The sequence below is a fragment of the Centruroides sculpturatus genome, unplaced genomic scaffold (assembly GCF_000671375.1).
Source record: "Centruroides sculpturatus isolate CEXI.00-Female unplaced genomic scaffold, Cexi_2.0 scaffold947, whole genome shotgun sequence".
Lineage (NCBI taxonomy): Eukaryota > Metazoa > Arthropoda > Arachnida > Scorpiones > Buthidae > Centruroides > Centruroides sculpturatus.
This window is the reverse complement of record NW_019385124.1, coordinates 263,481-335,569: the sequence shown is the minus strand read 5'-3', so window position 1 is coordinate 335,569 and position 72,089 is coordinate 263,481. Positions and strand designations below refer to the sequence as shown.

Here is a 72,089-nt window from a genome sequence, read left to right as displayed (position 1 = left end):
AATACATGCTTAATTGGTTTATTGCCCTAACCAAAAGGGTAATATGGAAAGGCAGGTGCGCATCCATCTTTGACAACAGAAAATGGAACAAAACACTATATGTGAACAAAATTAGGGAGGAGGCAAACAGAAAAATACAGTTTGACCTCGACAACCTGACAAAAAAGAACTTTGATAAACTGTATCATGGAACCCAAAACGTAATATGGAAAATCATTAACAATACGGTTATGTTAATACGGTCGTGAGCTGTCAGTCATATGTACAAAACCGCAACGTACGTTACCTCCAGGTGCTTGCTCTCTCACTCTTGCCAGCACTCGTCTTGGCCAAGTACCATGTAATAAACCTATGTTCATTATTGTCGCTGTTTCTAGACTGTATGTATACTGTATCTTCTATACGCTCAGATGTGGAGCATCATTATGTAATATGGCTATTTCTGTATGTTTAACTTGTTGTGTAGCTACTTCGATGTGTATCAGTGGTCTGCCTATGTACCCTGCTTTCCTTGTTATAGGCCTACATGTGTCTATTTCCATAATACCACCTTTGTAAATAATGTATATATTTATCCCACACGGTATTATGGATAGTCTCGTCTTACTCATATTCTTTTTGTATGTGATATCATGTTTTATTTTAAGTTTTGCATGTGCAGCATGTATCTTAATAAGGATATAAATAAACTTTATTTAAAATGAAAATGAAAGGACCTTACGGACGGTTCGGAAGAATAGTGGTAGAAAAAGGACTGCTTGTGGGAGCAACGAATCCGAAGAATATAGGGAGGTACTGTACGATAAAATACGGCAACTATAGGAATCTTTTAGTAATTAATTGTGAAAATTCATCGTCTACCTTCATGGTAGATTAGTTTGTAATCGCGATAAATAACATCGTTAATTAAATTCATATTGTCGGTCTGAATCCGTGTTCTTATTGTAAAGTCCTCAGTACGATCCCATTATTGTTGCACTAAGATATACTTCGGTATATCAACGTTAGTACAAGTTTAATTTATATGAATGCAACTTTTTAATGTCTAGGTATTACACTCAAATGCTACATACCTTTCGCTTAACTGTATTCACTGAAACAGGTAATCATAACTCAGATTTAAGTAACCTTGCAGACTTAAATAGTCCATCTTCGCTACGCTGCTTTAAACGTTGATCCTCTTCTTTGGTTGTGAATCTTGCACGACTTTTCACCTTCTTCGATGAAACCGTTCCGCTTTCAATTTTCTGTTTGCAGATTTTAATAACTGTTCTTGTAGTAATTTTAAACATTTCTGCTATCTNAACAAAATTAGGGAGGAGGCAAACAGAAAAATACAGTTTGACCTCGACAACCTGACAAAAAAGAACTTTGATAAACTGTATCATGGAACCCAAAACGTAATATGGAAAATCATTAACAATACGGTTATGTTAATACGGTCGTGAGCTGTCAGTCATATGTACAAAACCGCAACGTACGTTACCTCCAGGTGCTTGCTCTCTCACTCTTGCCAGCACTCGTCTTGGCCAAGTACCATGTAATAAACCTATGTTCATTATTGTCGCTGTTTCTTCTAGAAACAGCGACAATAATAAACATAGGTTTAATGAACAATTTCTGTATGTATACTGTATCTTCTATACGCTCAGATGTGGAGCATCATTATGTAATATGGCTATTTCTGTATGTTTAACTTGTTGTGTAGCTACTTCGATGTGTATCAGTGGTCTGCCTATGTACCCTGCTTTCCTTGTTATAGGCCTACATGTGTCTATTTCCATAATACCACCTTTGTAAATAATGTATATATTTATCCCACACGGTATTATGGATAGTCTCGTCTTACTCATATTCTTTTTGTATGTGATATCATGTTTTATTTTAAGTTTTGCATGTGCAGCATGTATCTTAATAAGGATATAAATAAACTTTATTTAAAATGAAAATGAAAGGACCTTACGGACGGTTCGGAAGAATAGTGGTAGAAAAAGGACTGCTTGTGGGAGCAACGAATCCGAAGAATATAGGGAGGTACTGTACGATAAAATACGGCAACTATAGGAATCTTTTAGTAATTAATTGTGAAAATTCATCGTCTACCTTCATGGTAGATTAGTTTGTAATCGCGATAAATAACATCGTTAATTAAATTCATATTGTCGGTCTGAATCCGTGTTCTTATTGTAAAGTCCTCAGTACGATCCCATTATTGTTGCACTAAGATATACTTCGGTATATCAACGTTAGTACAAGTTTAATTTATATGAATGCAACTTTTTAATGTCTAGGTATTACACTCAAATGCTACATACCTTTCGCTTAACTGTATTCACTGAAACAGGTAATCATAACTCAGATTTAAGTAACCTTGCAGACTTAAATAGTCCATCTTCGCTACGCTGCTTTAAACGTTGATCCTCTTCTTTGGTTGTGAATCTTGCACGACTTTTCACCTTCTTCGATGAAACCGTTCCGCTTTCAATTTTCTGTTTGCAGATTTTAATAACTGTTCTTGTAGTAATTTTAAACATTTCTGCTATCTCTTTGACTGTTTTCCCTTCTTCTCTATGTTCAACAACTAATTTTCTGATGTCTTTCGAAACAGTTTTAGGCATTTTTAAAACTTATAACGGATACAAATAAACGGACTCTCTCTCGCCAGTTCGTCGTACTGAATTCAAATTAACTTCTTTTCTGTCCACTACTCGGACACTTCTTCCAAACTCCTCCCTCTTCTTTTTCCCGCCCTATCTCAATTTTTTTATGGCTCTTTGTCTCCCCTTGTTTAGCTACCTTCTCTCTTTTACAACCCTTTGTCTACCTGTTTTTATTACTTTTACAACCCTTTGTCTATCCGTTTTTATTACTTCTACAACCGCTCGAAAAGGAATTGGATATAGACCAACAAGGTCGTAGTTGGTGGTGGAAGAGTAGGGCCAATATCACTACTTATACAAAACAAAGCAATTCTTATAATTCGTCTTATGTAAACGCGGTATTTCGTCGATTTTATTGTCTGCTCTTTGTTTCTATTTTAAACAAAAGTGTTGTTATTTTCACCGGTAAAAGTAAAGTTTTTTTCCTGCCTTTGCTAATTCGAAACTACAGCAGTATAATAAGTCTTATTTATAAACAAGGTCTACGCGAGGAATATAAAAACAAAATTGAAATATTAATGACATAAAGGCGCAAAGAATTAATAGTTATAACAGTTATTCTAACAGTTTACATACAGTATATCTGCATTGCTGGTAAATTGATTATGTTTATATTTTTGTTCCCTCTGATTAGCTACTCTAATGTCAGTCAGTAACAATTCATGGCCGATACGTTTCAAGCAGGTGTGATTTAAAACAATGTCCAATTAACTAACTAAAAGATAGTATAACTAATATCTTTTAACGAATTATGTTCAAAGAAATACACCGTGAGGTGTTTCGTTGGATAATAACCAACCATTTATACACCGTTTTCGTCATATTCCTTCTCTGAAGATCCGATTTAATCACTAAATTAGAAAATAGTCGATAATAAAGTGTGAGGTATTGCTCTTAATTAATTGATAATTGTCTTAGAATATTACGAAAATACAAATATATTCTATTACTAATTATCTTCATAGTATTTAAGACCTCATCAGATTGACTGTTTATAAGTAGTTCAAATGAAAGCAATTATAAAACATGCTAGAAGTAAGTATAGCGTATAACCAATGCAATAACACAAGCATTAAAACTTAATTGCATTGATGATATTTATAATTATATGCATGTTTTCGTGCTTTTAAGTAATTTTTTCTTTTGTTTTGCAGGAGTATGGACATGGATGTCCGCATCTGAACCTGGTTCCTTGGTCCGAATTAATGGCCACCTTACAGCAGCCCAGTACATCAACATCCTAGAAGGCAATTTTTTACTCTCTCTCCAAGTGTTGGACCCTTCTATAAAGGTCCCGTTCGTCCAAGATCTCTCTCCAATTCACACAGCCAGATTGACCAGAAATTGGCTGGAACGTCAAAACAACATCGACGTCTTAAATTGGCCAGGAAGGGGAGCTGATCTAAACCCAATTGAACATCTGTGGGCGGAGATGGCAAGGGAGCCATTTAATGCTTCCACGCCGGACGAACTCTGGGAAGCCCTTTGTGAGAGATTTAGCAGCACAAACATTTGCCAAAACCTGGTAAATAGCATGCCAGACAGAATGAGAATGGTAATTGACAACGCCGGCTTTTGGACGAAGTATTAAAGATCGCAACGTTTCTTTAAATGTTGATTTTTTTCTTCAGCGGTGAATCGTCCACGACCTTTTCCCTTTTTTCGGTGAAATCATTCCTCTTTCAATATTCTGTTTGCAGATATTAGTAACTGTTAGTCTATTAAATTTAAACATTTTTGTTATCTCTTTGAGTGTTTTCCCTTTTTCTCTATAGCCTAATTAAATGCAATATTTGTGCAATGAAGTTTTACTGTATATATTATCTGCTTTATACACATTGATAAAAAAAAATAACACAAACATTACAAACACACATATATATACTTGTTTTCAGTCTCTACATTACAAAAATTAAAATAATAAAATTGAGTTTAATCATTATATTCATAAAACAGGGAGGGGTCTACTGAAATGTCTGAGAGTTTTCGCCATTTAACCAATACATATTTCATAAAATAACGAGAATTTTCATGAGATAGTTTATATTTAAATTCATAAAAGTAATATATTTAAACATCATATAAGTATTTTTATGAATGAAGCAGAAATAAATCAATTACAACAAAGCTATTAAGATAATGGCATAAGATAAATAAATAAAATTAAACTCATCGGAACGAAAGACGAAACTTTTACATATAATTAACAGCTTGTTTATAATAGCAGTGAGGTAAATGGCGGCTAAAATAATAAACTCTACGCTGACCGTAAAAGAAAACACTTCTCTCCAATTACAAACGAAACCCGGTCGGTCCATGAAACTTGAGCTAAGTGAAAGTTGATATGTTTATTTCTTTGCTTTTTCGAATGAAATTACAAGAAAATATATATATAAAAACGTTGAAAGGAAGAAAACTGATTGAAATAAAAGATATAATTGTAATACTTCCTAAATTATTACCGTAACTTTATAACTTTAAAATAAAATGCTATATAAGCAAGGATAAATAAGTGATACTCGATTAGTTTTATCGAGTAAAACAGTTACGTGACGCCGCTTTAATGCCCCTCGTGACCAACTTCCTCATCCCGATTTCGTTACAAATCGGAACGGTCCATTTCAAATCGTAACGGTCAACTCTTACGTAACAGGAAGCGTGTCCTGAAATTGCAATTGATAAGTTACGGCGGCGCTTATGGATTATACAACCAAAGCATCACTTATCGCTTTGTTCCAGTTTTAAAACAAATCTTCAAAATCAGATGGTACATACCTGATCACTTCACAACGCAGCTACTAAGCAACCACGGAAGATTCGCTAGCTACTTGTCAAGATTTACTAATAGGACCTCAGACCTTTGTCCCATCTGCATGATAAGAGACGATGCCTTACTCTATCTTTACAATTGTGTGTCTACAGAGATGGAACGAATGGAGTTCCGCCTCTCTCTTTCAAACCTAGACGTTGAATGGCCATGTCAACCTGTGGATATATGGAGATCCAGCGAGATCTACTGCACTTTTAAAAGACTTGCTCAAAAAACTTTTCAGATCTTAAGTAAGCTACTGTACTTATTCTTATGTATACTTTGTTTTATAATTATATTTCTAACAATGTGTAAACTGAGTCTCAGCATGTATAGTTCACTGTAAAAGAAAAAAATTTTTTTGTTAAAATAGATATAACGTTCATCACTTGTTAATACTGATTCAGCATGTATACTACAGTGTATTATTATGTATCTAACAAGTATTATCTTTGTCCCTATAGTGTCTTTGACGGGATAAGGGCATGTATTTTTATAATACGTTCAATAAAAGAATGAGGAATGTTATGGCATCGCAACACTTGGGTGATCTGCCTGGGGAAAAATGCTTCCCGGCAGGTCTCTTTAATGGAAATTGTGTGAGGCTCTGGACAGGTCCGAACCATCACTAAAATTCGTGTTAAAATAATTTTGTTTTAAATATAAAATAGTAGTAAGAAATAGATTTTTTTAAATATGAAAACGCGACGCTAACTTTTAAACAATAGAAGAATGTAAGTCTGTCGACCATCTCTGTTTGGAAATCGAATTAAACTTCGATTATGACCTCTCCCGCGCCTCCGAAAGGTTTCGAATTGTCATCAGGTGACAAGGAGATACCAATCGGAAAGTGGTATCGGAGAAAAACGGATAAAATTCCGGACATTCAAGGACGCAGTGCCTTCTTCTCCCGAAAGTTCCAAGCGACAGATCTATTGTTGTGTTTTTTTTTGTCTCGCACCCATCTTCGTCTCCATCTCTCGACCTCGGATCGACATCTTTCCATCAACGGAAGTCGACCGCATCGTCCCGGTCGAGATGTCGATGGAATTGTTCATTCGCGAACAAGGGACACTTCTTCAAAATGGGACAATCTTGAAAAGGAGAGGAAGACCCAGAGGCCGCAGCCGACGTAGAACTTTCAAGATCGCGGAAATCTTGTAAGCTTCTTTCGTGTATAATAAACGGGTTCTGTTGTAAACGAAGCATCTATCTCTGACTCAACTGCTTCCACATGTCGTTGATTATTACCGCTCGGCAGTCCAGACTGCAATGGAGACAATGACGATATATATCGCATGTTATTGTTAATTCCGTTTTTTTTTTAATTTCTCCCGCCCGGCCCCCACAACTGCATCTTTTTAAACGTTACGGAAGGAAAGAAAATTTGGAAATCTCCACATGGCCAGCTTGTAGCGAGGCGCGAATCCACGACTGAACTCCCAGTGTTGAGGGAACGGAACTGCTTAGTCACTGGTAGGCAATGAAATTTTAATCGAAATTAACATTTAGAGTTAAAAAACTTGTTTCTACTGTCAAAACGTAGCTTTTCGCCTTCTAATAATAATATAAAAATAATTTTTAAAATAATAGATGTCGCCAAACAGACGTTTAACTTTTTGCAAATGTTGTTTTGTAGTAACAATGCTCTGTTAAACAACAACTAAGCCATTTCCTCATTAATTCAGCCGCTGCAGACAGAGCTAGTGCAACGAGGCTCCGATGCGCTAAAAACAAAAGTAAAGATGGCTGCCACCACAGATAAAATATTAGAAAAACTTATGAAGCAAGCAGATACGGATATTCATATGTTCTTAAGATTTCCGGACAAATTAGGTTCATTAGAATTGGTAAATAGAATTTAAGTTTATCAAGAATATAGATCATTAATTCCACATCAACAGGATTTTGAAGATTATTCAACTGGAGACTTGACTTTTGTAGTATTTGATATGATTTTCATTCGTTTTTCACTTCAGGAGAAGTGCAGAAATTAGAATTTTTTAAATACTCTGAAAAATATTATATAAAAATCATCCAACTATTGACTCCCTTCTGTTATTTCAGTTGGTAGTAGAAAAATTTTTAAGTATAGAAATTACTTCAAATTAAACATAAACTGAAACATGTAAACCAAGTAGTGTCACGTTCAAATAAAATAGGAAATGAAAATATTTCTGCTATAAAAGCTAGAAAAAGAAACCAAAAAATAAACAAATTAAAAAATAGGATGAAAATTTTTTAAAGGAAATATACGTAGGAAAAAAAACTATTAGAGGAAATAAACTAGGAGAGAATCTAGTAAAAAATAAACCTAGGAAGAAATAATTGAAGGAAATAAACCTAGGGAAAAAAACAACTATTGGAGAAAATGAAATGTATGAAGAGCAAACAAAATTTTCAAGAGAGAAAAATGAAGTAAAAAACAATTAAAGTAATAAAGAATTTGCTTAAGTAAACTGAGCAAGCTAAACTTTTTTTTTTATAAAATCGGTTTGTATAAACTTCACTGATTTGATTTACGTTGAATTTGTTAATCTAAAATAATTGCTTTTCGTAGTTATTGTTAAACAAAACTATTTGAAACGTATGTAATTAGCATACTTCTCTTTCCAGCAGTGTCTAAAAAATTGAGTAAAGTAATTGCAATCATGTAATTGCATTATTAATTTTAATTTTCCTTTCATATGGAAACTCATTGATTTATTAACAATGCAAGTACTTATTAACAAAGTTTGTTTTTAAACTATGGAAGATATTAACCCTTTACAGAGAATTCCAAGGATTTCTTTTGATTTTAAATTTCAATAAAATAGACTCAAACATTGTAACTTAAAATGCATTAATAAAATAGTAATTTCATATTGAAATATTTATATACTCTGTAGGAATTTGTCTTGATTGCGAAATAAGTCATACAAAAACAAATAAGTATTTTATTTAAAATACATAAGTTACGTTTACAATTATTAAATTACACGTATGTTATGTACAGTACCTCAAACGAAAATCGTGACATACAAAAATGTATTTTGAATTGCTTATCAGAAAAATTCAAAACGAAATTTTCGACATAAAAATTCTATTCCGACACACACGTATGAAGGCACGTGTTCTATTCTTGTTGTTTACCATACAGTCAGGTTTAGGTTTGATTTTATTCAATTATGGCAACATGACACATGGGCGATCTGCCAAACAGGAAAATGCCTCCCTGGAGGTCTTTTATGAAAAATTGTCTTCTATTTAGCTGATACTAAAGTGAAAAAAACATAAAACTCCATGTAACCAGCCCGTTCACCAGGCGCAAACCCATCACCAACAATAAATGTTCAGTGGTTTCATCCACTTGGACACCGCTGAGCAAGTCAATTACTGTTCTTATTATTTCAGAACGTCTGTATTCCTTTGAAAGTAATATGAACGAACACACAGATGGGAACATGCTAGATATCAATGTGCTAAATTTCATGTATGATCTTCTGGTTGGTGTGATAGCATATTCTGCCTTATCCTTTTGGGAGAGATTTCATGCAATGTTCCAGAACGTTGGATTAATCGTAGTCGGCAATCGATATGACCTCCACACTCTTACGACATACCTCATATGGATTTATTCTTGTGAGGCTTAGTGAAGCAACACGTCTTACAGACACAGCCTGCCGCCCTGAACGAGTTGAAAGACAGGGTTGGTTCCGTTCTTCACAACATTTCACATTCGATTCTTGCAGCAGTGACACGCGAAGTTCTGTATCGTATAAAACACTCCATTCTCACATAAGTTTTAAGTTGACTAACACACAGATTACACTAAATTTTGTTAAAGTCGTTTAAGTGTCTTTTTCGTGCGTAAGTTGCAATATGTCCTCTTTCCCCAATTGAAAGCGACTTTTTGGCCACACTGTAAAATAGTTTCTTTACGAAATAAAATTTACAAAGCACATATTAAAAATGCTTACTGAATATAATATATTCAATTAACAGGATCGTTAAAATATCAAAAATTAAATTTTGTTTTGAAATAACGAAGCATATAATATATTCTATTGTGGTATTTATCGATCAGAATGCTTGCAAGTATTCTGCATCATAAATTATAAGTTATTTTGTACACGTCTCTATTCCTGTTATTGTTATTATACGTGGAATGTTCTCTTAAGACAAAATAAAATAAATTATGACCACTGTAAACATCATGTACAGTACTCTTACATATATGTCATAACTAAAATATATTAAAAATGTATAATGTGATATTGAAAAATGTTTACTTCCTTGTTTAAGACTGACACAGTTAATATTCTATTCACTTTCATGCCGTGTTACCTAGTTGAAGCATTATTCGTTCCTGTATGACTGAAATTATTGCGTCACTGACAAACAAGATTCAATATTAATGGTAAGTTTTACAATATGTTTTCCGAGTAAAAGACTGACAGAATTCATAACATAATTTTGAAAATAAAATCATGTTACGAACGTGGCTTACATGAAAAAAATCTTTGTAAAATGCAGTATATAAGTGTAGTGGCGTGTTAAAATACGAATTCAATTCCTTCCTACACGGTGTTCGAATTCCATAATTTGAGTTCCAAAGCAATTTTTTCCATTAAAATAATGTAAAGTGAATTAATTAATCCCTTCATAAATTCCCAAAATGCCAATTTGAATCTTTTCTTCACCTCCAACGTGCAGCGATCTAAGAAATTGATGAAAATTATAACAAAATTTTAAAAAATAATATTTTAATAATTGCATAATAATTTTTTTTTGAATAATTTTTAAATTATTCAAAAAAAAATTAGGTCCACCGGTGGCAGGGTGAATAAAACTACGACATTGAGTTAAAATTCTATGTGGCGTCATCTGTTATATAATTTTATTAAAAATATCATTATAAAGAAGCAAACAAGGCTTAATTTTGAGGATAAAGACGAGTTAATTTAGTTTGTTTTGTTAATTTACGGCAACACAACACTTCGGCAATATGCATAAGGGAGATAGGGGAATTATTTTAAGGGTAACTGGCCCCTATTTAGCCATTGAACACGTAGAGAAAACTCAGAAAATTCTACGTGGCCAGCCCGTCCTGGCAAGGCGCGAACCCACGACAGAACTCCCAGTATTCAGGGAACAAAATCGCTTGGCCACTGGTGGGCCCCGAATTAATTTAGAGAACTGCAAATGCCAATTACAGCAAAACTTATATCTTGAGTGGGGTAAGACATAATGTAACATTCCTCTATCTTCCCATGAAAATAAAATTTTGAATTTTTCAAAATTTCAGTAATATTGTTGTTTGCATTAATTCTTCCATTGTTATCGCACATAATACGAAGTATGCAGCACACAGTTACAATACACAACTATTTTTTAACATAAGAACGGTTTATATAAATTTGTACGTACACTAAAGTCCACAAAATTATGAGAAATTGTTATATTAATAATTAAAAAAATATATATCAGAAATGAAATATGTATTATATAATGTACAGACAAACATTTACAAGAGAAATCAGAATACTTTATATTTATAATCGAATAGCAAAATTCCATAAACATTTTAAAATATAAACGTACATATGATTCCAGGATCACATTGATGCATTCTTCTGTAACATTCCGTAGAGTTTTGTGGCAATTCTTTAAAATAATTTCATTTAATATTTCTACATAATCGATAACTATAAGGGTAGGGGCGGATCTACATGGGGACTAATAGGACTTAATCCCTAGGTTTCCAAGTGTCAAGGGCCCACAAATATTAAATTATTATTATAAAATTTTAAAGCTTTTAATTAACAATAGGCATTTATCGTCATTCAACACCATTTCATAAAAAAATATATTTCATTTTAAGCTTTTGATGTTATTAAAAGTGAATTTTAAACCCAATTTAAATATTCTTAATCTAACAAAAAAAAGCCCGGAAAAATTAGATCCGCCCCTGTATAAGGGCCACCAGTAGTCAAATAGATAAAATCAACTAACACTAAAAATTGGACGTGAATTCGCACCTCTGCCAATGGATTGGCCACATGTAGTTTTCCATGTATCCATGTTCGTAACACTTAAATAGGTGTTACGAACCATAGAAAGTCCCCTGGACATATCATCCACGTGTTGCGTTGCTGTATATAAATAATCCAATCAAATCCGAAAACAGTAAAATTACTTCTTTAATAGAGATATATTTAATAAAAAATTTACTTTGTTTTATTGGTTTTTAAGGGCACAAGGGCCTCTTTGGTCAAGCTGTGCCAACAACCTGGTTATGCAGTCATACAGGATAAAAAAAAAACAAAAGATATGTATGATAAAATTATTAATAACAACTGTAAGACGTAACAAAAGTAACGTAAAAATACTAAAAGCGTGATAAAAATCATCCAACAAAAACAAAAAGAGTATTATTTTTTTTTATTTTTCAAAAGACACTGTGGCCAGGTTGGCCTTTTTCAAGCATCTTAACAGTTAATCAAAGGGTAGGTAAAAAATAAAAAAGGGTAGGTAGAGTAAAAAATAAATATAAGAAATGAAGCGTAAAACGCAGAACACAACACAGTTAAACTTGGATTAAAATAATAAAACAAAGTTATCATACGAGGGGGGACCAAAAAAAAACCAAATTGAGAGCGCACTGCCATCCGTAGACGTACTGTAGTAGAGAGTTCTCCCGTTAGATAGGGTTAGTAGAGACCTTCACGAAACAGCTGTGCAGACAGCATCAGTTTGTAGGTTAACGTTTAAGCGTAGTGTTGTGTTTCTCTTGATGACGGACTCTTCTAGGATTCGAGGCGTCGGCCTGGTAGATTATACTGGAAATTTATTACATCGGCAGGTTCGTTGCACTCTTGACTATGGGCGTTAGCCTTTTTGTAGACTCAACTAGAATATGTCCTGTTAGGCTAGGACTCCACTACCGTAAAAACGGCGTAAAAACCCCTCGACGTAAAAGCTTTTAATCACGTGACCCAGATATCTTACGCTGGAGCAGGCCGTAAAACCAGCGTAAAAGCGAGTTGAGCTATGTTCAACTTTTGACACGAATACGACCGTAAAACGGTACCTTCAACCAATCAGAAGTCAGTGGAACTACGTCATCGTGACATCGTGCAAAAATTGCGGGAAACAAGCTTTTGTATACGTTCTATCATGGCTTCTTCGAAAAGACCACGAATTGATTTGGAGAAATTTATTGAAAATATTCGTAAATATCCATGCTTATATGACAAGAGGCATCCTGATTACAAGAATGTTTGCCTAAAACATGCGATATGGACGGCCATAGGAAAGTCCTACGATTTAGGTGAGTACATATTAAAAAAGCTAAGCCTAGCATGCTAACAATAGTATCTTAATAATATGATATTAAAGATATTTTTACTAAATTTGTAATTATAGTAAAAAATCGTAGAATATAATCATTGTCTTTTTAAAGATGTATCACATATACAATTTTATATTGTACAGTACACACACAGTTTTTTACTTAAGTGGGGTTTCAGATAATTCCTTTTTTTTTCTTTATATTATTACAAATTTTAATTCATTTAATTAATATCCAATATGCATTTTAGACTGCTCTATTTGATTATCAGTCCCTCTTCAGATGTGAATTATTATTATTAACAATATTTCTATATTATCTACTTAAATAATAATATAAAATATACAGTTCTTAAAAAATTAATTATAAAATATTGAAATATTTTTTTCTACTTTATTACATTTTCTTTCTTGTGACAATTCTTTCTTTTTTTTATTCATTCTGTTTCCAAAAAGTTTTTAATTGATTTTATTTTAATATAATAACTCATTATTCAAAACAAACTCTCATTCATTTTAACAATTAACATTTTTTTCATGAGAACATACAATCCTAATCTTAATTCATTAGAAATCCATTAATACTTTCTCTTCTTAACTATCATAATCTGGACAACTAATATGATTCAAATATTTACAAATGTTTTTTGCAATACTGTGCCTGAACAGTCATTTATTCTTTTTCTTTAATTTAATTAGTTCCAAATATTCATATTTCCTTTTTATTGTTTTTTTCCCTTTTAATTATTTTTCTATATGAATTCCTTTTATTATTTCACAATCATTTAAGTTTTAGTGTTTTACAACTGCTGAATTATGATGATTGTATTTAATTATGGTTATATCCCATGTGTTCATTTACAAGTTTTTAATTTTCTGTTTGTTTACCTATATACAAGTATGTCACTGGAATTATACAATTACAGTTAAATTTATATACTAAATTATTCTGTTCTAAAATTAAATTTTATTATATTTGAGTGTGTTGTCAGAAATGTATCAAGCAATAAATTAGTTGAGTATGATATGGATTATTTTTCTATTGTATTTTAGTGCTTAAAATGCATGTGATTGAATGAATAATGAAAAAGTTGTACAAAAGCTTCACTTCTATAAACTTTTTATGTTACAGATGCTTCCAGTGCTGAAAGCCGCTGGAAAACGCAGCGCGATCGGTACACAAGGGAGAATAAAAAAGTGGAAGACAGCAAAAGAAGTGGAAGTGGTAGGGATGACATATATGTATCACATTGGTACTTATATAATGTCATCGATGGGTTTATGAGGCGCTGTCCTCAAACAAATGAAGAGTAAGTATTTTAGGTTAAAAAAGAATACATTTTATGGGTGATGGAAGAATTTTTATATTCAATTTTGTATAAATACAGAACCATCAACAACATATCACCAGCTTTACCAGCAGAAGACCAACCAGAAGATGTTCAGCCTCTTTATGCTGAGGCAGTAGAGTTTTCCTGTCCCAGTGACAGTGAAGTATTTCTTCCTGGGTAAGCACTCCAATAGTTATTCACTGATTGCCTTTTGCCTTTTTACCTACTCTTGCTTTTTACCTGTTATAGGCCTGCATCAGCATCATCAGCATCATCATCATCAGCATCATCACAATTACCAGTGGAAACTTCAGAGAGCAGGTACTGTACATACATTCAGTCTGTACTACTCTAAAGCTTTTTGTTTGTATGTTATTTGTGATATATACTTTGTACTTTACAGCATTTCACATTTAAAACATGGCAGAAAAAGTGATCCACAAATGGAAGAATTATTGGCAGTATTTAGAATGTCTGCTGAAGCCATGCAGCAAGCAAATGCTGCAATACAAAAAAACAAATCGCATATAAAACCGTTCTGCGAGTTTGTTGAAAGCATGCTGGCCAAAATGAGCAGCAAAAATCAAAGAACGGCAATGAAAAAAATTCAGGACATTCTTTTCGAGATCGATGCCGTGAATGATGAAGAGAATCAGTAAATTACATAATGAATTCAATAGATCAATGTAATTTATTTAATTAATTTTGCTATATTAATAAATTTTTTTTGAAAACCTATATTTGTTACAATGTCTTTAAAACACAAGAGTAATAAAAATAATTCTTTATTGAACCTTAGTAATAAAAATATGATAGTCTATTGCCTATGGCAAGATCCAGTGGTACATAGATAGTCTGCTAATTTATTCCTCAATTCTCTTGCTTCAGTAGAGTACATGTTGCTTGCTACCTGTGTGCAACTTCTCATTTGATCATCTGTTGCTCTCCACCTCCCTGGGATAAGGTTGCCATGTTCATCTTCAGAATCACAATCTCCAGCATTAATGTAACAAGCTGACTCTCTTATAAAAAAAATTGTGTAAGATGCAAGCTGCCAATACCATCTTTGTCGTGTTATCTTCACTGTATGTTAATGGTCGTTTGAAGATTCAAAAACGACAACTTAAAATGCCAAAAGCATTTTCCACTACTCGACGAGCACGACACAGTCTATAGTTATAGACTCGTTGTGATTGGCTAATAGCTGAGCGTCTGGGATATGGTCGCATCAAATTTCTNCTTCACTGTATGTTAATGGTCGTTTGAAGATTCAAAAACGACAACTTAAAATGCCAAAAGCATTTTCCACTACTCGACGAGCACGACACAGTCTATAGTTATAGACTCGTTATGATTGGCTAATAGCTGAGCGTCTGGGATATGGTCGCATCAAATTTCTTTTTAGCGGGAAAGCTTCATCACCAATAAAATAAAAAGGAAACATAATTTCAGAATTTGGCAAGTAATCGTCATTAGGCAAGTTTAATCTGCAGGTTTCCATCATTTGGCCAAACTGAACTTTTCTAAATATTCCTCCATCACTCTCGCTTCCATAGTGTCCATAGTCTATATACAAAAATTTATAATTNAAAACGAGAACTTAAAATGCCAAAAGCATTTTCCACTACTCGACGAGCACGACACAGTCTATAGTTATAGACTCGTTGTGATCGGCTAATAGCTGAGCGTCTGGGATATGGTCGCATCAAATTTCTTTTTAGTGGGAAAGCTTCATCACCAATGAAATAAAAAGGAAACATAATTTCAGAATTTGACAAGTAATCGTCATTAGGCAAGTTTAATCTGCAGGTTTCCATCATTTGGCCAAACTGAACTTTTCTAAACATTCCTCCATCACTCTCGCTTCCATAGTGTCCATAGTCTATATACAAAAATTTATAATTGGCATCTGCCACTGCTAGCAACACATTACTAAATGTTCCTTTGTAATTAAAGTTTAAACTTCCACTATTTTTTGGACAAACCATCAACACATGTTTTCCATCAATGCTACCGCAGCAATGTGGCAATTGCCAAGCTTTTAAAAAATTTTCTGCAATACCTTTCCATTCATTTGGTGTTGAGGGAAATTGCATGCAGTCTGATTTTAAGTGAGTCCAAAGAGCATGGCAAGTTTCTGGAACAATTTTTGCTATTGTTTGTCTTCCAACTCTAAAGGCAAATGACAAACTTCTGTACGTTTCCCCTGATGCTAAAAATCTAGAAAAATACATGATAAAATGAACTTTTTAAACCAATTAAAACAGATTAAGCTAGTCAGTTATTAGCTGTAATCATATAAAATGTACCTTAAAGTTATTCCTAAGAGTTCTCTGGCTGAAATTGCTTCTCTAAAACATGTGTTCTGTTTGCTTATATAATTTTCCACTCGTTGTAATAACACCTCAAAGAGATCGGGTGTCATTCTTAAAAAACTGTCAACAAAATTCACGTTACTACTAATAAAACTTTTATGCATTATAAGATTTTGCTATAATTTTAATTTATTACTTACTCATAATAATATTCCTGGTCTTGAAAACTAAGTTCACGCGTAAGTGTATTGTGATAACCTAAGGAAAGTATTTACGTTCGACATTTGGGGCAGCACTGTCGCCGTAAAAACTTCGCGCTAGCCGGACCTCCACCGTAATCCGAGCTCAAACGCAAAAAGGTCACGTGATTAAAAGCTTTTACGGCGAGGGGTTTTTACGCCGTTTTTACGGTAGTGGAGTCCTAGCCTTACATCAAGAGATTTTAGCGTACTCCTGGTTTTGAGCGTTGGCCGTAGGAGACTCAAATATGTCCTCTTACTTCGAGAGATTTTGGCACACTCCTGGTTATGGGCGTTAGCCTTACGAGACTCAAATGGACTACGTGGGGACTAATAGGACTTAATCCCTAGGATTCCAAGTGTCAAGGGCCCACAAATATTAAATTATTATTATAAATGTTTAAAGCTTTTAATCAAGTCTTGTTTTAAGCGTCTTGTTACATCACGAAGGCTCGTCGCACTGTTTATTATGGGAGTAGCCTTTGGAGACTTGAATGAAATATGTCCTCTTACTTCGAGAGATTTTGGTGCACTCCACGAACAATGGGAAAGAATATTTTTCGCTGATTTCCTCCAATTAGCATGTAGAATTTTTCTATGAAAACAGGATGAGTGGNTGCCAATTTCAATTCAAAACATTCTAATTACTTCACCTACGTACATTTATACCAACTCTTCTACTCATCGTATCTTTGTCACTTATTATTATATATTTGAAATTAAAATTCGTGCATTGTCAAGTATGTATTCTGCTGATCAGCGATATAGATGTCTAGGGTTCCTTGTTCGTCCTACTTTGAATTGCATTAAAGTTTTTGGACTGGATCCTCTGATGCCGTGTCGATGTATAACAGAAAATAGAACTGTTATTTCTGAAAAAATTTTCAAAGTATATTGTGATCTGATTGAAGCATTCTTATGGTTTCTGTGTCTGAGTTACATAATTAATTTGCCCAATATCGACGTTTACTGTATAAGATTTTATTCATATTTGAAAGAATTTTCACATTTATGGATTGTGGTATTGATTATAGTTACATTCTACGCAGCAGTACAGTACAGTATTTTGAAAAGAAAAAAAATATCTCTTCATATTGTGAAAAGCTACAAGCAAGAATATGAATTGGTACAACAAATGGAAATTTTTCTATTTTGCATCATTTTCGGGCTACTTATAGCTTTCATATGGTGCTCCTTTATCGTAGGTTTGATAATGATAAGCGAATTAAGAAGACAAGATAGAAGCGCTTAATCTCCAGCAATCTCAAAAGCGTTAGTAAGGCAGTCATTTGCAGAACCATCTTTTCCTAGATGAAAGGCTTTTATACCTAAGTTAATCGAGGTTTTTATCTTTGATTTTCTTAAAAAGTATCCAAAGCGTACTTTCTTCCTTTGCTCAATAAAGGAAAGTACTAAATCTTATCCACAGAAACAACACTATTGAAATCCCATAAGACACGTCAGAACCTCCCCTTATAGGAATAGATATTCATTTGACACAAATTTTATTTATTAATACATTAGAGCGTCGATTATCCGAAAGAATTCCAGTCGGCAAATTTAAATTTTTGCCAATGCTGTGGCGCTGCAATCTTTGGCTATGTTTTGGGCTATTCAAATATTTTACGTTTATGATACTAAATTAACTTCTGAAGTATAATTTTTTATTGTTTTTATATTTTTCAATGTATTTATTTTGTACAAAATGAAAAAATAATTTTTAACGATACAATAGTCTTCATTAAGCTTAACATCAACGAAAATTCAACGCGAAGCGACACACAACGGAGAAAAAGGTCAAGATGGGATAAATTAATATATTTTTCGTACATAATCGGTTATCTAAAACATCGATCATCCGAACAACACCAGTCTCCAATTGATTCGGATAATCGATGCTCTACTGTATTAACATAAGTTTATAGTTTCATACAAGTTTATGAATAATCATTTCTCTTTTCAGGTTATTTTCACAACTTACCATTTGGGAATTCATTCTTATGAAGTCCATTTCTCACTACACCGAGTAAAAGTTTAGAGGAATTGCTATTCTAGTTCTTAAGTTCGTAATTTTGATATTTATGAAAGGCATTTTCGCTTATCTTCCTTTCGAATATGTGAGATAATTATTTGATATTGTGAAAATCTAATCAAGAAAACGAAATGACATTTAGACAGTACATAGAATTTAATAACAGTTATTGAAATGTAATAAAAACCATATTAATTCTTTTCACGTGAGTTAGATTTTACTTTCCAGTTCTGTTATATGCAACTGAGGCAAAGTATGGCAGTCGGTCAAAAAATGACCTTCCAAGATTTTTACATTTTTGCACTCGAATGCTTGAAACATCGGGAAATTAAAAAAAAACCGAGAGCTTTTTACTGTATGTATGGTGTTGGTCTGTGTATGGGGCACGATTTTGTTCACCCACAAGCTTAATAACTTCTGTGCTTTTTGTCGAAATTTCCTGAAATTTTGAAGATTCTTGCACAATACCCTTATGCAATAGTATGTTACTAAATAACTGAATTTCATTTTATACATTGAGTTGAGCAATCTGCATTCTTCAATTTCAGTTCGAGTGCAGGTATGGGATGAGGGAACGCAACACATGGGCGTCCTACAGAAACGGATAGCTGTTGGATGATTATCTACGTGCACTAGTTTTATTTTGGCATTAGACATGTTACGAAATGCCGAGTGCAAAACATAAGAAAGTTCTACGGAAAAAAGCATTTATTTCAGTATTAAAGAAGTGAAGAGATCGAGCTTAACTTCGCGTGCCTTAATCTGAAACGAACCCGCGACCACTGGCAATGTTCGGTGATTTTAATCACTCGACCATTGCTTGCCAATTTCAATTCAAAACATTCTAATTACTTCACCTACGTACATTTATACCAACTCTTCTACTCATCGTATCTTTGTCACTTATTATTATATATTTGAAATTAAAATTCGTGCATTGTCAAGTATGTATTCTGCTGATCAGCGATATAGATGTCTAGGGTTCCTTGTTCGTCCTACTTTGAATTGCATTAAAGTTTTTGGACTGGATCCTCTGATGCCGTGTCGATGTATAACAGAAAATAGAAATGTTATTTCTGAAAAAATTTTCAAAGTATATTGTGATCTGATTGAAGCATTCTTATGGTTTCTGTGTCTGAGTTACATAATTAATTTGCCCAATATCGACGTTTACTGTATAAGATTTTATTCATATTTGAAAGAATTTTCACATTTATGGATTGTGGTATTGATTATAGTTACATTCTACGCAGCAGTACAGTACAGTATTTTGAAAAGAAAAAAAATATCTTTTCATATTGTGAAAAGCAGCTACAAGCAAGAATATGAATTGGTACAACAAATGGAAATTTTTCTATTTTGCATCATTTTCGGGCTACTTATAGCTTTCATATGTTGCTCCTTTATCATAGGTGTGATAATGATAAGCGAATTAAGAAGACAAGATAGAAGCATGTCGGAAGCATTCGTATGCAATATTTATTACACATTGGGAAATTTTTACATACTTGGACAAATTGTAACAATAACTGTCCTGATTTTGTATTCTGGCATCTTTCTAATAAACAGATGCATGAAATTATCCGAAGAATACGAAGGAATGAAGATAAATGATTTATTTTTAAAGTATAAATTACAAAGATTTTTCGAAAAGCAAGTCGAAATTTGGCAATTTTTTAATCAAGCTAATGAGATTTACAAAGATCTTCTTCCATTAATGTATGCCTTCTTCATGCATATATGCTGTATCCTGATATACATTGCCATATTCGTAAATATGGCTCTACAAATAAAGCTTTATTTTCTTCTGGGATTTCCAGTTATTATATCAGGAGTATGTTCATTAAGTTGGGCATTATCATATTTCATGTCAACGGTAAGTTTGAAAATTGACATAAAATATTTAAATTCTTTTTAAACTTGAAGAAAAATGTAAAAAATATGGCCGACTGGATAAAATCGCTGAACACAAGCTGTGTCACGGTAAAGAAAACCGAAAAAACTCCATGTTGTCAGCGATTATGAGGCTTTAACTCTCGTTGTTCAATGGTTTTACCCGTTCGGCAAAAAGTGAATTCAGAAGAATTCAGCAAATGTGAATTATGTAACGATAAATTTTTTGTTTCAGTTGAATGACGACTACATGTCTATTTACAGACTTTCTCCTGCCAATTTGCCGGTAGAATTTAAACTAAAGGTAAAACTTTAATAATCCTACTTATCATTCAAATAGCATGATATTACTTTCCTACTCTTATGTATAACAGAGGGATGGTATGGCAATCGGTCAAAAACTAATCCCCAAATTTTTACGTATTTGAAATCAGCAAACCTTGAAACGTCGTGAAATGAAATAAAAAATTTTTCTGTATGTATGGATGTTAGTGTGTGGTGGCCACGCTTTTGTTCACACTCTTTAAAGCTTAATCACCCCTGGGCTATTAGTCGAAAATTCCTGAAATTTTGCGGAATGGTTTGTGTATTTGGCGGGTTGATGCTAATCAATTTTGGTAAATAAATTTTGGTAATTTGCAGTTTCATTTTAACAGTATTAACAAACTTTGAAGTAGTTTGTATGTTTTTAACATAGCGCACACAAGGTGGCCACAATTAAAGTTTTCCTGTTCTGAGCAATCTGTAGCTGATGGAAATAAGCGAAATGACACCAAAATTTGCATACAGATTATACAAAAATAATTTTTCAATTAAAAATTAGTTTAAACGCTTTTTCTAGAGGATACTTTACAGGAAAACACATATAATAATACACAGTAAACGATGAAGATTAATTTTAAAGTGATACTTTTGTGACCCGTGCCGAAGGGCCCCCTCTATTCTTCGGCACCACGGGACCGAAAGGTCGACATCGCGTCGGCGAAGACAGCAATGACAAATTTCCTCAGGACAGACACAGAAATCGTTATGTTCTCGTGCGAGTGGTTGTGTACGTGGGTTAGATTCAGATTGGAGACGAAAGAACTCTGAAAGAAATGCACTCCACAAGGTTATTCATTTAACAAATACCCGTTTAATTATAAAGACTATTTACAGGGTTATTTATCGCTAAGATTTACAAAGAGTGAAGAGGTTTAAACTTAACAGCTCGAGAGAGATAGTTTACAAAACCTTGGCGCGACGACAAATACCTGTAGTCCAGGCAGGTCTCCGATGATGGATCTTCGTCGAAGTGGAGTTCAGGTGCTTGAGTCCAGGTTGTGTTCAAGGTTTAATCCAAGTCACGTCAGGTTAGGTGTTTATCTCGGTTAAAGGTCTAAAAGAGGCGACGGCGAGACTCATACATACACACGAAAGTTTCACAACTAGGGACGGGAAAAGCTCCGATTATCAACACCCCGTCAGTTTTATACTCATTCTCTTCTGGGTTTTTCCCACTTACTCATTCGCAGCTTTAGTACGTTGGGTCCAATCAACGATTTTTACCCGTTGAGTTCAAGTGACACAGTTGATGTGTCACTCCCAACAAGAAACCAAGTCCGTGGGAGAGTTTAATCGCCGATTTAATCAGTAATTTTTTTGAAAAATGATCTGGATTTGAACAACAAAATATTATAATAATTAAAAATAATTTTTTCTAAAATCCTTTTTTACTAATAAATTTTCTTCTAATTTCGGCTCTCACACTTTCATCTGTTAATTTAAACATTACGAATAAAGTCAACATTTCATTGCCTTGAAATTTTGCATCTGAACTTTGAGTAATACACTAATATTTTTTACATCAATAAATGCGTTTACATTGTCATCTTTCGTGTATTTTTCTATAACGAGCATTCTATCGGAAATTTTTGAACTACGTTCTTTTGCAAAATCTATTCCGCTTCCTTTGCATTTTACATACAAATTTTGATGTCAATCATCTTATTGGTTACAGCTACACAGTGCAATGCACAGGAAAACTTTAGTTATGGCAACTCTGTAGTTATGCACCTAATATTTCAAAAGTAATTACACTTTATAAAGCATGATTTGCGAAGTAGGTTAACAGCGTGTTCTAGAGGCCTAAGAAATCGAAAAGTGTTTTATAAACGTAAAACTTCAAAAGCATTTTTCCGGCTTTAGAAGAGGTTAAACTTCGGTCTAGTTACTCTAAGATGCTGCTCTGCAGCCATGCTAAGTGATGAGGAATCGTCTTTCTCTAGTGTCCTCCAGCGTCAGTACTAAAAAGCCAAAAAATGGTGCAAATTTTAAGTGTATTTAAATGCTTTTTAGTAGGAAGTAAAATAATATATTTATTTTCCAGATGAATTGCTTCATGAAACGATTTGGAAAAATTCCATTAGGGATATCTGTTGGTGGTTTCTTCTATATAAAGAAAGATTTCTTCATCAAGGTTTGTATAAATTATCACACATTGTTTATTCTGGTTCGATATGTGCAATCATTTATCTGCATTTCTGAAAATCATTTTTTCCCGGTTGGTATTATAAAAAATTGTAATGCAAGATGCCTGCGTGGCTAAGACAATTAAAGCGTCAACCAACTGCTTTAGGAAATGCGGATTAAAATCTCAACAAGACTAAAGATATCTTACAAATTTTTCGGGGTCGGGCCTATGATATGTTTGGTCCTGTCCCTCATCTCCCAACCATTTTATTATAGACCTGGCTGAACCCTCGACGGACCTAAAAAATAGTTGTAGAATGTAGGATGAATGGAATAAGATTAGTAGTTGAGCAATCTAGTACCTACTAAGAATTTATGTTGTAATTGGCTTTTATTTAGAAATTACTGGGCCCATTTTCCTGGTTTCTTAATGCAAACCTCTGCAAAAACTTCAAACAAGCTTTCATTTGCATTACCAACCAGTAATATGAAACCGATCTGATATTATTCTCAAAGGTAGCGTAAACCTGATTAACTATTACCTCCCCACTGCGTTACATTATCCCCTATGAGATTGCTGATAGGAGAGTCTGAGATCAGAATGCACAGAAGAGTCGAGACTCGTATATGAGTTTGAGAGGCACTGAGACAGGCTAGATGGTTACAACAAACCGTTTCTTTGAAACAAAAAGTGAGTTTGAACTTCCAAGTTTATGGAAATCTTGGAAGTTCAAAGTCGGTGGCTGTCTGTGGATCTTTCCATCCATTTCCAACATAGTCCCAAAAGAAGCAGTGTTACTGGTTAACGGGTGAGAGTTTCTTCGACATCTCTATGGCTCCTAGTCGATGTCTTTGAATTCCCTTGATAGAAAGATTCAAAAAAAAGGAGGAGACAAGAAAAGGTACAACAAACGATGCAGCATTTGGAATTTTCGAGAGAATCCGTCATGTCCTCGATAATCAAGGTTATTATTATTTTCTGTTCCTAATCGCCCATTCCGATTGGTCGATTTTGCTCGTTATCGCTTTCTAGGTGGTCAGTCACACGTTGCTACGTGTAACCAGATTTCAAGTACTCTGGAAATGTCAAAATCAACATTCAATTCGATCTCGAACAGAGATGGTTGATCTAAAGAGTTATATACGTTCTTCTATTGTTTATATATCCGCATCGCGTTTTACATACTAAAAATATTTCGGTCTTCTTTTTTCCATTCGAAAAATACTTTTATGACGAATTTTATTGAAAGATTTCGACCTGTCCAGAGCTTTACACACCTATCTTAATTAAAATGTTAAATTTTTATTTTCACAACTTACGATGTGTTAACATATAGTCTAAATATCTATACATAAAGAATATTAAGTAAATAACTGTTATATGTATCCAAACTACTCATACACTAGTTCAGAGTGTATGCCATGTTACATACAAGCTTATAAATTGCTATCGAATTTATTTTGCCAGTCTCATTAGACTAATTGACTTAAATGTGCCCTACAGTACCTGCTCCAGGCTTTATCCTGATGTAACGTAATAAGTTTAAGTTTGAAAGCTTATTTATACTAACTTTTCAAACAAGTGTGACTTTAATGGAGTCAGGGGCATCAATTGGGTGTTTTTCTGATTACTCAGCAACCGGTTTTTTGCGTTCTCTTCTGTATTAGAAATTAACACCACAGGGCGCTTTATTTGTTCCCTGTTTGATATTTAATCTGTTTAGCGAGATTTTTCTGTGAGGTTCTGACCATCAGGGAGCGACTAAAAAAGGGCGCGAAAAGAAATACAGAAATAAGAAGAGAACAGTTAGAAGCCATAGAAATAAAAAGAACTATTGTACTATGTAATGATTTTTGTTCAATATATAAAGTGAAGTCGATTGAATTTAACTTTTTAAGACTTTATTTTGATCTGAAAGTTAATAGGTGTTCTAAGCACAAAATTTTGCTAGATTCTTGAGCAGAACGGGGTAATTTCTGTATGTATGGACTGTAGTTTGCGTGTGGGGAGGCTCGATTTTGTTCATCCTCTTTGAATCTTAATAACTTGTATGCTTTTCGTCTAATTTTTTGAAATTTTACAGAGTAGTTTATATATTAGGTTGATGAATGCTATTAAATGTTGTTGATTAAAGGTGAAAAGGATGTGATGATAAATTGGTCGTGTTTATTTCCAGTAAAAACAGAATTAATGACGAATTTTACTTGTTATCATCATTTACAAATTCTTAAGGACCATCCCAACCCTGAAAATTAAGTTTTTTTTGTAATGTAATAATAATTATTATTGAAATAAAGTTGTTTATAATAAAATATTGTTAAAAAGGGCGCCACCAAATGTTACCGGGAAAGTTAAGCTACTCGTTGCTGAATTTTTTGTCATATTGTTACTTATAAACTGGTATTATTATTACATTTCTCTTTACACATAATATAAGCATGTGATGTTTTGAATGAATTAACTAAAAATCGTAATGGTAGCTTAAAATCATTTCCAGGAGACCTCCAGGAAAAATTTGAATGATTCCATACCACGTCCTTGTAATATAAACCCGTTTTTATGTTACCATAAGTTAAAGAAAAGCGTGGGAAATCTTACGTTGCTACAATGGGTTCAAAATAACTTACGGCTGCTGATTCGATGCTATTAGCTCATGTTTATTCTAACACAAACATATATATAAAATAATTGCAACACTAAATATTTTATATTTATTTTTTAAATATTGAGCATAAAAATATTTAAATTTGCTAAGTTAGAACAATAGTTTTACTTTTTCTTTGGTTTCAATTTGATTAGATTGAAGAGAAAAAACATAGTAACAATTTGGTGATAAGTCAAAGTTAATGTTCCTCGTAACAGGACTTTCTATGAAAAATTGACCTAAGTTAAACATTACACGTAGAGATCACTGGATTTGCTTTACATTAGACGCGTGAAGAAACCAGTCATGTTGCCAGTATGTTGGCCAGGCGCGGACCAACGGCAGTGTTCAGTGATTTCGTCCACTGGCTAATTGCGGGCCTTACTTTGTTTTCTTAACTTAGAATGGAACAATGATACTCGTAACACTTTAATATTTAAATTAATCTTTTTACTATTTTAACAGGCATTCAACGCATTGTATTCCATCTTTTCTACTTTGGTCGATTTGAGTGGAGTAATGAAAAAAGAATACAAATGTACTTCTCCTGCACTTAACAGTGCAAACGGAAAAAATTCTTCACTTATTTAAGCCTTCACGAATAAAAAGCGATGAAAGTTAATGACTTTAACTAGGCACATTGAATTACATTTCGATTATTTTCGTATGCTGATTTAAATCAAAAATCATATATTTGTATCAAATGTACAATTTTTGCAACTGCAATGAAGTGATGTAATTCCTAATTTACACAAATGAAATTATTGTAAAGAAATTATAAAAGTTACGTATTAAAATTCAAAGTAAATATAAGTTTAGACTTCTGAAACGTTTTATCTACCAAATTATTGATATATTCTTTATGTCTTTAATATAAATTACGATTACAGACGGTAATCTTAATTGAGAAAATTTGAATTGTTACTTTGTCACCAGACTTTTATAAACAAACTACTTGATAATTAAATCAATAAGCATGCTTGAGTAAGCAACGTTTTTCAAGATATATTTAAGCTATGTAAACCGTTTCTTAATTAAAACGTCACCAGTTTGAATTTACTGCTGTGACGAGCGTTCTATAAGACAATAGTAATATCTTGTGAAACCAAGCGAGTTAGACAGGATGTGGGAAATTAGATCCCACCTTTCTATATATATCAGAGTAACCGTGACCATTTTTTTTAAAATGCAGTGTTTCTTAATCTGAGTCGCTACCCAAAACGAAAATGCGCAATTGAACGTGGGAATCCAGAGTATTTTACAATAGCAAAACATTCATGCCACATATTCATGCATAGTAGTAATTTCTGCATTTAGTGTTAAAACAATTTTTTGATAACTGATTTTATATAATTTATTATCCATAACTAATTTTACTTGTATACCTATTTAATGTACAGTGCTTATATACCGGCTTAGCGTAAAATTTTGTGTGATAAAATGGGGTCACGAATGGAAAAAATCTAAAAAGCTATGTTTTAAAGTAATGTCAATGTTAAAATAATGCATTTCATGGTAGATATTTTGTTCCAGTCTACTGAAATTCTTCATCTTTCTACTACATTATAGAGAATGTAATATTAGCATATAGTTTATGTTCCTACATTTTCTGTATTTTCAACTGTAATTTAGCATTAGTATTTGTATATGTATTACTTATGTTAAGAATTAATCACGTGCTAGAAGCAGTCATTCTTAACAGGGACCTTTCTGTCTGTGTTATCTTTTCTCTAACCCACGGGGGCCCCAAATTCTATTAAAACAAACAGAAAATTCGTAACTTCTAGCCCAATCTGCAAATCTAAAGGAAATCAATAAATGATATTTTCTATTATCCCATTGAACTGTGTTGTGCGTTGAGTAAAACACGACTTCGAAGACAAGAAATTTTTCTTGTTCTCAATGCCGGTTCAGCCTCGACTGTAACCAGTGCCACTTTGTGGTAGCAATGATCCGACTTTGAATTATAGTTTGAAACTTCTTGCACAATGTATAATGTCCTTTTCTATTGTTTGTGCCCTTTTTTATGAAATCTAGGCACGGCGCCTAGTCTATAAAAAAAGTATCTTCTTAAAAAATGCTTCTTAATATCTTTAAATATATTTCAACTAATTATTCGAAAATTTAAAGCGAAACTGTCATTGTAAATTAAATATTTTATTTGATACGTTGATGACTTATTATAGATTTTATAGTAGATCTGTGTAATTTATTATTTATAAATGTATTACATTGTACAACAAATCTCTTAACATACGAGGTGCTATTATAATTGTTCAAGTATACACCAAACACTTCATATTACATTTCCGGAAATTTTGACCGAAAAGATACTTTACACAAAAATAACCAGCAATGGGCTAGAATTTTTATATACAGTAGGAATTTGTAGTAGTAAGTACTGTACAGTACAACTATTTAGAAAGTGAGTAATTATGAGGAATTACTTTAATAAGTGTTCAGAAGCAGAAGTGAGTTGCATAGAAAATTTCGTATGATCATTAAATTATATAACAACACCGTCAAGTCATGAAAACTTACATAAGACGTTACTTTCATGTTTAACTTCAAACATAACATGTTATTTCAATGTAAGATCGATGCTATTCTAAATACTTCGATAAAAACGATATCTGTTTAGTTTGAAAATTTACTGACTGACATCACCATATGTTATAAACTTTATATTACAAGTTGTATGACAAATTTGAAAATGTTATGTAACTGTTGCAGGTATTGGAACCTTAAGAAATAGTAACAGAAAATTGTAGATAGAGTACAGCTATAACTAAACTTGATATCAATAGTTAAATAAAGCTTTTGTTTTTCTTCATGTTTTGATCATTTATAAATTTAAGTATATAAAATTGTCCTAACTGACTAAATCACTGATTCATCATCGCCCAGAGCAAAACCACTGAACCTAGAGGTAAAATTTGGTACACAGTTAGGGTACGCCATGAAAACGCACACTAAGAAGGGATTTTTGAAATTCCCTCACAGAAGAAGAGAGAAAGCATTAAGACAACCGGAAAAACGGCTTCTACTGTACTATTTTAGATGCGAGTTTTTTGTTTTATCTGCTTTTTAGTAGAGTATGCGATGAGAATCACACTAAGTAAAGGTTTTTTGAAATTCCTCAACATGGGTGAGGAGAGCATTAAGGCTTACCCAAAAAAACTGTTTATACTGTACTATTTTAGATGCGATTTTTTGTTTTTAACTACATTTAGCGGGTCGCTGGTCTTACTGTTTCGTCTATTTTAATCACTCACGTTGCCTTGGATTTCACTCTTTCCTCCTTAGTACGCCTCCAAGGGCAATTGCTACTGAAACGTCCCATTAAGTCACAACTGAAGCATTTAATTTTAGATTCCCTTACTTCCGACCCTCTATTGTTTGTGGTTGCATCTACTGTTTTCTTGGCGATCCTCGCTTCCATACATCGGTCATGGTATGGTACCCTTTTAATTCTCTCAAACTTATCTCTAAAATCTCCCTTTCCTACAGCCTCCATGTGCTTCTCAGCGTATCTAGCTATCTGTTCCAGTGGGAACCAACCCTTGCCCTCTTCTAATAAGACGTAACACCTAGTGTCGTCATCTAGCTTAGTCTTAAGATGAGCCAAGAAAACTAGTTTTGTTAGTTTTCCGAAGGAATCTACGCCTCTACTATTCAAATAGTACTGATATTACTTCAAAAAATGGCGATTGTCTTCAAGTACCACCAAAACAGAAGTGTCCTGTTTCCACCTGAACAACCAACTGGCAAATACAAGGCTGTATGTCTCTTTCTGTAACCAACCTCTTACACATAATATGTACCCTAAATACCTGGGAATCACCCTTGATCGCACTCTGTCTTTCAAGACGCATCTAAAAAGTGTTGCTGGCAAGCTTAAGAGCAGGAACAATATAATACAGAAGCTTTGTGGCACCACGTGGGGATCAACTGCTAACACGCTGCACTGCTCAGCTTTAGGACTGGTTTACTGATGTGCTGAGTATTGTGCCCCTGTCTGGATGAATAGCTCCCATACAAGATTGGTAGATACACAGCTTAATGTTACAATGCGCCTGATTTCTGCTACCATACGATCTACACCAGCACTTTGGCTACCATTATTGGCAGGATTCATGCCACCTGACCTGCGTCGATCTAAGGCCCTTGCTCGCGAGTCCCTAAAGATAAGCGAAAATCCTCAACTCCAAGTTCACCAAGACATTCCATCCTTGAGCATTAACCGCTTGAAATCTTGGAATCCAACCCTTCGGGCAGCTCAAGACATGGCCATAACTGATGATGACTACATGACATTGTGGAAAAACCGCTGGGAAACAGCAATGGGGTCCCACTTGCATTATCTGTTCTGTCGTAGGAGAAAAGTCCAGGGTTTCGACTTACCTCGCAAAACATAGACCGCATTAAACCGTGTCAGGACGAGCCATGGCAGGTGTAGGGACTCTTTGTTCAAATGGAAGAAGGTTCCAAGCCCGGAGTGTGACTGTGGTGCTCCACGTCAGACTGTTGAGCACATTGCACACGAATGTAGACTGCGGGCTTACCCGGGAGACTGGAGTGACATACTAATGTCCACCTCAGAGGCCGTAAAGTGGATAAGCGAGTTAGATCTACAACTCTGAACACTCTTTATATCCTTGTGTACATGTGCAGTCACATATTTGTAGTTTTACAATAGTTTAATTGCATACAGACTTACTGCTTCTTATTCTTTTATTTCATTTCTGGTTTTGTATTACTCCATTTTGTTACGCTTTGTTTGTGTCATGTATAAGCCATACGCTAAATAAATAAATAAGTACTGATATAAGTCTTCCATCATAGCCACAACTTGGGGCCACATTTCTCTCTTTCCTTTTCGGAAAAAGTAAACTCCTTAAGATACTCTGCAGCAGACAACTTTAATTCGTCTAGACGAATTGTTTTAAAGTTTCGCAATTCCTGATTTCGTTTACCGTGAGTCTACTTCAAGCTGTCTTGCATTTCTCAAGTAGTACCATTAAAACTAACTGTCCCTGAAGCTCTTCCAGTACCTTGTATGTTTGTAATACAACCTCCACAACGGTACTTCCGCCTACTTGTCTGGCATTTTGGGTAAAGCCCACCTGATTTTCCTGGCTAGACTATCCAAGTTATCTCCTAGCTCAGAGTTATTACTATTCCTAGATTCGCTTCGTAACAGATCTCATTCTAACTCTATTTCATTCCTTTTAACTTCTATTTCAGCTAGCCTAATTTGTAGGCGCAACTTCTCTATCTCACCTGACTCATGCACCTCTGTTTCATTCCTATAATCAATAACCTCAACCTCAAAATTCAAATTTTCCCTTACTGACTAGTATTCATTACATGAGATTGACTAAGATCAGTCCAACCTCCGTGATCCTCAAAACACGGCATTCCCTTTTTTAACCCTTGAGTCCTTCTGCATTCCGGCATTCTAAATACAAATAATTAAGAACAACTTATCAATATCAAGCTCTGTTCTGCCTTGATTTCCAGCTGCTCTTCCTTCCATAAACGTCCAAAGTCTTCAATTATCTTGAATGTGGAATCAGTACTTTCCTGTCTCCTTGCTAGAATCTCCTGAAGATTTGCACAACCATCCTGTTGATGACTGCGCCAGTAAAGATCTTGTGAAGTTCTTTCCCAAACTCCATCTCGTTCAGTTGGTTCCCGTGTGTATCACAATTCAATGTAGTGATCCAGGTTCGTTGGAAAGCACACCTCAACACTCAAATGGATAAAATTTACAGATTCTATATGCAAAAAGTACAAGTTCATAAACATAATATATATATACAAGATAACAAAGCGTGCCGACTGACGAAATAGATTGTTTTCCACGAACTATTAAACTTTGGAGAAGCCTCAGTCAGCTTGTGGAGTTGGCTCAACTGCACAGTCAGTCCAGTCTCCGCTCTAACCCGTCTGTAAGATGTTTACCAGAGGAGAATACTATCTCTACGCTTAGTGGGCTTTCCAACTGCCTGAGACTACCGTGTACCAGTCTCTTGCCCTTCTCTCCTCCCTCTCTTGTTCGTTCCGCAATTTAAAATTTATTTTGGACAAAAACTTCCGACCAATCACAAACCTTTCTTGCCTGAACAGCTTTAATTTAGGCCTGCTGTTATCCAACGAGTGTCAAACTTACAGTAAAGCCCGCCACTCGTTTACATTCAGTTGTTTACCATATGGCAAACAATCTATCGCTTGACCACAGGTGAGCCAATTGATAAAGTCGGCGCTTCCTTTGTTTTTCCTCTGTTTACAAGTCAACACCTTACAAGTGGTATATTACCTGACCACACATGGGTCCAATTGAGAAGGTCACACTTCTTTTGTTCCCTCTCTGCTATAAAATCAATACTTTACAATTTTAATACATATTTGTATTGTGTCTATTTCATTTGTACAAATGTAATAGACAAGGAATAATAATTCAGATATGATGAGAAAAATACGAAAAAATTTTTTCAGATAAAAGAACCTTTCTTGAAATTATAAAGTATGGAATATAAATTTGAATGCTGAACAATATGTTACAAACTTCTTTAAAATTTTCCTATTTAAAACTAGCTTAGAAAAATCATAATAATAATGACCATGAATAATAAAGTTTTGTTACAGTTCGTTTAGTAGTGAAATTCGATTTAAATTTGAATCTTGTGAACGAGCTGGCATTTGACTACCTAGTGTAATTTAAGTAGGGGGTCAAGGGTTATCCTGTCCGACCACTTATTCTACGCAGATTGCAAAATCCAATCTATAACATCAGTGAATGACTTCCTAAAATGTTAATGTTGACCAAGAGTTCGTAAGATCTCCTGGAAGTTGTTTTCCTGACACCAGTAAATCAATTTAATCCGTGGATTAACATGCATAACTAAGAAACTTCAAGCTGGAGGGACATAAGTACGTGGAGTGAACATAGGCGTAGATTTTAGTCATTGAAGAGGCCAGATTTTTTAAACAACAAACAAATATTTAATGGAACCAAAATATTAACTACAATTACAAAATACGAAGCTTCCTAACTCGTGAGCAGTGGTGTGCCATGACATTTGATGATAAGGAAGCTGTGTTACTGTAAGAAGCCTACATCCAGGGGCAATTAGTCAATTGCGCGTCAGTGATGTCTAGGGTCCATCTGTATCTTTTATTCGATAAGCCAGTAAAAACCGTACTTTTCTAAATGTATTTTCAATATCACAATTACATTCCGAATCGCTAGCCACGATATAAAGGCTACAGTAAAGCCCGCCACTCGTTTACATTCAGTTGTTTACCATATGGCAAACAATCTATCGCTTGACCACAGGTGAGCCAATTGATAAAGTCGGCGCTTCCTTTGTTTTTCCTCTGTTTACAAGTCAACACCTTACAAGTGTTGACTTGTAAGGTGTTGACAAGGCTACAATTAAAAATAAAATGTGTGGTGGATGTACCAGTACATACCTGGTACAAAATATTCTTCAATTGTATAAATATACTTTTAAAGAAAATTATAATTAAATATAGCTTTGTAAAAAAACATACATAAAAATATAAAATATTCTTTACTTTTTAAATCTTAAAACAATGCACTTAGTCAAATAGCTCCCTACCAGTGGCTAATGGATGGAATCGAAGAAGATTGCAGAGCTTGCATACACGCAGACTGCCAAATCCCCAGGGTGCCGATACTGGTCAATGTCAAATACGTCTTTTGTCGCATCACTAGTATATCTCAAAGGACGCAACAGGGCTGTTGTAGATTTTAAACGTTTCTCACCATAGCAGTAAAAGTCTAAATATGTTAAACTTAATAAATTGTCCATCGTTTGTTTTTGTAGTGCCTAAGCACTATTATATAGTTATTTATGTATATATATACATAAATATATACAAAAAATAAATATAATATACATAAATATATACAAAAAATAAATATAATATACATAAATATATACAAAAAAACCCGATATAAATATATATATATATATATATATATATATTTGTATCGGGTTTTTTTTTTTAAACATTTCGTTTTTGCCCTAATATCGGTTTTTGGATGGGTAAAACCCATCGCTAGTGCGGATTGGTTAGCAACGGACATGACGTCACGCGCAATGGCGGGGATTATAAATGTTGGACTCCCGTCCACCAGGTACTTTTTGGTTCTTCCTTTGGTCCCAACCAGTTGTGCGACAAAAATAGACTGTGGTGAAAGAACAAAGGAGAAGGAAAACTACACATGCGGACATTCAATTGAATAGTGAATAGAATCCGGACCCATCGAGGTGAACACGTCTATGGTATGAGAAATACCACGTCAGATTTATAAAGGAAACTTCAAGGAACGTCCGAAGAATATTATTGTCGGTATGTGAATTGCTGTATCTTGATATTTAAGTAATTTCTTCGATCCTTTGTCTCTAAAACCCAGAATTGTATTTATGTTCCTTCTCATGTCATTAGAATATGTTAACTTTGTATTTATGTACTCATAATTAAACCTATATTAAAGATGATGTGAAAAGTATACCTATTAAATTACAAAGTGAATGAATTTTGCTACTTTTTTTGTTTAATAACATCAAGTGATGATTACAATAAAATTTTACAATACAGTACAATACAGTACACTACATCTGTATTGTACTGTATTGTAACAAAATTTGTTATTTTGTTTAATTTTACTGTATTGTAACAAAATTTATACTTGATGTTATTAAACAAAAAAAAAGTAGCAAAATTCATTCACTTTGTAATTTAATAGGTATACTTTTCACATCATCTTTAATATATGTATTACACTAAATCTGTATTGTACTGTATTGTAACAAAATTTGTTATTTTGTTTAATTTTACTGTATTGTAACAAAATTTATAACAAAATTTTATTGTAATCATCACTTGATGTTATTAAACAAAAAAAAAGTATCAAAATTTTATTGTAATCATCTTAACTTTGTATTTATGTACTCATAATTAAACCTTATTGTTAAAAATGTACAAAATTGTAAAGTCCTTGATTAATGTGCCTTTTACCCGAACACTTCGCCCAATAGACTTAGGTCCATTGGGGCTTAACATTTTCTAACTAATTCGTTTTAGGGTCAAGTGTCCTCAGAAATTTCCAAAATTTACAACTTTTCGGTCATTCTCATTGAACTAGAAAAATTTCTGTCTTTATTACATTAATAATACGAAGAAATCAGTCTCCACTGTACTGGGCTAAAGATGGTTCAGTTAAGCTTTTATTTAAGTAAAATTTTGGCTCTTTTGTCAGGGTTTTGTTTATGTCCCCAATTCCCTAATCGCCTAATTATTTAAATACTTCTTAAGTAAAAATAAGTCAAAACCGGTTACTTTGTACTCGAATATTTGTAGTCTTCGGGAAAAAGTGGAAAGACAAATTTTTATGACAAATGGATACATAAATTGTAAATTTAAGGAAAATAAATTCTAGAGCTTTATCTGTACCTCATGCATCTCTCTCATTCATTAAATTTAGTTGTAAATGATGCTGTCAAAGTAACAGTTAATTTTTTAACATTATACAAGAATTGTACACGTTTTTTCTACACCCCCTTAAAGATGGGATATACGAAATCGTAATATCACTGGTTTAACATTGAAATCCGTGAGTAGTATAAAATCAGAGAGCGAAATAAATATATCAAATATTTTAATGGATTTTTTTAAACTCCTGTCAACTGTACAGAGCTATCATAAAAACATACTAGTAAATTCTTATCAGTTGAGTTAAGTTATAAATCTATTCGCATTTCACGTAATCAGGCGAGGGCGGCCAAATATCTAGCGGGCAGGCAGCTAACAGCCCGGAACCAGCCCTGGATAGAATTGGATGCGGTAGACGTGTATCATCCACCTGAGGTACTAGGCTTCCACCAGTTAAACTGGGTGAGGTTGGTGCTCCATAAAGTGCATGAGCGAATCTGGCTTTTTGGATGCTGACAATACAGCGCTTCTACTCCGCCACTAGTATTTGAATATACAATACCAATCCTATCGTTTTTTTTTACATGTAATATAAAAATTGGTAATAAGATACATAATGCGGTTATAATAAAATATTGTGCAATTATTTTCATATAATTAAAATAAATGTATATTTATTTTTTAGAAAATACAAAAGAAGCAATGCATCCACCACTTCCAATGACAGCATGCCACTGCTCGCGAGAGAAAAAGATTATTAAATGTTCAAAGGTTTTACTAACTTAACAGGTTCTCAGATGTCTTTCCTTTACGATGTCTTCTCCTTGAAATTGTCAAGCAAAGTTCATTGTCATCTTTGTAGATAAGAACATTGACGGCACTTAGGTTGGTTGGTTTGAGTTTTTTGGCGCAAGAGCTATTTAGGCCATGCTGCGCTATGGCAAAGGTAAAATAAAACAAAACTAAATATATATAACAAAATATAAATATAACACAAAAAACATATATAAACGCAAACAAACAAAACAACAAAATAAACATAAGTATATAATAAATAAATAAATATATGAATAATTTATTAATTAATTAAATCTTTTTATAAATATTTACAACTTTCAAAAAGTTCAGTACAGTAGAGCATCGTTTATCCGAATCAATTGGGACTGGGGTTGTTCAGATAACCGATTATGAATGAAAAATATATTAACCTATCCCATGTTGAAAATTTTCTCCGTTGCGTGTCGCTTCGCGTTGAATTTTCATCGATATTAAGCCTAACAAAAACTTCTTAAAATAATAATCGTGGCTATTGTATCGTTAAAAATTATTTTTTTATTTTGTACAAACAAAATAAATATATTGAAAAATATAAAAACCAAAAAAATATCCTTTAGAAGATGATCTAGTATCAAAAATGTTCGATTCAGCAAAACACAGTTCTCAGAAAAACATCACACAGAAGTGCCAGTGCTGCCAGCTAAAACACACACACCAACATAAAAAATTATTAGAGTAGCCCAAGATATAGCCAAAGATTGCAGCGCCACAGCACTAACAAAAATTTAAATTTGCCGACTGGAATGCATTCGGATAACCGACACTCTACTGTGTATTATAAAGATTTGGCCTCTGGCCCAAAATCTCTCTCAAACTTGCATTTCCAAAATGTTGTCTACGACATTGATCAAGAGCAACGCAGTTGATAAGTATGTGTTTAACACTTACAGTACAATTACAATACTGACATACAGGTTTATCATCTCCCTTCAAGAGGTATTGATGAGTCAGTCAAGTGTGTCCAATTCTCAAACGAGTAAAGACAACCTCAGATCTCCTGTCAAAATTTCTTGTGTGTCCAATTTTCTATCAAAGGTTTGATCTCATATAGTTTATTGTGGATTTGTGCATTCCACATATTTGGCCATCTCTCTGCTAGTCGTTTTTTAATGACTAGCTTCAAATCACCACCTTTGATAGGCATTTCATGCTGTGAAGGACTAGCTGACTTTGCAGCTGCATCAGCTTCTTCATTTCCTTTTATACCTACATGGCCTGGGTCCCAACAAAATTATACAAAGAAATTACTCGCAGTAAGATGGCAAAAGAGCTTACGAATTTTAATCACTATAGAGTGAGAACTAGGTTCACATGAGATCAAAGCCTGAAGGCACTAACTGAAAGGCAGTGTAAATAACACAGCAACGATGACCTTTCCTATTTATATACTTTAAAGCTAAATAAATAGCATGCAACTCTGCAGAAAAGATGGAAGAATTCAATGCAATTTGTTCTGCCATGATTTCATCCTGGCAGACGAAGGCTGAGCCAACATAGTTATCCGATTTTGATCCATCACTATAAAAGGAAATTAAATTCCTGTCACAATTTTGAATTTCTGCGAAGTGCTGTCTATAGACGCAGTCTGGCGCTGTTTGGTGAGTGTTTCTTATATATGGTTTTGTTCATTAAGTTATTCTGAGCATTTCGTTGAGTATTTGATTAATTTCTGTTAATTATTTGCAAAGCTACCAGAGTTTAAAGCTATTAGCTTTAAACAAAGGCAGCTAAGCCTAGTTAGGCTTAGGGATCTAGTTGATAGACACGTCTTTTGTAGCTTTTTAGTTTTAAGCAGGTTATCAATAGTAATGTATTGTTGGACCCAGCTTGTTACGTAGATTAATGTGCCGTCTGAATTTTTGAGATCTGTTCAGTAGTTTTATTTGTGTTTCACTCTCAGTAAAACTATTTCTTTGTCTAGTTATCACTTTGTAAAAATTTTTTACCTTGATTTTCCATTTGTCTTATACTATTGGATAGGGAATTTAGTTAAGGGGTAGTTTATTATTGAGTTTAAGCAAATCTTTTCGGCTGTTTTTGTACGAGTTTCTGCTCAAAATGTCTTCAGATGAAACACAGAATATCCTGGAAGTAGAAGACGACGAAGGTGATAAATTAAAAGAATACAGAAACAGCCTAAAAGAAATACAGAGATGCATTAATCAAAGCAGAAACGTAAATAAAGTTTTAAAAAAGAGTGCTTTAACACACATCAATTGTGTGACCGAGCTGTTTGAAGACTTAGGGTCGAGTTATAAACTCCGTAACGTAACCGTATCCGTACCGTATCTGTAGCCGTAAACGTATCTGTATAGCATGGTTATAAAGTCCATATCGTATCTGTATGGCCGTACCATATTCCGTAAGAAAAGTTTGGATCGATCAAACTTTTACGGTAGCAATACGAAGAACTGACCAACTGCGCATGCGCTAAGTTGCATACAATCGGAAGTTGTGCCGGAAGCAACCAACAAAACTTTGAGGGAGACAACATGGCTACGACTACTCGTCAAGAATGTGTTGCTGTGATTGCATTGTTAGCAATAAGTTTAGGCGCTTTTGTTATTAACAAAAAGCGGACAAGTCGACAACGACATCGATGGCAAGTAGGTCCAGTCAACATAAACAGGCCACTTTGCCAATTCTCATTATTTCGTCAAATGAAGAACATCGATTCCGACGAATTTTTTAAGTATACGAGAATGAACGTGGATCTCTTCCACGAGCTATTGAGACACCTATGGAGAAGACTGTACAAGCCACATGGTCGAGCAATTAATCCGGAAATGAAACTTGCGTTGACATTAAAGTGAGTCAAAAATACAAATTATAATTAAAACTGCAGCTGTGTAATCAATCCTCTTTAATATTATAATATATATTTTTTACAGATACCTGGCCCAGGGAGGTAGTATTCAAAGTATGGCTTGGGATTATAATATAGGAAAGTGTACAGCTAGAAAAATCATACTGGAGGTCAGTACTTTCATCTCAGTTCCATTTTTTTTTTATATTAAAAGAAAAATTGTCTATGTTAAAATTTGTGTAGTATTCAAAGTATGGCTTGGGATTATAATATAGGAAAGTGTACAGCTAGAAAAATCATACTGGAGGTCAGTACTTCATTCTCAGTTCCATTTTTTTTTTATATTAAAAGAAAAATTGTCTATGTTAAAATTTGTGTAATATTAAGTAAATAATTGTCATTTTTTAAATGAAATTTATGAATGTAAGCAATATAATAAATGTATCCACATTTGTGACAAATGATACTTAAAATTTATTTACATAGGTACTTAAAAAATTTTTCTTACTGTTGACCAGTGATTAGTTTTGTCATACCTAACTTCTGTCTATCAGTTTGATAAAATTCTAGATTAAAACTTAAATTTCTCTAATTATATATATATAAAATTGACTAATTTATGACATTTAAATAATAAGCTTAGTGTGTATGGTACACGTTCTTTTCCTTTTCTGCGATGTTTTGTGTATTTTCAGGTCTGTACAGCAATATGGGAGGAACTGAAGCCAACATATATGGCTTCATTATCATATCCAGAATGGTTGCAGATAGAAAACAAATTTTGGGAGAAATGGCAGTTTCCTCTCTGTCTAGGAGCTACAGATGGAAAACACATCAGGATCAAGGCACCACCAATATCCAGATCAAAATTTTTTAAAATCAAAAAATTTTTTAGCATTGTTCTGATGGCTGCATGTGATGCAGACTANAAGTTTAGTGTGTATGGTACATGTTCTTTTCCATTTCTGCAATGTTTTGTGTATTTCCAGGTCTGTACAGCAATTTGGGAGGAACTGAAGCCAACATATATGGCATCATCATCATATCCAGAATGGTTGCAGATAGCAAACAGATTTTGGGAGAAATGGCAGTTTCCTCTCTGCCTAGGGGCTATAGATGGTAAACATATCAGGATCAAGGCACCACCAATGTCCGGATCAGAATTTTTTAATTTTAAAAAATTCTTTAGCATTGTCCTGATGGCTGCCTGCGATGCAGACTACAGTTTTACATTTGTAGATGTAGGAGCTTATGGGAGTGACTCTGATGCAACCATCTTGTCACTATCAGCCTTTGGAAGCAGTCTCCTGTCTAATAACATTGAAAAATTAAACTTGCCAAGTGAAGGAAAACTACCAGGTACAAACACAACCCTTCCATTTGCATTTGTTGCAGATTCTGCATTTCCTCTAAAAGTAAAGCTTACGCGCCCTTATCCTGGGATGAATTTTCCAGAGGGCGAATCAATTTTCAACCACCGTCTCTCCCGGGCAAGAAGAGTTATAGAGAGCACATTTGGGATTTTGGCGTCACGATGGCACATTTCCATCAATCAATTACAGCATCTCCTTGTGCTGTAACAAAAATGGTGTTATGCACAGTTATCTTGCATAACTTTATAATGAAACATAATTCTGTGCCAGAATACTGCCCCCCAAATTTTGTAAACCAGGAAAATATCCCTGGCGATTTCCGGGATGAGCCATCTCCTAATTGGGAGCCTCTCCAATGTGGATTGCATAATTCTGCACAGAGAGCATACAGCAATCAGAATGCTCTAAAGGAGTTTTTCATGAATGAGGGACATGTACCTTGGCAATTAGGAATTGTTAATCGAGGAACCCTACCAAATTCATAAAGATAATAAAATTTTAGAATATTCAATCGTTATTATTGTAATATTTGATTATTTTGATTCAAATGTACATTTTTCATAATTGTACAGTTTTATATATTAAAGTTTTTTTAGAATAATCTAGTCTTCTTGTTATGTCTTAAAGAAATTTACTGTTTTGTTTCTTTTCCTGTATGTATAATAAAAATAGTTTTATTATACATAGAGGAATCTATAAAAATATATATATATATAGGTACTAATGATGTATATACTTATATTCTAATACTGTCTGTATATTCACAAATGTGGTTTACCAAATCAAACAAAACAACAGTTCTTGGAGTGTTCAAATTTATTCATATTTGGCTAAAAATTCCAAAATAGATATTTTAAACTCCTTTTTTTCTTTAGGATTCATTTTTCTCATTAATTCTGACATATTTGTAGAAACTGATTCTACAAAAATGTCATCACTATTGCGATTCTGAATGTTCATTAGATAGGGTTGAACAGCTGACAAAGTATTTAGTATGCTTGTCTCTAGTTCAACATTATCAGTTTCTGTTCTTCTTTTTTTTCTTTTCATATTTGTCAGGTGAGTTGATATGTCACCTACAGAAGTTGATGGACCATCACAATAGGTCGCAACACCATCACAAATGTCATCCTGTTCACACACTGATACATCTCTCGTTAATGTATCAAGTGTATTCCATGGGGATGTGTCTGCATCTCCATGGAGTACACTTGTACTCTCATGGAGTGCTTCAACATCGGTCGATGGTGCATAATTACTTCGAGTCCTGAAAGCCAAAAAAACTATTTGAGAATACTGTGCAATATCATAAAGCAGTGTTTCTCAACTTGTGGTCTGTGGACCACATCTAGTCCGCAATGATGGAGCAGGTGGTTCGCAGGTAGACATAAAGTAATAAAAGATTAAAACTTTGTTAAATGATGATTTACTTTTAATAGTTTACTTCTAATTTAATTAATTGTTTTCATGTGTATTTAAAGCATGATTTTAGATTTATTGTGTTATAAATGGGACAGTATGTCCCAAATAATGATAATACCTACACAGGTTTAAAAGATTGAGGCCTATATAACTTTTTCAGACATCTGAAGGTTGAGAAACACTGTAATAAATGCTTCAAAATATAGTCAACTACGGCATACTTACTTGCGATGTTTTACAATATTCTTTAAAAACATCATTGACTGATATAATGGCCATACAGGCTGCGAGGCTTTTCCGCTCCCAGATGGGGTATATCGGCGATCTTCTTTCCTGAAGTGTTCTTGTAACAGTTTCCATCTCGCCTGGGCTTCAGACACTGAAAGATGCTATATTTTCAAATACCAGCACGTACCGTAAAATATATATCTACTCTATATACATTTGGTGACTACATACCTGTCAATTGGACAGTCTCTGCCACGGTCTTCCATGAATTACTTTTTTTTTTAATGTCTTTAAAGTCTGTATGACTTTTGTCATAAATAAATGGAAATTCTTGTATAACTCGAATTAATAAATCGTCACCTAAATATTCCTGACTTCTCCATCGTAGTAAAAGCAGTTAAAACAATAAATCGATGTTTGAACACTCAAAAAATGGCAGAACTTACAAATCGTAATCATAGTTGATGATAATAGCTGTTGCCAGATCAAGGAAAAAGTAACAAATTGATTGAAAAGTAACTTTTGACTGACAATGCTACTTCTAAATAATATAAAATTTTAAGATAAGAATTACTTTGGTCATAAAAAAATAGAAAAATGATAAAATGAATAAATAATTATAGTGTGAGATCTTGCAATAACTATACATGATTTTGCGCACGCTCACAATGGACTGCTCCGTAAACCGTAAGAAAAGTTTGTTCCCTTACAAATACGGATAAGCTCTTACGGTAGTTTATAACTATTGCTATAGATATCCAGTGTAGCAAACATTTACAAATACGGATACGGTTACATTACAAAGTTTATAACTCGACCCTTATTGTTGCTATACCATGAGGAAAGGGATAGAACCGTTAAGCTTGAAGAAGAGTTGAAACCACTTAAAAGAATGACTATACAACCTGAACCTAAAAAAAAATTATATGCAAAGATTTTGAACAAACCAATACATAAGACAACAGAAACAGACATAATGGTGTTTCCAAAGAAATCAGAAATAAAACAAACCGAGATGGATGAAGAACTAAAAAAAAAATTGATATTAAAGAAATAAAAGTAGGTGTCAAAAATATGAGACAAATAAGAAATGGAGTTATACTGAGATGCAGCTCCAAGGAAGAAGCAGAGAGATTAAAATCTAAAATAAATAATTCTAACAAGTTCGAGGCAAAGGCTCCCAGAAAACAAAATCCAAGGATTACAATAAATAAAATACCTTTGAGCAAGAAAAACACAGATGTCAAAAAGAACTTGATGATATATAACACAGAGCTGCAAGATGACAACTTCAGACCACTCTAGACCACTCTTTTCCATCAACAAAGACGAGCACACTGGTTGGTTGGTTGGTTAAGGTTTTTTGGCGCAAGGGCCCTTTAGGCCATGCTGCGCCATGACAAAAGGTAAAATATAACAAAACTAAATATATATAACACAAAATATAAATATGACACAAAAACGTAAATAGAAACAAACAAACAAAACAACAAAATAGATATAAGCATATAATAAATAAATAAATAAATATATAAATAATTAATTAAATTTCTTTATAAATATTTACGACTTTCAAAAAGTTCAGTATCTTATCAAGATTTGGCCTCTGGCCCAAAATCTCTTTAAAACTTGCATTTCCAAAATGCTGTCTACGTATCCTCTCAGAGGCAATGCAGTTGTAAAGTATGTGTTTAACACTTACAGTACAGTTACAATATTGGCATAATGGCTGATCTTCACCCTTCAAAAGGTACAGATGAGTCAACCGAGTATGCCCAATTCTCAAACGAGTAAGAATTACTTCAGATCTCCTGTCATACTGTTTATTACGTGTCCAATTTTCTATATTCGGCTTGATCTCGTGTAGTTTATTGTGGATTTGTGCATTCCACATGTTTTGCCATCGCTCTGCTAGTCGTTTTTTAACAACTAGCTTCAAATCACCTCCTTCAATAGGCATTATATGCTGTGAAGGACTAGCTGCCTTTGCAGCTGCGTCCGCTTCTTCATTTCCTTTTATACCTACATGGCCTGGGACCCAACAAAATTTTACAAAGAAATTACTTGCAATAAGATGGCAAAACAGTTTATGAATTTTAATCACTATGGAGTGGGAACTAGGTTCACACGAGATCAAAGCCTGAAGTGCACTAACTGAGTCAGTGTATATAACACAGCAACGATGACCTTTCCTATTTATATACTTTAGAGCTAAATAAATAGCATGCAACTCTGCAGAAAAGATAGAAGAATTTGATGCAATTTGTTCTGCCACAATTTCATCCTGGCAGACGAAAGCTGAGCCAACGTAATCATCAGATTTAGATCCATCTGTATAAATAGGAATTAAATTCCTGTCACAATGTTGAATTTCTGCAAAGTGCTGTCTATAGACGTAGTCTGGTGTGGATTCCTTAGGAAACTGCTTTAAGCTAAGGTCAACATTTATCACAGGAGTTGACCAAGGAGATATACTACAGACCTCTAGCTGTGAAATGTTGCTTGTGTTAAGGTCAATCGTGCTACTCACATTCTCCGTTCTTATGGGGAATGTAGGGACACAACTAGGGCGAGTTTCAAATAACCTTTTCAGCTGAGTATCTAATACTCTATAATCGACTGAAGGTTTAGAGTTAGATTTCTGCTTTATATAGTAAAATAGAGACAACTGTTCTCTCCTAAGAGACAGTGGAGGCTCATAAGCATCCACATACAAACTTTGGACAGGGGAAGTTCGGAATGCACCAGTGCACAAACGCAGTGCTTGATGATGGATTGGATCCAGCATCCGAAGAGTAGATTCTCGCGCAGAGCCATAAACAATGCATCCGTAGTCCAGCTTAGAGCGGACAAGGGCCCTATAAATCCTGAGCATAGAAACTTTGTCTGCTCCCCAGGATGAGCAGCATAATACCTTTAAAAGGTTTAGAGATTTTAAACATCTACTCTTCAGGTTGCGCAAGTGTGGCAAGAATGTCAGTTTTTTGTCAAAACAAACACCCAAAAACTTAGTCTCATTAACAATTGGAATTTTAACTCCATTTAAATATATTTCAGGATCCAGGTGCAAACCACGCCTTCGGCAAAAGTGAATGCACGAGGTCTTCTCTACGTTGAAACTAAAACCATTGGTCTTGGACCAATTTTCTATGCGATTTAAAGAGGTTTGCAGTTGTCTCTCAATGAAACTCATGTTACTAGACTGGCAGGAGATCTGAAAGTCATCCACATACAAAGAGTGTTTCACACTAGGGGGAAGACAGTTAGCTATGCTATTAATTTTAATTAGGAACAGAGTCACACTCAAAATAGAGCCTTGAGGAACACCTTCTTGTTGTGTGAAAGGCCTAGATAAAGTGTTGCCCATCCTGACATGAAATCTTCGATTCTGTAGGAAGTTTTTTATAAAAATCGGCAAATTACCCCGCAATCCGAATTCGTACAGATCACGGAGTATCCCGTATCGCCAACAGCGATCATAGGCCTTCTCTATATCGAAAAATACAGACACTAAGTGCTGTCGTCTAACAAACGCTTCGCGTATAGATGTTTCAAGGTTTACTAAGTTATCAGTGGTACTTCTGTTCCTACGGAATCCACTCTGATGTGGTGAAAAATAGTTCTTTACCTCTAGGAGGAACATCAGGCGTCTGTTTACCATTCTCTCAAAGAGTTTACACAGACAACTTGTCAGAGAGATTGGTCTGTAATTAGAGGGATTCTTGTGGTCTTTACCAGGCTTGAGAATGGGAATAACTATAGATAGCCTCCAAGAGTCAGGAAAAGTATGTTCTGTCCATATTCTGTTAAACAGACACAGAAGATTAGAAAGGGAATTGTTTGACAAATTTTTAATCATGCTGTAGTGGATTTTATCCAAGCCTACAGCACTATTCCCCGAGCGAGAGATCGCTGTATGTAGTTCTATGCTGGTGAATGGCACATTATATTCGTCATTATATGAGGAATGAAAGTTTAAATATTGTTTTTCACTTTGGGCTTTATAAGCCTGAAAATTTCTTGAATACATAATATTGCTGGATGAAGTAGAAAACGTTTCACCCAACGTATCAGCAATACCCTGTATATCGCTGATTATTGTGCCATTATTTTCCAGCATGGACAGAGAGTGAGAAGCATATTTCCCATTGATTTTATGAATTTTATCCCAGACTGCTTTTGAGCTAGTGGAAGATGTTATGCTAGAAACATACTTCCTCCAAGAATCCCTTTGGCTTTGCCTTCTTATTCTTCTGGCATTTGCCTTCGCTTTTTTAAAAGCTATCAAATTTCTAGCAGTGGGGTATCTTCTAAAAATTCCCCATGCTTTCTTTTGTGCTTTAAATGCTGCCTCGCAATTCGGATTCCACCATGGTTTCGGATGCTTTGGATATCTAGTTGATGTTTTCCCCATTGTTTTTTCCGCTGCCTGAATAATAGTAGAAGTGACAACTTCAACTGCATCATTGATATCAGCAGTATTGGCCATTTCCTCAGTGATGTTAGCCATAGAGGAGAATGCAGGCCAATCTGCCGTTTCCAGTTTCCAGCGTGGTGGACGGGCTGTTTCACAGCTTTCTCTGCCTCGATATTTTAGAAATATTGGGAAGTGGTCGCTAGAGAGTGGATTAGATCCAACCTCCCATGTAAATGCTGAAAACAGGTTTGGACTTGCTAATGATAGATCAATGGCAGTGAATGTTCTTGTTGGGGCATGGAAGTATGTCACTTCTCCTGTATTAAATAAATATAACTGCTGATTGCCTATGAACCTTTCAATGGTCCTGCCTCGACGGTTAATGTCGGGACTGCCCCACATTGGATTGTGACCATTGAAATCACCTAGTAAAACAAATGGAGTAGGCAACTGTTCAACCAAAGCATCCAATTCATCTTCGTTGACTCTGACATCTGGTGGCAAGTATATAGAACAAACCGTGACAGTTACTCCAATAGAAATTCTGACTGCCACAGCTTGCAGCTCTGTTGTTATTTGTACCGGCAAGGATGGGGTGCGGTTGGAAACCAGAATAGCCACACCACCACTTGCACGGTTGTGGCTATCATCATCCTTGCGGTAGAGATCAAATCCTTTTAAAGTAATTCCCTCTCTAGGTTTCAGATGAGTCTCCTGGAGTGCCACGCAGAGAGATGAGGTAGATGATGTCAAGTGTTTAATGTCAGAGAAGTTGTTGCGAAAACCACGACAGTTCCATTGGATTATTTTATAATCCATTATGTGTTTGAGGCAGCATTCTTAGAAAAAGTGTCCCTCTTCAGTTTAACTGATGATTTTCCTTTTGGAGGTGACGTTGGTTGGGTTACCTCCATATTATTCTCTTCATCAGAGATATCAGAGAACTCACTCATGGACTGAGCCTCTGATTTTTTAGATTTAGAGAGAGCTGCTTTCACTCTCTGTTTGTTTAGTGGGTTCTTATTAGCCTTTTTAGAACCCAGGTTTCTTGTAATTACCCCTGTTTTAGGCAGGGGTGTTTTTCCTTTTGTGATCTCCTTTTCTGGTGTTTGTGTAGACGGGAGTATTAAACATTTCGCATGGCGAGTAAGAGATTCGCTTGGGGAGACAGAGATATCAGTTTGAACCCCACATGACATTGTGGATTTCAACACAGAAGCAAATGTTTTCTGTTTCACTACTGTGCTTTGAGTGACCATTCGCCGAGCCTCCGGGTATGGTATGTTGTTAATGGTTTTTACTCGCTGGATTTCTTTCTCTCTCTGCCATGCTAGGCATTTTCGAGAGTAGGCAGGATGGGCATCTTTGCAATTCACACAGCACGGAGTAGTGGTACACTCAGTACTCTCGTGACCTTCAGTTCCGCACTGTGCGCATATGCTTTTCCCTCGGCACGATGTTTGTGAATGTCCAAATCGCTGGCATTTAAAGCAACGCAGCGGATTTGGAACATATGGGCGAACTGGGCAGCGCAGATAACCTGCTGTAATAACAGATGGCAAAGTCGGTTTATTAAATGTCAAAATAAGGTGTTTGGTGGGAATCAACTTGCCATCTCGACGAATGGAAATGCGTCGGACAGCAGTGACACCTTGGTCTGAAAGGCCAATCTGAATATCTGATTCATCTTCAGATATCAGATCGATCTCAGATATTACCCCACGTGATGAGTTTAGGCTCACATGTGGGGTGACAGTGACTTCCATTTCTCCTAGGGTCTTTGTTTCCAGAAGTTTTGCCGATTGTTGTGGGGAAGCTGTTTCCACCAGTAAATCTCCAGATCTTAATTTTTGTATTTTTTTCAACTGTCCTATGGTCGATTCAAACAATTTTTGAATCAAGAAAGGAGAAGCTTTAGCCAAGGGTTTTTCTCCGGTTGCGTGCACTACTAAGAACGCTGGATTAGTGGAGATTTTTTTGTTTGTTTTTGTTGTTGGTGCACAAGAACTTTTTGAATTTTTTGAATCCATAATTACAGTAAAAATTCAGCTCCTAGTGACCCCACCCACCATGGGGCCCAACAAGGGGATGCCGTCACATGGGAGACTCCCATAGACCGTCACACCAGGGTTTCCAAGGAGCTATACCCTCACAATGCAGTCAAGAAGAGCACATCTTGTCTGACGTGTCCACCCGATCTGCATCGATCAGTTGACTCCAAGCCGAGGTCAAGAATGACTCAACGACCAGCCGATTGACTCAAACAGAGCCTGATTTGAGCCTCCCGTTTATCCGAAGCAGGGGACAAAGTAGTGTGTTGGGGACGTTATGTTGCCCCTCAACTACCAGGATCCCCCTTTCCGGCATACGGGACACCACGCAAGGCAAACACGTGGGTGGGCGTTCAGATCCCAGGGATGGTGAAGAAGAGTATCTAAACCATCTCTGGGAGGTCCCCTCACCACGGACAGGAACCCACATCGAGGGGACGAGCACACTGAATTGTGTGCTTGGGTGATGGAACTAATGCCATCTTGTCGCAGGAAGTTAAAGGACAATGGAGACATAATTTCAATATGCTGGAACAGCTCAAAGATAAGAGACTTTTATAACTTCAAGCGATGTAACAAGTGCTTTCAATATGGACATCTTGGAAAGAAATGTAACGCCGGGGTTCACTGTCCTGACTGCTCAAAAGCGGGTCATACTTCATGTGAATGTGAGTGTGAGTTACACGAGTTTAAATGCATCAATTGGGAGAAATATAACAAATCATGACGAAGAGAGCCAGACAAAATTAAATACCAATCATGGAGCCAGAAATCGCAAGTGTCCTGTCTTTAAATACCAGTGTGAGGTAGCTAAAGCAAGAGTACGCAAATATTAAAGAAAAACTCAATTAACTTCATACAAATCAACTTAGATAAAGGATCTAGAGCTACGGACCACCTGGTAAAATATATCATAGAAAACAGTACAGATATAGCAATAATTCAAGAACCATACCATACAGCTTTCCTCAGCGATTCAAAGTACACACAAAGAATCAATACACAGCCATTGTTGTTTGCAACCCTGAACTTCAGGCTACTATAGTAGAAGAGCTAAGCAATGAGATAATGACCACAGTTTATTTGGAAATTAATAATTTGAAACTATTAATAAACTCCACTTACTTCCAACCAAGTAGCAATGTTAACAAGCAGATTCCAAACATAAAATACCTTATAACAAAAGCAAACTACCCACTACTAATAGGAATAGACTCAAACTGCAGATCTACAGGGTGGAAAACGGCCGTGGCATAGCACTTCTCGAATTCATACTGAACAACATCACAATACAAAACACTAAAGGCCCACCTACTTTCTATAACCACCAGGGTTCTAGTCATATCAACCTCACACTAACCACTGGGAACATAGGCCAGCATATTACAGATTGGTCAACCCTACTAACAAAAACACTATCAGAACACAGATATATTACATTTAGTCTTCTCATAGAAAAACATCATCAAAGGAACACAGCAATAACTAAAAAATATAATATACACAAGGCAAATTGGGATAACTTTAACTTGGATTACAATAATGAAGCACAAAGCATTAGACATAATTTACAACTAGACCTACCTATTAATAAAATAGTCGAGGAATACACAAAGAAAATCATACATTGTTGTGATAAAAATATCCCTACATACACCAAACATAAACAGCCAGTTCCCTGGTGGACTACCGAACTAACCCTACAGAGGAGACTATTAAATAATGCGAGACGAAAATACCAACGCTGCAAACAACAATCCCAACGAGAGACACTAAGACAAGCATATACCCAGCTAAGGAACAAGTACCAGAAGTTGATTAAACAATCCTAAGCACACTCTTGGAAAGAATTCTGTACTGATGTAGGAAATCAGAACCCGTGGGGCGAAGTATATAAAGTTCTAAAACACCAAAGCAATATCAACCTACAAACTGTATTATTAAAGGATAAATATGGAAGTAAATGTATGACTAGCGAGAATGAAGCAAAAACAATACTTGACTATTTCTATCCCAAGGATGAGCAAAACACAGACAATAGCAACCATAGCTCAATTCGTCTCTGCATTAATCAACCATATCTTGGGAATAATGACTCCTGTTTCAGATACACGAGGTCCAAAATGTAATAAAAACACTTCAAAACAAAAAGATACCTGGGCACAATGGGATTCTTCCAGAGATAGTAAGGCACATATTCCAAATAACTCCCGATATCTTGCACAATATCTACAATAGCTGTCTACAACAAGCTATCTTTCCAAATACCTGGAAGATAGCAATATGCAAATTAATTCCAAAACCTGGCACCCAAATCCTCAGTGAACCAAGGCCAATCAGTCTGTTACCAGTTATGAGAAAAATTTTCGAAAAATTACTAATAAACAGAATTAATTATCACCTTCACAAAAATAACATACTTAATAGAAAACAATTTGGTTTTACCCCACAAAGCAGTACTGTAGACGCCCTATCTGCAGTAACCAAAATAACTAAAAATAGTCAAGATAACAAAGATTACTGTTCAGTAATATCCCTTGATATATCTGCGGCATTTGATTGTGCTTGGATTCCCAAGATACTTCACACATTACATAGATATAACTGCCCAAAAAATTTATATGATCTGACAGTCAATTATTTTAAAAACAGATGCACAACACTAAAACACAACAACAACACTTATATCAGGAATGTCTCCCTAGGCTGCCCCCAAGGCTCTGCCTGTGGGCCAGACTTTTGGAATATCCTAATGAATACAATATTCGATATCAAAATACCAGCACTATGTGAAGTGTTTTGCTTTGCTGATGACTCTCTCGTAATAGTCGTTGCTGATAACATTAAAGTGCTAGAAAACAAAGCAAAATCAATCCTTTGTAAAATTGAAATGCATGGGAAAAATGGAGCAAGAGAGCTAGAGAAAACCAGCTAAATGTAAAAGTGTTTAGTGATATTAATAAAAAATTATTCATATCATATTATCTGGTCAATTGAGTCGTTTATAATATATGGTGGCAGCGTAGAGGAAAATGTATCAGATCCCAGCGCCAGAAGTTTTTAATTTTTGTCCTGTAGATTGGAAAACATAGATAGGGTGTTTCAAACGATTTCAAACACCATCTGGACTCCATAATAAAAAAGAAACTGACCAGGTAAATTATTTCAAATATTTAATGGTACAGAAAGCTGAGGAAATTTTGGTGTCATTTAGTTTCCCAGAGGAGGATAGAAATGACTATTCAAAACTTAAGGCAACATTCGAAAAATACTTTGTCCCAACTAAAAATGTTATATACGAAACCTATAAATTCTATTCTTGATTTCAAGAAAAAGAAACAATGGAAAATTTTGTAACTTCATTATATAGTCTGGTTAAAATGTGTAATTTCCCTGCTTCGTTTCAAAACGAAATGATTAGGAACAAATAGTTTGCGAAATTAACGACAAAAATGTTTTGAAACACTTGCAACTTGAAACAGAACTAACTCTGGATAAAGCAATAAAAACTACGAGACAGACTGAAACAGTGAAAAAGCAACAAGAAGCTTTTAAGAACAATTTCAGTAATAACATATATGCATTACGCAAAACTGCACATAGGAAGAACATATTTTCTAAACCGGAAGCAACCAACAATTTGTTTACCAAAAACAAAACTTCAATATTCCTGTTATTAGAGTGGAAAACTGATGAAACATAGTAAACTAAATTTCCCTGCACATAAATCAATCTGTAATAAGGGCAAAAAAGTAGGTCATTACACAAATGTCTGTAAAGCTAAAGTGAGTATAAATGAAATAAAAAAACCTAACCAAAGTTCATTTCTAGGACATGTTAAAGAGTCAAGTAATATAAACAATAGCATTAAAAGACAGCTTAACCAATGGAATGCAAACATTTTCGTGGGAAGCATTCCTTTAAACTTCAAGATAGACAGATGTCACAGTTATACCACACGAGACATATAACAGAGTGCTCTCTCGTGTTAAATTATGAGAAACAAAAAGATATATACACGGCCTTAAAAAAAAAACTCTGGATGTTGTGAGAGTGTTTATGGAGAAGCTAAGAAATAAGAAATTCCACATCCATAGTTTATCTGTAACTTGTATGTTTTATACAAGTTACAGATAAACTAGAACACTCCTTGTTGAGTGGTAAAGCGAGTGAACAGTTAAATCTTGTGAAAAGAATACAGGAACTAAACTCCGCTTTCGATCCATTTAAAGAATTCCCCAATCTATTTCAGGGGATTAGGAAAGTACAGAAACCCTATTACATTAAACTTAAACTGGAAGCAAAGCCTTACACTGGCAGTTCCTCAAAAAGTACCATTGCCCTTGAGAGATAAGCTCAAAAAACTCTGGGAGAGATGGTAAATAAAAGAAAAATCGAGGCAGTAGACAAACCTGCAGAATGGTGTGCTCCAATGGTTTTGGTTCCAAAGAAATCAGATGAAATAAGAATTTGTGTCGATCTATCTAAACTGAATGAAAACATTGGGAGAGAATACTTTCCAATGGTGTTAATCCACTACACACTCAGCCAATTTCATAATGCAAAAATCTTTAGTATTATTAATGCTAATGCAGGGTTTTTACAAATTGCATTGGATTCGGAATCATCTTACTTAAAAACATTTATAACACCCTGTGGGATGTTCAGATTTAAACAGTTGCCATTTGTAAATGAGTAAACACCTTAAATATTTCAAAAAAGAATACCAGAGGGCCCTGGAATTGTAAAACTAATGGATAAATTCGTGATATTTGGAGCCACAGAAAAAAAACATGATAAACATCTGCATGAAATACTTCATACACTTCAAAATGCAAGATGAACGCTAAATGCTGAAAAATGTCAGTTAGGAATAAAAAAAGTCAAGTTTCTCGAACATGTAATCTCGCATTAAAATATACAAGGTCTGTTCAAAAAGTATCGGACCTTTGGTCGGCAAAAATAAATTTATTGACTTTGAGGTACAAAACCCTAATCCCCTTCAAAGTAGTCTCCTTGGTAACGTATACACTTCTCCCAGCGTTCCTGCCATTGCTGGAAACACTGCTGGAACGCATCTTTTGGAATGGTTATCAGCCGGTCCGTCGCATTTCGCATGATGTCTTCTCTCGACTAAATTTGGGTTCCTTTTAGCGGCATTTTCAGCTTGAGAAATAGCCAAAGGTCACACGGAGCCATGTGGAGAGAGTACGGAGCGTGACGAACCACAGGAGTATTGTGTTTGGCGACGAAAGCCCGAATCAGATGCGCAGAATGGGCGGATGCGTTATCACGATGGAGCTGCCAAGTTTTGATCGACCACAGATCCCATCGTTTGCATCGCACTGTATCGGAAAGACGACGAAGGACCTCCTGGTAGTACTCCTTTGCGATGGTTTGGCCTTGTGGTGCGTACTCACGACACACCACCCCACGAGAGTCGAAAAAACTGTCAACATGACCTTTGATATTGCTGCGGACCTGCCGCGCTTTTTTTGGCCTCGAGGATCGTCCCCGAAAGCCTGCTGAATCTTGCGAATGGTTTACACTCGGGTATCGCCAAGGTTTTTGGCAAAATTTGATGTAATATCGCTGCTCACGTTGTTCAGTCATTTTCCAGCTTAGTGAAATCCGACGAGAGCGCACTACATGACCTCACTCATAGGCCGATTCCCAACGACTGACGCTTTCTGCAGGCGGGAAAAAATTCAAGGCTGTGCATGACTGTCCCCTCCACAACTCCACCGAAGGAGGACTCTCTCGCAGCATTGGTTTACGCGGAAAAAAATAAGGTCCGATACTTTTTGAACAGACCTTGTAAAACCTGATCCCAAAAACCAAAACCAATAGCAAAGCTCACAAGACCTAGCTCTGTCACAGAGCTAAAAAGATTTTTGGGCATGAGTGAATTCCTATGCAAATTCATACCAATAATGGCTGATGTTCCAAACCCTCTACACAAACTGTTAACCTTCTTATGACCGGGGTACAGATCTGTTGCACCTCCCATTGTTATGACAATGGACCAAAGTACTGATTCATCGTTACCCTGCTAAAAATCAATTTTAATCAAATTTATTGACTACGGATGCCAGCACTTAACAATAGTCTGTTGCATACCGATTAACAAAGTGTTTTATAGACAGACAGATAGTAATAGCATGGGGTCAAAAATATTACCATCTGTCTGTCAATTAGTGAAAATTAGCTGAATTAGTTCTGATTGATGTTGATAAAAAAGTAAGTGAAATACATGGAATAAAATTAATAATGAGATATGTATATAATAGTAATTTAACTAATAAAGAAACTATCCATAATTTTATAAATAATATAAGTTACGACATTCAGTTTGATATTGAAGAAGAAGTAAATATAAAAATTAATTACCTCGATATAACTATATTAAATAACCCTGATACATTTCAATTTATAACATATAAAAAATCTTGTAATGTTCATAAAACTATAAATTACCATTCTTATATCCCAGATTATATAAAAAACAATTCTTATATCTTATGGAATTAAAATATACACGTATAACTGATGATCATAATAAAAATATTAAACTTAAAGATTTAGAAATAAAATTTATAATGAGTGATTACCCAAAGTTTATTCTTACTAAATAGAAAACATGTCACTTAAAAAACAGATATAATACGAAATTTAAAAATTTAAAAACATATAAAAGATTTCCATATATTAAAAATATTTTTGATTATTGTAGTAATAGCCTTAAAAATTATAACATTTGTTTGGCCCCATCTTTGATCAATAAAATTTCACAGAATATACACAGATATATTGATAAATGTAGTATTAATAATATGGATTGCCTAAAAAAAGCTAGTGTTGTATACTGGTTGGAATGTGATTGTCAAAATCCATATATGTACTGCTTGCTTAGCGTCTGCCATTTTTATTTTAAAATCGTGGCCCTGATTATCAGAAATTATGATTCTATCTGTTATTTTGATACTTTTCTTTATTTATAATGTTGTATTTACTTTATTTTCCTGTAATTAGAGACAATACAGCTTTAAAATAAACAGATCAGCTTTGTCTTGCCAACAGATTATCTCAACTTTCACCGATTGTCCTCGGTTCCTTTGTAATCGGATAGGAATTGACCGTGAATTGTGCAGTGTTAAGTGTTTATTGCTTTTGCAGTAATACGAGTAGAGCGGGAGAGTTGCTTAATGAACTGGCAAACGTTTTATTACCGTTTAAACAACTTCTCCCAACTTGTTATTCTTAGTAACTAGACACGTCTGTTAAGGTCGGTGAAAGTTTATTACTTTCACAACAGGGTGTCAAGTGAACCGCCACCCACACCAACCGTTAACAAAAACAACGCGCGAAGTATCACATTACTCTGTAAACGAAAACTCCCTTCCTTGTTGGAGGCGGGTCACATGTCAAGGTTACCGTTTAATGTTATTGAACAAAATGTTGTCCTTGATATTTAAGAATCAGTTTTGTCAGAACTGTTCATTTTTAATACATCTTTTTTATAACCGAAGCGGAAATAAATTATAAATGTTTTTATTGTGTTTTAAATCGATTTGTTTTAAATTATACTCGTATACAGTTTATGTATTAAAATTGTAGGGAACGTTTTGTTGTTTCAAGAAATATTTATTCATTATACAGATTTTAAGTTTGCAAAAAATGTTTTCATATCTCTTATTCGTCAGTATATATATATTAATAAAATATATTGCCATTTTATAAACAGATCCTATTGTAATCAGTGTATTACTTTGTATTTAAATCCACATTATATTCAAATCGACATTTTATATTTTGTAAGTATTTACGTATCACATTATATGTCATTCGTTTAATTCTATACTACTTACGTTATAACTGTTTTTATATCTTTTATTTTTCTTTTACATGCTTTCAATTATGTTTTAAATATCATGTGATCTAATCTACGAACGGCAGCTTTCCACGCATCAAATAGATTTTCTACGGAAAAGCCGTCATTGCAGGCATAACATACTTTATACAACGTGAAAATTCCAATTAATGGATTATGTGCATTCCATGACTTTGCTAAATGCCACACAGTATGTTAATGCAACGCAATAACATAATTTGTGACATTTAGCAGAATATTCGAAGTGAACACCTTCATTAATTAAAAGGAGACATAGCCAGTAAATAAAGACACATTTTTCTCTATATTATTTATGTCTGTTACGCTGAAATCAAATACAATTGTGAGGGAAGCGATAGTATAAAGCCTTTGCTGAAGTGCTTGATTAATTGTTCCAATATGCCTAAAGCAATATCTAAGGATATCCGAGAACTCGTACTACTTCATCGACGTGATGGCATGACCATCGAGGAGATAGTGGACTGCCTCCGCATATCGACACGTAGTGTATCCAGAATACTAAAACTGCATCAAGACACACAGTCGGTGTCACCAGGACGCTCGTCTGGCCGACCGTGCCTAACAACTCCTGCTCAAGACGAGCGACTTAGGACGGAAAGCCAGGTGAGTCCGTTTGCCATGGCATCGACTTTACGATCATGTCTTGATCTGAACGTGTCCACGGACACTGTTAAGCAAAGGTTAGTAATATTTGTAGTATAATATATTCACCTTCCAATGAAATGTATTTCTATCGATAAGATGAACCGCCAAACATTTCTATTAACGTGGTCTTGCGTATACAGAAATGTAGGAAGCAGTATAATACATATTTTTATTTTATTCATAGGCTGCGCGAAGCCAAACTTTTCGGCAGGAAAGCAGCTACTAAGCAATCGCTTAAACGTGCAAATGAAATGGACCATATAGGTAATTATTATGCCTTTTTGTCCTTTTTAACTATTTATAATTTATTTTGTATACTAGTACTTTCTATATATTAACAAAACTTATTATACTGGAAAATTATGGATGCAGATATTTAGTCTTACAGTTCAAAATAATGTTCTTTATTTACTTCACAGGTGAACTAAATAAAGAACATTATTTTGAACTGTAAGACTAAATGTCTGCATCCATAATTTTCCAGTATAATAAGTTTTGTTAATATATAGAAAGTACTAGTATACAAAATAAATTATAAATAGTTAAAAAGGACAAAAAGGCATAATAATTACCTATATGGTCCATTTCATTTGCACGTTTAAGCGATTGCTTAGTAGCTGCTTTCCTGCCGAAAAGTTTTTGGCTTCGCGCAGCCTATGAANTTCATTAATTTTCATTTTCATGTAGTAAAGGCTCTATGCCTTCATAAAGGACGTAGTTTTCCTTTGTTTAAGGGTATTTGGGCAGTTTATTCTCTGTTATATTCTCAAGTAAACAATACATACAAGTACAGTACAGTATTTTCTGAGGAAACACTCATACTTATTTTTTTTAACCCCATTCCCGATAACCCGGCATTTTCACAAACTCAGACACCCTTCGGTCCACATTAGGCCGAGTTTTCGAGGTTCTACTGTATATAAAAAGTACTTTACTAGTATACAAAATAAATTATAAATAGACCAAATAGGGTTCGCATACCAACATATGCAATGGAAAAGTGAAGATTGGAAACATGTTATATTTACGGACGAAAAAGTATTTTGCTCATGCAGCAATGGGACCGTGTGGGTGCGTCGCCCACAATCAACAAGGCACGACCCTGCATATCTGTGGCACACCCAAAGAAGCGGTTGTTTTTCGCTAGGTGAGTGTATTTAATTTGGTGTTTTCGTGTGTAGATGTCATTATTTTTTTGAACATGACGACTTATCTGCTTTTTCTGTTTACAGGTGTCTGGGGATGGATGAGTAATGTGGGTCCCGGGGAGTTGGTCCGCATAGACGGTCACCTCACCGCCGGCCAGCATATCGAGATCTTAGATCAGGTACTACTGCCGACGGTGGGGGCCGTCTATGGCGATGAACCATTTCAGTTCGTTCACGACCACTCCCCGGTACACACAGCACGAATCGTTACTGAGTGGATACAAGAACATCCACAAATCATTGACATGGGATGGCCGGGGAGAGGGGCAAACCTCAACCCGATCGAACATTTGTGGTCTATGATCACGCGCAGCCCCATTGAAACCGCCAATCCCAACGACATTTGGGACATTGTCTCTGGTCGTTGGAAGACGCTTCGCGAGGGCTTGCTTTGCCACAATCTTGTGGAAAGCATGCCTAAGCGACTGAATGCGGTCGTGCAGAATGCTGGATCGTGGTCCGGGTACTAAACCTCTCCCCTCCATCTTCATGTTTTATTGTTATTTTAAGTTAGCAGACGCTAACAGTTTACTTTTGTCAGCTGAGTTAACTGTGTTCTGTTAACGAATCATCGAAATGTTGATTAATTGCTATGTTCTGTTAACGATTCATCCAAATTGTGAATAATTGCTATGTTCTGTTAAAGATTCGTGCATATTGTAAATAATTGCTATGTTCTGTTAACGAATCCTCAAAATGTTAATTAATTGCTATGTTCTGTTAACAAGTTGTTTGTAACTTGAGTAAATAAATCTCATTTACTCATTTCTAATCTGTGTGTTTTGCAAACAAGACATAAAATCGCGGCACAATTTAATGTTATAACAGTTATTATACCTGTTACTTCACATTAAAGTGCATTGCTTGCAAATTGATCGCTCACATATATATGTTATCTCTGATTCGTGAATCGGATATAGTTCAATAACGATTGACAGCCAATACGGTTTAAGCAGGGTGTGACCTACAGGAATGTCCAATCAAGCAAGTAAAACAAGGTGTGGCTAACACCTTTTAACAAATCATATTCAAGGAAATTTCCCAATGTTTTATTGGATAATAACAAACTAATATACTTTGTGTATTGTGTCTTAACTTTAAAAAGTTAATCAGTAAGCAATAAAGTGGCAATTTTGCTATGAGGGGAGAGAAAGCAAATTCAGAAGAAAAAAGTGTTGACCAGAAAAACGTAAATGCAGAAAAAAGTGCGGCATGTGACCTTTGCAGTTGAACTTGTTTATTTAGAAAACAAATTGGAATCTCAAGCAGTGATTTTCCGAAGTAACATATTAGTTCCAAATTTCTGTTGTTGCTCTCCATTAGACCGAAATGTAAAAGTCTCATTACCTGGTTTGACAATTGTGAACATTACAAATCGTGTGTTCCTCGAGTCTAATCAAAACCCGATAATAGTTGATGGCTATAATGTGATGTATCGCTCTTAATTATGTCATGAAAACATTTTATTTTCAGTTATTTGTCGAATATTATTATTTTTTTTTTCATTTTATTTCAAAAAACTATAACGATTGTGTCCAATAGTTTAACCCCTTCACTAGAAAGCTTCTTTCGAAATCACGTGCTGAAAACTGTATAGCTTTTGATTATTAAAAAAATATTTATGAGAAATTTAAAAAAGTGTGTATATTTATTATTTGTTATACGTCGAAAATGGTTCCTGAATGTCATCTTTCCCGGATAAACTACTTCACGCCTGCAATGAGGGCTTAACCGTAGAAATCCTATGTGATGCGTGGAAAGCTGCCATTCATAGATTAGAGCACATTCGCTTTAAATAATAATTAAAAACATAAAAAAGAAAAATAAAAGATATAAAAACAGTTATAATGTAAGTAGTATAGAATTAAACGAATGACATATAATGTGATNGAGAAATTTAAAAAAGTGTGTATATTTATTATTTGTTATACGTCGAAAATGGTTCCTGAATGTCATCTTTCCCGGATAAACTACTTCACGCCTGCAATGAGGGCTTAACCGTAGAAATCCTATGTGATGCGTGGAAAGCTGCCATTCATAGATTAGAGCACATTCGCTTTAAATAATAATTAAAAACATAAAAAAGAAAAATAAAAGATATAAAAACAGTTATAATGTAAGTAGTATAGAATTAAACGAATGACATATAATGTGATACGTAAATACTTACAAAATATAAAATGTCGATTCGAATATAATGTGGATTTAAATACAAAGTAATACATTGATTACAATAGGATCTGTTTATAAAATGGCAATATATTTTATTAATATATATATACTGACGAATAAGAGATATGAAAACATTTTTTGCAAACTTAAACTCGGTATAATGAATAAATATTTCTTGAAACAACAAAACGTTCCCTGCAATTTTAATACATAAACTGTATACGAGTATAATTTAAAACAAATCGATTTAAAACACAATAAAAACATTTATAATTTATTTCCGCTTCGGTTATAAAAAAGATGTATTAAAAATGAACAGTTCTGACAAAACTGATTCTTAAATATCAAGGACAACATTTTGTTCAATAACATTAAACGGTAACCTTGACATGTGACCCGCCTCCAACAAGGAAGGGAGTTTTCGTTTACAGAGTAACGTGATACTTCGCGCGTTGTTTTCGTTAACAATTGGTGTGGGTGGCGGTTCACTTGACACCCTGTTGTGAAAGTAATAATCTTTCACCGACCTTGACAGACGTGTCTAGTTACTAAGAATAATAAGTGGGGAGAAGTTGTTTAAACGGTAATAAAACGTTTGCCAGTTCATTAAGCAACTCTCCCGCTCTGCTCTACTCGTATTACTGCAAAAGCAATAAACACTTAACACTGCACAATTCACGGTCAATTCCTATCCGATTACAAAGGAACCGAGGACAATCGGTGAAAGTTGAAATAATCTGTTGGCAAGACAAAGCTGATCTGTTTATTTTAAAGCTGTATTGTCTCTAATTACAAGAAAATAAAGTAAATAAAACATTATAAATAAAGAAAAGTATCAAAATAACAGATAGAATCATAATTTCTGATAATCAGGGCCACGATTTTACAATTTTAAAATAAAAATGGCGGACGCTAAGCAAGCTGTACATAGGTGAAACAGAGCGCATGTTAGATGTTAGAATAAAAGAACATGAACCAGCCATCAGATTGAAGTACAATAATTCTCCATGGTATGATCGTACAAATAACAATAATTGTAAAATTAACCGTAATAATATAAAAGTTTGCATTTTGAAAAATATCTTTATAAAAGAAAATTTAAAGAGCATTTAGAAATAAGGAAACAAAAAAATAATTTAATAACTCAGATGATATGCAAATTGATTACCGCAGGTACGAATTAATAGATGGCACTAAAACAAGTTAAAACATGGTATAATTATTCGTAAAAAATCTTCCATAGTAATTCTGATACTGGTATATTTTAATAATATTGTCTGTGTATGAAAAAATCTTTTACATACGTATATCAATTTTTACTATGTCTGTTATATACTCATTTGTAAAAAAATTTTAAATGATTGTGAGTATTATGGAAGTTTTTGTTGGAAGTTACGGTTGTTTAATTTTAGATGTATATTAATACTGAATGCACAATTTTATGTCTAACTACAGGTTAAGGATGAGAAAGGTTTGCCCTCCCAATCGCTATTTTGAAAACAAAAAAGAATTTTTTGTAATTTACATAATGTGGAAATGTAAGTGCTTTTTTATAATTTAGTTTGTTTCTATAGTATAACATAGTCATGTTTTAATATTTCTTGTTTATTTGAACTAACACTGAGGAGGGGTTGGAGTACATTATACCAACCCAAAATATATTTGTAGTTCAATGGAAAATAAAAAATAATTTGCTAACCAGAAATTGCTGTGAGATACGTCTCCCAAAGTGTGCTTTTGGATTACAGAGACGAATTTACATTTGAATATTTCAATTCCATCATTGATATCAGCAGTATCAACAATTTCCACAGTGATGTCAGCCACGGAAAAAAATGCAGGCCAATCTGCCGTTTAGAGTTTCCAGTGTGGTAGACAAGCTGTTTCACAGCTTTCTCAGTCTTGATATTTTAAAAATATTGGGAAGTGGTTACTAGAGAGTGGATTAGATCCAACCTCCGATGAAAATGCTAAAAATAGGTTTGGACTTGCTAATGATACATCAATGGCAGTGAATGTTCTTGTTGGGGCATGAAAGTACGTCACTTCTCCAGTATTAATTACAGTTGGTGATTGCATATGAACCTCTCAATGGCTCTGCCTTGACGATTAATATCAGGACTGTCCCACATTAGATTGTGGCCATTGAAATTACCCAGTAAAAAGAATGCAGTTGGCAGCTGTTCAACCAAAGCATCCAGTTCATCTTCATTGACTTTGACATCTGGTGGCAAGTACAGTCGACCCCCCTATAAGATCATAGATACGTTCCATTCTTTAGGAATCCGATTTCTTACGAGTCCTTTGAAAGGTTTTCTTCCATAAAATTAATCAATTCTAGACTAATCCGACTCAACATTTCCAAAATACGTATATTTTTTTGGAAATAATCCATATAAACTACGCTATAAACAAAAAATTGTAGGATTACATACCGAGTGTGCACCATTCAACATCGCCATTGCTCAAGCTTGTTTTCGTCGCGAAGCAGCACACCAAACTGTGGCCGATTTCTGATAACTTATTTTTCTGCGAAAACTTCGTTGAACTTTGGAGACATCATTAATATAAATAATTTTTATGGCCATTGAATAAGAAATGTTTCTTTCACAAGAAATGTATAAAATTACAGTACTGTATTAGACTTACGGTACCTAATTTACATACTGTACAGACGACAGTTCGCCTAAAGTCTGCGTAGTGGCTGAAAATATATATATATAATTATAATAAAGTTACAATAAATTAAGTTAATATATAATTATATATACTTAATATATAATACAGTATCTAATTTATATATAATTTATATATAATACTGTACAGATGATAGTAAATTCTCCGTAGCGCGGCACTTAATGGCGCAGAAAGTAGTTTGACTGCCCAATGACGTTTTACGTAATTATAGGAGTTTTTTTACCTTTTTTTTCGGATACTGTCACAATTTTTTTGCAGTTTTACAGAAATCGTAATTATAGGAACCGTAATTTTAGGGGAGTCTACTGTATATAGAGTAAACTGTGACAGTTACGCCAATTGAAATTCTGACTGCCACAGCTTGCAAATCAGTTGTTATTTGTACCGGTAATCCCTGGAATGAACTTATTTTAAATACATCCCTAGTTCCACTTGCACATAGTGCATATCAGCAGAAAAAAAAAAAGTGACTTAGAGATAGAGACTGAACTTTCGGACAAGGGAAAACAAATCAAGGAAGTGAAAGAAGCCACATCTCCCTATGCGCTTAGGTATCAAGGTTGGTTGGTTGGTTAATATTTTTTGGCAGAAGGGCCACATAGGTCATGCTGTGCCACAATAACTGGTATAAATAAATAAAATAATAGCTATATGATGTAAAATAAACAAATAATAAAAGAAGACATGTAATGAGTAACAAGAAATATAACAACAAGATCTATATATAAATAATAAATAAATAAATAGTTGGGACTGACAGATTCCATTTTTGCTCTTCGCCTATAGAGAAGTACCAAATTGCACGACTGGAATCTCCCCGTTCAGACTTCTATACGGGAGGGAGGCACGTGGACCTCTCAGTCCTCAAATTTACTTGGGCCGAAGAGATCCCCCTTCCCCTTAACATGTCATGTTCAGCTGCTGATTACCTGCAAGATCTTAAGTGTAGACTGGAGACAATGGCGCATCAGGCTGCGTTAACGGCGAACGGAAAACAAAGGGCGTATGCCAAGCACTTTAACCAAAGGTCATCAATAAGAAGGTTTGGAGTCGGAGATCAGGTCATTCTACTAATCCCCGACTCAGGTAACAAAATTTATGCATGTTGGACCGGCCCCGGCAAAGTAGTACAATTTTGCTTTCCACATTCATACAAGGTCAAGCTACCCAGGAACAATGTTAGACAGGTGCACGTTAATAAGATCCGGAAGTATTATCCTAAAGTGAGCGCTATCAAAGTAATATTTGAAGAGAGAGCATTTTGGAATGTTCACCCTACCCCAAAGATCGACGATGAGGTAACCTTCGAAGTGACACTAGCACATCATTGTTTTGATCACCTCAGTCACACTTGGCAAACGCAGATTAAGGGCCTGTTAGAAAAGCATCGTTACCTATTCAACAAGAGGGTGCATATTGCAAAGGTAGGCGAATACAAGATCAGGTTGAGCCCGGGTCAGACAAAGAAGAAACCGTACTTATACAGAATTCCCAAGACCTTGAAGCCCAAGGTAGACGAGCAGATTGAGAAACTCCTACGCTTGGGGTTGATAGAGGATAGCATTGCAGAGATAGCACATTCGATGTGTGTGTGTGAGTAAAAGAAATGAGGACATGCGGCTGTACGTAGATTACCGCTCACTTCACGCGATCACGATAACCAATGACTTTCCTACAGAAAAAGTCTTCCAATTGATTAGTTGCATCGATGCAGCAAACATCATCACTACTCTAGACCTGTTGAAGGGCTACTGGGCGATCCCATGGAGGTCGAAAACAGAGACCTAACATCTTTTAAGACACACAGAAAACAATATCGTTTCAAGGTCATGGCATTTGGTTTAAAGAATGCTGCAGCCACCTTCCATAGGGAGATGAACAAAGCCTTAGCTCAATTTTAAAATTTTGCACGGGCATACATTGACGACATTGCCGTCTTCTCTAACGACTGGGATACACACCTGAAGCATCTATATAAGGTCCTCACGAAATTGAAAGAACTACACTTCACTATAAACATCAACAAATGCTCATTCTCTAAGCTTGAGATTAAGTACCTTGGCCACATCATTGGCTCAGGGAAGCACCACACAAATCCTGACAAGGTTCAAGCCATCTCGCAGTTGCCTGTACCTAGGAACAAGAGGCAGCTAAAGAGCCTCTTGGGTCTATGCAATTTTTATAGAAAATATATTCCCAATTATGCTACCATAGCCCACACACTCACAGAGCTGACCAAAAGGAAGATTCCCGACACCTTGCCCTGGACCAGGGTTCACAATGTTGTATTTCGCCATCTGAAGACAGCCCTAATGAGAAGCCGCACTTTATACACCAGTGCTGGAACAGCTCTTTGTCATCCAAACCGACGCATCACATATTGGAATCTCTGCCTGTCTGTCACAATGATTTGAAGAAAAAGTCCACTCAATATCCTACACCATCAAAAAACTCACCCCGACACAGCAGGCGTGGTCTACAACTGAACGTGAGGCTTACACTGTCGTGTGCAGTCTGAAGAAGTTCAAGACGTGAATTTTCAGTGTGAAGATCAAACTACAAACCGACCATAACCCATTGACAATTTTGACAAAGAGTGCACTGCAGTTGTCGAAATTACAGCAGTCTACAGTAGACCCCCCTATAACACTTAGATACGTTCCACGCTAACCGAAAATTACATTGTAGGAACGATTAAATACATGAGCCAATCGCAGCCCGATAGGTGGGAACTTTACGGACTAAGGCTGTTCGAAAGGTTTTCTTCTATAAAATTAACCGATTCTAGACTAATTTCACTCAACATTTCCAAAATACGTATAATTTTTTGGGAATAATCTGTATAAACTATGCTATAAACAAAAAATTGTAGGATTACTTACAGAGTGTGTACCGTTCAACTATGTTGTTGCTTAAAGCTGGTTTTCATCGCGGAACAGCACGTTAAACGACGGCCGCAATTTCTGATAACGAATTTTTGGCGGAAAAATAACTTGACCTTTGGAGACATCATTAATATAAATAATTTTTATGGACGTTGAATAAGAAGTGTTTCTTTCACAAGAAATGTATAAAATTAGTGCTGTATTAGACTTACGGTACCTAATTTACATACTGTACAGACGATAATAAACTCAACTTACTAGCCTAAAATCTCCGTAGCGTGTTGCCAGGCGGCAGAAAGCATATATATAATTATAATAAAGTTACAATAAATTAAGTTAATATATAATTATATATACAGTACCTAATTTATATATAATTAATATATAATTATATGTACAGTACCTAATTTATATATAATAATAAACAGACGATAGCAAACTCAATTTAGCCGCTCCGTAGCGTGGCGCAAGGTCGGAGGTAAGTAGTTCGGTTGCTCATCCACTATTGGTCCAGACTCTATCAATCTTTCGCGAAACGACATTATAGGAGGTACTTTATACGAAAGTTTCTACAATTTTTTCGCTACGTTATAGGAATTGTCGTTATAGGAACGTACGTTATAGGGGGGTCAACTGTACATTGGCCCTACAGAGACTCATCATCACCCTGGATCTCAACTAAACAATGCAGATGCTCCATTGAGGCTTGTGTAAGGAAGAGAAAAAGCTCCCTATACTTCTGACATTAAGATGACGTCCCTTTCAACATGTGGTAATGAGAACTATGAATATAATTTGTGTAAAAGTGAAATTGTGCTGTGTATCATCTGTATAAACTTTTTGTTTTCTTGAGAAGCTAAGTTTTATTGTAACCTTATTTTTCAGAAGTTTAGTTCAAATCCATGTTCTGATTAACACCCTAACACTTAGGGTGTAGTAACATCAAAACTCCTCACCCTTCCTCACCTGCGGTTTCGTCAGAACATATGCGACCTACCCACACGCGATGACAGAAGGCCATAAAACCCAAAAAGAAACACACAAGAATAGAGAAAAGGAGAGAAAAATTCAAGACACAAGAGGGAGAAAAACTGTAAAGTAGCTATCGCTGAGAGTAAAATAAAATTTTTTGTAGAAATATTGGACTTGTTAATTAATGAAATGAACAGACAGAACAAAATCCGCTGATTAAGAACAGGTTCCCTACATTAATCAATCCCAATGTAAAATAAACAAATAATAATAAAAGACATGTAATGAGTAACAAGAAATGTAACAGATAAAATGTACGAAGTCTGTTAAAAAAGTATAGGACTTATTTTTTCTGCGTAAACCAATGATGCGCGGCACACCTCTTTCGGTGGAGTTGTGGAGGAGACAGTCATGCACAGCCCTAAATTTTTTCCTGCCTGAAGGAAGCATCAGTCATTGGCAGTCGGCCTATGAGTGAAGACATGTAGCAAGCTCTCGTCAGATTCCACTAAGTTGGAAAATGACTGAACAACATGAGTAGCAATATTACATTAAATTTTACCAAAAACATAGTGATACCTGAGCGTAAACCATTCGCAAGTTTCAGCAGGCTTTCAAGGACAATCCTAGAAGCCAAAAAAAGCACGGCAAGCCCGCAGCAATATCAAGGTTATGTTGACAGTTTTTTCGACTCTCGTGAGGTGGTGTATCGTGAGTACGCACAACGAGGCCAAACCATTGCAAAGGAGTACTACCAAAAGGTCCTTCGTTGCCTTTCCGATGCTGTGCAACGCAAACGACCAAATCTGTGGTCGATCAAAACTTGGCAGCTCCATCGTGATAACGCATCCACCCATTCTGCACATCTGATTCGAGCTTTTGTCGCCAAACACAACACTCGTGTGGTTCGTCACGCTCTGTACTCTCCCCACATGGCTCCATGTGACCTATTTTCCAAGCTGAAAATGCCACTCAATAGAACCCGATTTTAGTCAAGAGAAGACATTGTGCAAAATGCGACAAACCAGCTGATAACCATACCAAAAGATGCATTCCAGCAGTGTTTCCAGCAATGGCAGGAACGCTAGGATAAATGTATACACTATCAAAAAGACTACTTTGAAGAAAATTAAAGTTTCATACCTCAAAATCAATAAATATATTTTTGCCGACCAAAGGTCTGATACTTTTTAAACAGACCTCGTAAATAGCAACGAGATCTATACAAATAATATATAAATGAAAATACATAATAAAAAAATTAATAGATAATTAAATTTCTTTATAAATATTTCTAACATTCAGAAAGTTCAGTATCATATAAACATCTGGCTTCTGACCCACAATCTCTCTCAAACTTGCATTTCCAAAATGCTGTCTACGCCTGATCTCAAAGGCAAAGCAACCGAGCAGTATGTGTTTAACACTTACACAGCAGTTGCAATACTGGCATACTGGTTGCTCTTCACCCTTCAAAAGATATTGATGAGTCAGTCGAGTGTGTCCAATTTTCAGACGACTAAAGTTAGTTAGTTAATTTTTATTGGCACAAAAGCCATGCAGGCTATACTGCGCCACAACACATGGTATGATTGGGTATAAAATAAATAGGAAAACAGATATATACAAAACAGTTTAACCATTAAAAAGCCAATGGTAATATATATATATAAATATAAATATATAGAATCAAAACTATAATAAATAAATAACAACAAAAGATATATACAATAATTTAAATATGCATCATGAAGTAAATAAAACTATACAATAAATAAATCATCATATTTCTCTACACATATTAAGGACTTTCAAAAAGTCCAGTATATTATTCAGATTTGGCCTCTGGCCCAAAATGTCTCTAAAGCTTGCATTTCCGAAATGCTGTCTACGAGTCTGATCAAAAGCAACACAGTTGCAAAATATGTGTTTAACACTTACAGCACAGTTGCAGTGCTGACATACTAGTTCATCATCTCCCTTCAAAAAATATTGATGAGTCAGTCGAGTGTGTCCAATTCTCAAATGAGTAAGGATAACCTCACATCTCCTATCATATTGCCTATTATGTGTCCAATTTTCTACCAAAGGTTTGATCTCGTAAAGTTTATTGTGGATTTGTGCATTCCACACGTTTTGCCATCTCTCTGCTAGTCGTTTTTTAACGACTAGCTTCAAATCACCTCCTTTAATACACATTGTATGCTGTGAAGGACTTGCTGACTTAGCGGCTGTATCAGCTTCTTCATTACCTCTTATACCCATGTGGCCTGGGACCCAACAGAACTTCACAAAAAAATTTCTCATAGTGAGATGACAAATTAGTTTTCGAATTTTAATAACTATGGAGTGAGAACTAGATTCATATGAGATCAAAGCCTGAAGTGCACTAACTAAGTCAATGTAAATTATGCAGCAACAATCACCTTTCCTATTTATATAGTTTAGGGCTAAATAAATAGCCTGCAAATCCGCAAAAAAAAGAATTTGGTGCTATTTCTTCTACCACAATTTCATTTTGGCTAACAAAAACTAAGCCTACATAGTAATCCAAATTAGATCCATCAGTGTATATAGGAATTAAATTCATGTCACAATTTTGAATTTTTGCAAAGTGCTGTCTGTAAACGTAATCTGGCGTAAATTCTTTGAGGAACTGCTTTAAGCTTAAATCAACCTCTATCGCTGGGGATGACCAATGTAAAATACTATTAACCTCTATCTGTGGTTGGTTGGATGGTTGGTTAATTTTTATTAGCACAAAAGCCATACGAACTATACTGCACCACAACACATGGTATGATTGGGCGTGTAAGATAAATAGGAAAACACATATATACACATAAACGATACATAACAGTTTAACTGAAAGTTTAGTATACGATTTCTGTTTTATATAATAAAAAAAAAACAACTGTTCTCTCCTAAGAGATAGTAAAGGCTCATAAGCATCCACGTACAGACTTTGGACAGGAGAGGTGCAGAAGGGACCAGTGCACAGACGTAATGCTTAATGGTGAATTGGATCCAGCATCCTAGAAGTAGGTTCCCTCGCAGAGCCATACACAACACATCCATAGTCCAGCTTAAAGCAGAGAAGGGCCCTATAAATCCTGAGCATAAAAACTTTTTGTCTGCTCCCCAGGATGAGCAGCATAATACTCTTCAGGTTGCGCAAGTGTGGCAAAAATGTCAGTTTTTGATAAAAACAAACACCCAAGAACTTAGCCTCATTCACAATTGGGATTTTGACCCCATTTAGGTAAATTTCAAGATCCAAGTGCAAACCACACCTACAGCAAAAATAAATGCACAAGGTCTTCTCCATGCTAAAACTAAAACCATTGGTCGAAAACCAATGGTCTCAGCGATTTAAAGAAATTTGCAGTTGTCTCTCGATAAAGCTCACGTTGCTAGACTAGCAGAAAATCTGAAAGTCATCCACATACAAAGAGCATTTCACACTGGGGGCAAGACGGTTAGCTACGCTATTAATTTTAATTCAGAACAAAGTCACACTCAAAATAGAGCCGTGAGAGACACCTTCTTCTTGGGTGAACAGCCTAGATAAGGTGTTGCCAATCCTGACATAGAATCTTCAATTCTGTAGGAAGTTTTTTATAAAAATTGGCAAATTACCCCGCAACCCGAATTCGTACATATAACAAAGTATCCCGTATCGCCAACAGCGATCATAGGCCTTCTCTATGTCAAAAAACACAGACACTAAGTGCTGTCTCACGTATATGTTTCAAGTTTAACCAAATTGTCTGTAGTACTTCTGTTCCTACGGAATTCACTCTGATGTGAAGAAAAATAGTTCTTTTTCTCTAGGAGGAACATCAGGCATCGGTTTACCATTCTCTCAAAAAATTTACACAGGCAACTTGTCAGAGAGATTGGTCTGTAATTCTAGGGATTCTTGCAGTCTTTACCTGGCTTGGAAATAGGAATAATGATAGGTAGCCTCCAAGAGTCAGAAAAAGTATGTTCTGTCCATATTCTGTTAAACAGATTCAGAAGTTTACAAAGGAAATTGTTTGAAAGATTCTTAATCATGCTGTAGTGGATCTTATCCAGGTCTACAGCACTACTCCCCGAGCGAGAGATCACTGTATGAAATTCAATTCTAGTGAATGGCACATTATGGCAAATAATATATGTCAATGAGGGGAGTGATCGCATTTAGAATTGTGACGTCACCTCACAGTATAAAGTCTGAACATAAAGTAAAGATCAACGAGGTGAACTCCAGTTAGCAATGAGCTTGGCGAGCTTCGTAGCAGTGAACAAAAGAGGTGTCCGATAGGATCAAATAGTTCCAAGGCAATTTTGAAGTTATTTGATTTGTGGATCGACAAATAAAAAAAGTCTTGAGAATTGAGAAAATAGGTTCCTAGTATATTGAAATGATGATCAGGATCTTTAATTCATAAGAATAATTGTATATAAGTTAAGTCTTTGAATTTCTGTCGAATTCCAAAGGGAAATAAAAGTAAGTTATAAACTAGATTGATTTGAGTTTTGTCGGGTTGATTTTCATTAAATAAATTGTTGTTTGATTTTACTAAACTTTGTATATAGTTTATTACTAGAACTTTTATTAAATATTTGATTTGTTATTGACAAACTTTGTCATTATTTAATTTCGGTGCACGCNTTATTTGATTTGTGGATCGACAAATAAAAAAAGTCTTGAGAATTGAGAAAATAGGTTCCTAGTATATTGAAATGATGATCAGGATCTTTAATTCATAAGAATAATTGTATATAAGTTAAGTCTTTGAATTTCTGTCGAATTCCAAAGGGAAATAAAAGCTAGATTGAGACGAGTTTTGTCAGGTTGATTCTTATTCATTTTCATTGAATAAATTGTTGTTTTGGTTTTACTAAACTTTGTATATAGTTTATTACTAGAACTTTTATTAAATATTTGATTTGTTATTGACAAACTTTGTCATTATTTAATTTCGGTGCACGCTAAAAGTCCAGACCTGGCATACTAACGCAAATCCGCGTAAAGTACCCGTTAGAGAACGACTATTTCCGGCACACAGTCGTGTCGATAATCGTAGGAAAAGTCAAAAAAATAATATAGTACTTTACAACTATATTCCTAATTAGATGAAAAAATGGAAATTTACATATTGTTTTTCACTTTGGGCTTTATATGCCTAAAAATTTCTTGCATACATAATATTGCTGAATGAAGACAAAAATGTTTCATCCAACATATCAGCAATACCCTGTATATTGCTGATTATTGTGCCATTATTTTCTATCATGGAC

The 72,089-nt window shown here is 34.9% G+C and overlaps 7 protein-coding genes and 1 long non-coding RNA gene across 8 annotated transcripts; 3 read left to right on the top strand and 5 right to left on the bottom strand.

The window, feature by feature from the left end:
- The first annotated feature begins 14,012 nt into the window (after nt 1–14,012).
- On the top strand, nt 14,013–14,985 carry LOC111635120. Its single transcript, XM_023379978.1, has 4 exons — nt 14,013–14,111; nt 14,190–14,309; nt 14,382–14,453; nt 14,536–14,985. Exons 1-4 carry the CDS (start codon nt 14,083–14,085, stop codon nt 14,789–14,791), a joined length of 477 nt encoding a protein of 158 aa, XP_023235746.1. The 5' UTR covers nt 14,013–14,082; the 3' UTR covers nt 14,792–14,985.
- A 727-nt stretch (nt 14,986–15,712) lies between these two features.
- Nucleotides 15,713–17,306, bottom strand: LOC111635111 (protein ANTAGONIST OF LIKE HETEROCHROMATIN PROTEIN 1-like). The gene has a single exon (XM_023379972.1). The coding sequence runs from the start codon at nt 16,364–16,366 to the stop codon at nt 15,713–15,715; it is 654 nt and encodes a 217-aa protein (XP_023235740.1). The 5' UTR covers nt 16,367–17,306.
- A 16,500-nt stretch (nt 17,307–33,806) lies between these two features.
- On the bottom strand, nt 33,807–34,884 carry LOC111635124. The gene is made up of 2 exons (XR_002758339.1): nt 34,708–34,884; nt 33,807–34,226 (listed from the first exon to the last, which is right to left on the bottom strand). It is a non-coding gene; the product is annotated as an uncharacterized LOC111635124 (long non-coding RNA).
- A 3,288-nt stretch (nt 34,885–38,172) lies between these two features.
- Nucleotides 38,173–40,690, top strand: LOC111635122. Its single transcript, XM_023379980.1, has 2 exons — nt 38,173–38,988; nt 39,808–40,690. The coding sequence occupies exons 1-2, from the start codon at nt 38,935–38,937 to the stop codon at nt 40,396–40,398; spliced, it is 645 nt and encodes a 214-aa protein (XP_023235748.1). The 5' UTR covers nt 38,173–38,934; the 3' UTR covers nt 40,399–40,690.
- Nucleotides 40,691–40,816: 126 nt separating this feature from the next.
- On the bottom strand, nt 40,817–42,231 carry LOC111635123. The gene is made up of 3 exons (XM_023379981.1): nt 42,073–42,231; nt 41,839–41,992; nt 40,817–41,458 (listed from the first exon to the last, which is right to left on the bottom strand). The coding sequence occupies exons 2-3, from the start codon at nt 41,871–41,873 to the stop codon at nt 41,008–41,010; spliced, it is 486 nt and encodes a 161-aa protein (XP_023235749.1). The 5' UTR covers nt 41,874–41,992; nt 42,073–42,231; the 3' UTR covers nt 40,817–41,007.
- Nucleotides 42,232–47,076: 4,845 nt separating this feature from the next.
- Nucleotides 47,077–48,288, bottom strand: LOC111635110. The gene has a single exon (XM_023379971.1). The coding sequence runs from the start codon at nt 48,286–48,288 to the stop codon at nt 47,077–47,079; it is 1,212 nt and encodes a 403-aa protein (XP_023235739.1).
- A 14,622-nt stretch (nt 48,289–62,910) lies between these two features.
- Nucleotides 62,911–65,258, top strand: LOC111635121. Its single transcript, XM_023379979.1, has one exon. The coding sequence runs from the start codon at nt 63,849–63,851 to the stop codon at nt 64,542–64,544; it is 696 nt and encodes a 231-aa protein (XP_023235747.1). The 5' UTR covers nt 62,911–63,848; the 3' UTR covers nt 64,545–65,258.
- A 3,309-nt stretch (nt 65,259–68,567) lies between these two features.
- On the bottom strand, nt 68,568–69,268 carry LOC111635119. The gene has a single exon (XM_023379976.1). It carries the CDS (start codon nt 69,105–69,107, stop codon nt 68,583–68,585), a length of 525 nt encoding a protein of 174 aa, XP_023235744.1. The 5' UTR covers nt 69,108–69,268; the 3' UTR covers nt 68,568–68,582.
- Nucleotides 69,269–72,089: the final 2,821 nt, after the last annotated feature.

What these genes read in the sequence shown, in the direction of transcription:
- LOC111635120 (XM_023379978.1), top strand. Translation starts at nt 14,083, where the DNA reads ATGAGGCGCTGTCCTCAAACAAATGAAGA. An exon ending in TGTCCTCAAACAAATGAAGA is followed by an intron (nt 14,112 to 14,189) that starts GTAAGTATTTTA and finishes GTATAAATACAG; the next exon opens with AACCATCAACAACATATCAC. An exon ending in AGTGAAGTATTTCTTCCTGG is followed by an intron (nt 14,310 to 14,381) that starts GTAAGCACTCCA and finishes TACCTGTTATAG; the next exon opens with GCCTGCATCAGCATCATCAG.
- LOC111635122 (XM_023379980.1), top strand. Translation starts at nt 38,935, where the DNA reads ATGGCTTGGGATTATAATATAGGAAAGTGTACAGCTAGAAAAATCATA. An exon ending in CTAGAAAAATCATACTGGAG is followed by an intron (nt 38,989 to 39,807) that starts GTCAGTACTTTC and finishes GTGTATTTCCAG; the next exon opens with GTCTGTACAGCAATTTGGGA.
- LOC111635123 (XM_023379981.1), bottom strand. Translation starts at nt 41,873, where the DNA reads ATGATGTTTTTAAAGAATATTGTAAAACATCGCAA. An exon ending in AATATTGTAAAACATCGCAA is followed by an intron (nt 41,459 to 41,838) that starts GTAAGTATGCCG and finishes TTTGGCTTTCAG; the next exon opens with GACTCGAAGTAATTATGCAC.
- LOC111635110 (XM_023379971.1), bottom strand. Translation starts at nt 48,288, where the DNA reads ATGGATTCAAAAAATTCAAAAAGTTCTTGTGCACCAACAACAAAAACA.
- LOC111635121 (XM_023379979.1), top strand. Translation starts at nt 63,849, where the DNA reads ATGTCATGTTCAGCTGCTGATTACCTGCAAGATCTTAAGTGTAGACTG.
- LOC111635119 (XM_023379976.1), bottom strand. Translation starts at nt 69,107, where the DNA reads ATGAGAAATTTTTTTGTGAAGTTCTGTTGGGTCCCAGGCCACATGGGT.